This window comes from Salvia splendens, chromosome 22, assembly GCF_004379255.2.
Source record: "Salvia splendens isolate huo1 chromosome 22, SspV2, whole genome shotgun sequence".
Lineage (NCBI taxonomy): Eukaryota > Viridiplantae > Streptophyta > Magnoliopsida > Lamiales > Lamiaceae > Salvia > Salvia splendens.
The window spans coordinates 21,190,604-21,260,444 of record NC_056053.1 but is presented as its reverse complement, the minus strand read 5'-3'; the positions used below and the strand labels follow the sequence as shown (position 1 = coordinate 21,260,444).

General features: G+C 40.7%; 8 protein-coding genes and 1 pseudogene across 11 annotated transcripts in view; 6 read left to right on the top strand and 3 right to left on the bottom strand.

The window, feature by feature from the left end:
- Positions 1-936, bottom strand: part of LOC121786226 (biotin carboxyl carrier protein of acetyl-CoA carboxylase 2, chloroplastic-like) — a 3,335-nt gene extending 2,399 nt beyond the window's left edge. Inside the window, exon 1 of the mRNA XM_042184815.1 lies at positions 567-936. Within this exon, the coding sequence (XP_042040749.1) occupies positions 567-713 (147 nt within the window). The 5' untranslated portion in view covers positions 714-936. The remainder of the gene's footprint in view (positions 1-566) is intronic.
- A 417-nt stretch (positions 937-1,353) lies between these two features.
- On the bottom strand, positions 1,354-6,231 carry LOC121786146 (cell division control protein 6 homolog B-like). Its single transcript, XM_042184690.1, has 17 exons — positions 5,958-6,231; positions 5,715-5,817; positions 5,392-5,612; positions 4,991-5,065; positions 4,822-4,922; positions 4,536-4,642; positions 4,391-4,450; positions 3,717-3,790; positions 3,293-3,343; positions 3,093-3,142; positions 2,794-2,893; positions 2,539-2,628; positions 2,317-2,379; positions 2,142-2,237; positions 1,940-2,029; positions 1,764-1,856; positions 1,354-1,682 (listed from the first exon to the last, which is right to left on the bottom strand). Exons 1-16 carry the CDS (start codon positions 6,138-6,140, stop codon positions 1,824-1,826), a joined length of 1,497 nt encoding a protein of 498 aa, XP_042040624.1. The 5' UTR covers positions 6,141-6,231; the 3' UTR covers positions 1,354-1,682; positions 1,764-1,823.
- A 4,500-nt stretch (positions 6,232-10,731) lies between these two features.
- Positions 10,732-17,462, top strand: LOC121785737 (diacylglycerol kinase 1-like). Of its 3 annotated transcripts, none has more exons than XR_006047040.1 (8): positions 10,732-11,027; positions 11,564-13,006; positions 13,802-14,168; positions 14,309-14,385; positions 15,518-15,637; positions 15,920-16,106; positions 16,679-16,816; positions 17,128-17,261. XR_006047040.1 is itself a non-coding variant. In XM_042184155.1 (8 exons), exons 2-8 carry the CDS (start codon positions 11,849-11,851, stop codon positions 17,275-17,277), a joined length of 2,175 nt encoding a protein of 724 aa, XP_042040089.1. In that variant the 5' UTR covers positions 10,735-11,027; positions 11,564-11,848; the 3' UTR covers positions 17,278-17,462. The 3 variants fall into 3 exon arrangements, 2 of the variants coding, with proteins under 2 accessions (XP_042040091.1, XP_042040089.1); XM_042184155.1 differs by having other exon boundaries at positions 10,735-11,027; positions 15,920-16,084; positions 17,128-17,462; XM_042184157.1 differs by lacking the exon at positions 17,128-17,261 and having other exon boundaries at positions 16,679-16,857.
- Positions 17,463-28,330: 10,868 nt separating this feature from the next.
- Positions 28,331-30,532, top strand: LOC121787613 (UDP-glucose 6-dehydrogenase 3-like). Of its 2 annotated transcripts, none has more exons than XM_042186395.1 (2): positions 28,331-28,537; positions 28,948-30,532. In XM_042186395.1, exon 2 carries the CDS (start codon positions 28,968-28,970, stop codon positions 30,408-30,410), a length of 1,443 nt encoding a protein of 480 aa, XP_042042329.1. In that variant the 5' UTR covers positions 28,331-28,537; positions 28,948-28,967; the 3' UTR covers positions 30,411-30,532. The 2 variants fall into 2 exon arrangements, with proteins under 2 accessions (XP_042042329.1, XP_042042330.1); XM_042186396.1 differs by having other exon boundaries at positions 28,334-28,537; positions 28,941-30,532.
- A 4,039-nt stretch (positions 30,533-34,571) lies between these two features.
- Positions 34,572-38,661, top strand: LOC121787572 (plant intracellular Ras-group-related LRR protein 7-like). Its single transcript, XM_042186347.1, has 9 exons — positions 34,572-34,837; positions 35,250-35,319; positions 35,603-35,649; positions 35,837-35,945; positions 36,097-36,182; positions 36,306-36,396; positions 36,912-36,997; positions 38,119-38,205; positions 38,272-38,661. The coding sequence occupies exons 1-9, from the start codon at positions 34,739-34,741 to the stop codon at positions 38,380-38,382; spliced, it is 786 nt and encodes a 261-aa protein (XP_042042281.1). The 5' UTR covers positions 34,572-34,738; the 3' UTR covers positions 38,383-38,661.
- A 14,878-nt stretch (positions 38,662-53,539) lies between these two features.
- Positions 53,540-54,482, top strand: LOC121786505 (zinc finger protein ZAT4-like). Its single transcript, XM_042185141.1, has one exon. The coding sequence runs from the start codon at positions 53,916-53,918 to the stop codon at positions 54,402-54,404; it is 489 nt and encodes a 162-aa protein (XP_042041075.1). The 5' UTR covers positions 53,540-53,915; the 3' UTR covers positions 54,405-54,482.
- A 764-nt stretch (positions 54,483-55,246) lies between these two features.
- On the top strand, positions 55,247-59,386 carry LOC121786905 (annotated as a pseudogene).
- A 446-nt stretch (positions 59,387-59,832) lies between these two features.
- LOC121787265 (presenilin-like protein At2g29900) lies at positions 59,833-61,218 on the top strand. Its single transcript, XM_042185948.1, has one exon. The coding sequence runs from the start codon at positions 59,931-59,933 to the stop codon at positions 61,197-61,199; it is 1,269 nt and encodes a 422-aa protein (XP_042041882.1). The 5' UTR covers positions 59,833-59,930; the 3' UTR covers positions 61,200-61,218.
- Positions 61,219-64,553: 3,335 nt separating this feature from the next.
- LOC121786904 (exocyst complex component EXO70E2-like) lies at positions 64,554-66,458 on the bottom strand. The gene has a single exon (XM_042185503.1). The coding sequence runs from the start codon at positions 66,456-66,458 to the stop codon at positions 64,554-64,556; it is 1,905 nt and encodes a 634-aa protein (XP_042041437.1).
- Positions 66,459-69,841: the final 3,383 nt, after the last annotated feature.

The window sequence follows — 69,841 nt, the reverse complement described above, 5'->3', positions numbered from 1 at the left end:
TGATATATCACTTCATAATAAGGCTTGCAAATTCAGTCACTGAGTAAAGTCTTTCACTGGAACTAATGGAATAACAGGAATGTGTTAATTGTGGGCTACTACATGAACTTATTTTGAATTTGAGAATGTCTATTACTGCATCAAGAGAAACTTAATGACTTCACTGCTGTATGGAGACTGATGGTTAGCACGACACCTTCTCCTTGTCGTTGTGTTGTCATATTCATATGAAATAGATATATACTGTCTATATCACACATGCCAGTTCTCACCAACTTAACTCAACTTTATGTTAAATTACATTTACTCTCAACGACATTGAAGCATCGAAAGTCTAGGTAACTAATAGACATGATAATGCGATAACAACACATGATTTAAATTGCCATATCCATATGAATGGCTTGCAATAAAGAACCAGAGTGGAATTGAAATTCAAGTTGACAGTTCAACCAAACTAGAGTACTACTCATTCCAATCTACAAAACTGCGTCCATACATGTCACTTGCAAAAATGAACTAAACAACCACAGAAAGCAAAATTTTCAGTACTAAACAAAAATTACCTGAAACTGAGCTGTTGTTGTCAACGCAGGAGTTGATCTGCAATCCGATCGAGGAAAGGAAGCAATTAAGTGCCGTCTATGAGCCGGCTGCGATGAAGCGGCCAGGAGAGGCGAAACCTTCGGGCCTTGGACGCTGAAAGAAGACATTGATTAATACTATTGTTGCTTCAGCAACAAAAGTAAACGATGAATCAACGTAGAAAGAAGGAATGTAATTGCAATCGTAGATGTGAATCCGATGGAAAATATGGAAGAATTAGGTAGGCAGGAAGTAGGCGATAGGAATGAAGTGCGACTAGGAGAAGAAACGATGTCTCTGTGTGTGTGTTAGAGAGAGAGAAGGCGATGCGGTCGAGGGGCAAAGGCGTCGTTTTCATGTGGCCGGTTTTCCCTCCAAAAGGCCGTTTCATTGTGGTTGTTTAACCAATCAACATTTTCGGCCCATTTAATAATCATAAAATATAATCATATTTTCTCATTTTAGATTATTCATTAAAATTAGTTTCATCAAAAAAATCTAAGAATTTCATTTTTCAATAATATTTCTATAATCACTTTTTCTATGTCTACCATTATTTACCAATTTTGCATAGGAGAGGTAGTAGTTTGGAGTGTTGTACATGAATATGCATTTTCCTCCGTGCTATTTTGAAGTAGTAACGGTGCAACAACAGCCTCAAATTTTCTTGCTTGACTTGTAGAAAAGATTAACTACTGAGACCAAAAATAAATCTCATACTATATCTGTAGTCAAATCTCTTCCAGAAGAATGGAGACGTATTTCCAATAACAAAAAAAATGATTGCATTCTTATTGATTATACTATAAAAGAAACCGCAGCCAAATGATGGACTGCTGAAAAATAACCTACTAGTATATTCTATTTTCAGTATAATTTATGCCAAAATAATGTTCAGTCTTCAACACATTACAGTGTATGATTTCCTTGCTTGCCATTTCATCCTCTTTGCTGTGTTTACTTCCTCAAGCATCCATATGAGCTCATTTGCTTTAAGCACTCGTTTTTCAATTTATTCATTGCATCTGAGTATTACTACAGACCCACAGAGATGAATTCATACTTGACCAAATGTAGAGCTGCATATGTTGTTTTACCTATACATGACCAGAGAGAGTTAATTGTGATAAATGCAACCAAAAAGTGTATTAACATGAATGTAGATGTGGTTTACTAACCTTACCTCTCCTTAATTTGGTTTATCAACCAGCAAAGGATCGTGACTCTTTTCCAAATAATCACTTCAGACAGTTCCGGAAGAATCGAACTCCCTGTTCTCAAAATTATTGTGATCAAATATACAACTTGAGGAGATACAACTCACACAAGCACTGAAATAAGCATATTAGAGTACCTGCAGTGCAAAAACAATGTCTGCTCCGTCAACATTTAATGTCACTCTTCTTAGCTTATCCTCTCTTGATTGTCCAAGTTTAAGAATTCCCTGCAATTTCAAATTTTTTATTCCCATGAGATTAAGAACATATGAAATATTCAGTCATAGCCATGTAGAATGCTGTGTTTGCATGGTCATGAATAATATGAGTATTATTTACCTGGTCGTCTAGCACCCTGCACATACTTGAGAGCTCCAAAATGCCAACTGGAGGGATCATAGTCGATTTACACACATCCACGTAATATTTATTCAACTGCAGCAGTATAATGAGTGGCATTTAATCCCAACGTTGGAAAGATTTATATTGGTATTGAGAATTGGTGGAAGCATACCTCTCCGAGGGTTGTGCCCTTCTTTCCTTCTCGAAAAAGCTTCACAGCTGAGCAGAGGATGATCTGGGGAAATGGCTCTCATTAAAAAAGCATATGAATATACGTAGTATAAGAAAAGTGTAAACTATTAAGATTGATGAGTAGTAACATTTTATCAAATTATTTAACTACAAAACGTATGCCATCATAAAAGAATCCCAGCATGTTGCAAATTTATCCCACCTGTTGATGTTGGGGCAGTGATATAATTGTGTCTATTACTGGCGATTTATACACCTTTGATAATGCAGCAGCAACATGATGTATTCTCACCTGCAAAAGTCCCCAAGCATTTAAAAGACATAATCAAAATCTTCAAAGTGCATATAACATGAAGAGAGGTTTCACAAAAGATGTCAAAACACCAAGTTTCATAACAGAACATTGGGGGTAGAATTAGAAGACTAAGTAGATAATAATGTTTCTCGTGGTACTTACTTGATTAGACATCATGTCATTTGCAGTAGGCTTTAGTTGATCTTCAGTCCCAACTACTGATGATAACATAGACTCGCCTATTAGCATTTCAATCGCACTCCTGAAAAAAATACATTGAACAGCTCTTGTTATTGCGGTTCAATGCGGACATAAGCAGCATATGGTCTTAATAGTAACTTAAATCCATTTTCCTGAGGGACCTAAAATTATGGCATCTCTCTGTAACTGCTCTGGTTTGGAGTCCGTTGAACCCAACATAAAAAAAATGGCTATGCAAACATAAGTGTAAAAATACCAACCTGCACACTGCAAGAGCCTTTCTCATATCTCCCGATGCTGCAGCAACTTTCTGCAGAAACAGAAAAACATCATTGAGAATATTAATAAGACATGTCAAATTGACCCCTATTAGCACCTGTAAGGAGCAATGAATTTGAAGAGAGAGACTTAAAAGAGAACCACTGTTTTAATGTTCCAAAGGAAAAGAAATTGAGCTCACCCCGGCACAGAGTTCCAGTGCTTGTGGCTGGAAAACAGTATAGGGAAGTGCCTGTCAAAGTTGCAGTTATGTTAGACTGACATGATATTTATCCAAGAAAAACGAATTCTAAACTATACGATCTCAGCGAATACATCTTCAGATGCACTGCTGATGAGATAAAGTTAGTTATTCTTTATTTATCCATTTTATTTAACCTTCCATTTCTTTTTATGCTATTCTATTTTATTAGATATACTTTAAAGTTAGGGTATACCAAGAACTGATTAGTAGAATAAAGTAAACAAGAGCCTTCAATTAACTTGATCCCAGTTGGTCAACTATTGTTATAGACTTGCCTTCAGAATTCGAAGCATGTTGCTCATGTAGTCCTGTATGTAAATCCCGTAATGTCTTGGTAAAAGCTGGAAAATTAAAGGCTTACCTTTAGTCTTTCTTGAATAATATTGATGATCTGATCCTTGGAGTAGGCACAAAAGGTTATGACCATAGGTTTACCTAAAAACATATAATACATCAACCAAAAGCCAAGAATCCACATGTAAGCTAAATCAGACATGAAAGGTTATAAGAATTGAATATGTGAAAACCTACTACTGGATATATGTAATACTGCAGAAAACTTTTAGATTGCATTTGGAATGAAGGGTTAAGGATCAATTAGAAATCATGGTGGTTGTTTCTCTAGTAGATTGAAATCCACCAGTGACCGTATTTCTATTGACAGATTAGGGTGGAGTGGAAATATATTTGAATTCTAGATGGATTTCAAACACACAATATATTCATTTGAAATCCTTAAATTTCAAACCCAGCAAGACTGAGACAACTTTACAAGGCAAAGCAAACAACAACTAATGTTTCCAAGAATAGTTTATGAATCAGAAAAGCCACTCAAGCACAAGGAGAACATATTTATATTACAATCTGTGAGGAAAATCTTTTCAGTAGATCCTTATAATTACATGATGTATGACTAGAACTTCCAAATGTGGAGAAAATTATTTCCTCCGAGTTTGGGAATAAAAAAATGGATGCAGCCAAAATGAATGTAATCAGCAGATTACTAGAAATCAGCTGGTTATAACAAGCACTCACAATTTAAGGTTTGTAGTTTTGGGATAAACCTGTCGGCCAAGTCAATAGCATTAGCAACCCCTGCATACACAAGTTAATGAGATTAAAACCAACTCTCAGAGTGAATGACCTTAGAACTTCAAGCTTTTAGGTCTGCTTAACATACCTAGCAAAATACACCTGGAGAAAGGCATAGTTGTTAGCATGAAAAGATCATGCAGCATAGCTCGGTCTTTGGTAATCAAATAATCCAGCTCATCAGCTACAACCAATCTGTAACCATAATTGAAGAATTGAGTGAGTTAAAAAAACACAATAGAATTCGGAGAACTTGAATGTCCTTGCTATTAATGCCAACTAAAGATTTACGAAACCAATAAATGAGTTGTATAATAATGGGAACTATCACGCCTTAAGCTTAAGGAACAAGAAAATTGGCACGTGACACTCACATCATCTTCATGCCAGGTGTATGTTGAGAATACAATTTCTGAAGCTGTTGCAAAGATGATGTAGGACTAGGTTTCTTCCCAGAATGAGTTTGACCAAGAATCTACAAGAGTAAGGTATTAATACTCTAGGATCTTGGTTTGAAATCACACATACATAGCATCAACATACCTTGCTGAAAATCTCACTCATGTTTGCAAGGGTAGTGCAATTGATGGATAATACATCTGGAGGCTGTACACCTTCCTGTTCCCACATAAAAGTGAACAAATGTGACTATTAACGAGATGAGATTGCAGGATAGTAGGAGAAGCACAGTGTTGACCACAAACAGAACATGTCATGTACTTAAGCTCGAATTCATTCACTAATCAAGATCAAAGAAAAAAAAATGAGGGGTTCCTGATCTATGAAATTTTTAATTTAAAACCACATTTAGTTTCAGTCTAGACTAGCAGCCCAGAATTCAGATAGACGATAAAAATGGGCAACTTATTACAAATTGAATATCATGCTATCCAAAATTTATATGACTAAGAAAAAACAATTTTAGATGAAGCATAGACGAGTACCTTGTTTGCCCAGTCGACAAGCATCACTTTTATTTTTTCCATCGACAACGTCTTCCCAGTTCCCGGGCACCCACACACATACAGACTTCCAGCCTTCTCTTCCTTAACGCATTTCTTGCAGAAATCCAAGATCCGGTTCTGCTCATTTTCACGGCATACAACATTCGGTGGGGCAGTTGATAGATGCAATGCCTCATTAACAGCTCTCAGCTGCGTCTCCTCTGCTAGCAAATATTTAACCATATAAGAACTAACCAATCCGAAACAAATCAGACGTACTCTTACCTAAAACAACCGTATACATACTTATAATTAACACTAACCTCTTGGATCCCAAGTCTGTCTCTCAACAAAATCCTCCGGTAATTGCTTCTTCTCAGGCGATCCACTCAAAGTCAATGATGATTTCAGGCATTTTCTGATTACCTGTCGTAATCGGTGAAAATCCAAAGTAAAATTTCAGAAATACTATTGGTTTAACAACAATACATGACACTCTCCATCAAAATTACAAAATCTGGACAATTTATAAATAACGTGAAGATATAAGGAATGAGAGAGCTCACTTCAATCTTGGGGGAGCTATTAGGGCTGCCTTCTTTGAACAATCGAGGAGATTTCCGCAGAGGCGATGCGATTGCGGCATCCGGATCGGATCTGAGGCGGCTTTTCCTAGGAGTAACGGCAACTCTGGTCTCTGAGGTCGGATCTGACGATGGAGAATGACGGCAAGCTGCGAAGGCCGGCATGTCCGTAATGGGATCGGAATCGGAAGCTGTGTAAATGGTAAAAGGTTGAAGAAATTGAGCGTGCAGCTGTTCGATTGAGAGCTAGAAGCTATTCGAGTTTACAAATGCTTAATGCGGCGGGAAATGAATGGCGGGAAGGCATTTGAGTTGCTGGGCAGGAATCGGTTCCGGTCCGACCCGAGTATAGATTTCTTTTAGAACTGTAAAAGGTAGTAGTATAGGGTTTAGGTTTTAGAGTTTAGGGCATCCACAATGGACGGACGATGGCACGCCCGATGGTGCGCATCGTCCGCGCCATCCATCGTCCGCACTCATTGCGGGTGCGCGACATAGGGCGCGGATGATAGTCTCGCCCTATACTTTGGTCGCGGAGGATAGCACGGATGATGGTCATCGTCCGCGCCATCGTCCGCCTCATTGCGGCTGTCGCGGACGATGGCCATCGTCCGCGCCATCGTCCGCCCCATTGTGGAGGTCGCGGACGATGGCACGCGGTTTCGTTTTTTTATAAATACTGTTCATTTGTAACATTTCATTTCACTCGATTTCATTTTCGAAACTTACAATTACATAATTACTACGAAATGGATTCAAGCCCCAATAGTCCTACGTTTAGCGCAGGAGCGCATTGGCCGGGTACAGAACCAGGCGATTATCGTTCGTTCGACACCAACGCCCATTACGATCTCGATTTCAGTACGGAATCGTATGGGTTGTCTGACATGGAGCCGTCTCCGCACCGCCCAACCGCAGCGGCCGATCCCGACCCCGCCGCGACCGCTTCCGCCCCAGCCAGAAAGAAGCGGAACCGGCAGCGGGCGCAGAAGTTGCCGCCTCCCGGTGATTGCGATGAGTACGCCCCCGGCCATACGAACTACAACGACGACGAAACTCTCACCTTGGCCCGGTGTTGGGCAGATATATCGGAAGATCTGATATTCGCGAACAACCAGCGATAGATCGCGTACTGGGAATGCATCGCGGACCTCTACAATTCGGTGAAGCCGCCGACCGCGTACAAGCGCAAGCGTGAGCAACTCCGCAAGCACTGGGATCAAGTCAAGAAGCAAGTGAACTTGTACGCGGCGGAGTTCGAGAAGTTCACGCGGTCACAGGGGAGCGGCGAGAGCGCGAGCGGCGTGCGAGCTAAAGCGCTGTTGTCGTACCGGTCGATGTACGACAACTTCAAGCACGAGGCCATCTGGGCGCTCTTGAGGGATAAGCAGAAGTTCCAAGGTGGAATTCTGCACACTGGTGCGCCGAAGAGGACGAAGACCACTGAAGCTGGTGATTACACGAGCAGCGGCAGCGGCAACCACCCGGTTGACCTCAACCGGACGTACGTGGATGAAGGGAGTTCCGGCACACCGGTGTCCTTCCGGCGTCCTCCCGGCATCAAGGCTGCGAAGGCCAAGGGGAAGGCGACCTCATCGTCGACCGCTGCAACCCAAGCTCCGGTCCCGGTAGAGCTCCCGACCCAGACGGCCACCGCGTTTGAGTTGTTAGCAACAGCGTCGATGGCAAGGACGATATTGCAGACGCACAGGGGCCTCAAAAAGTGTACCGACCCCGACGAAGCCGAATATCTCCGGGCGTTACTCGATGAGCTGCGTCGGAAGTTGTGAATTGGTCCGACTTAGTTTTTTTTTTATTAGTTCAATGATGTAACTTTTTTATTAAAACTTCGCCGTTTGTTATTTAGACCGTTTTTTATTTACTCGTTACTTGTTATTTGAAAACAGTAAATTAATTAAACAAAACAATAAAATGATGATGTGGCGCACCATAGGGAGCACCTTAGGGCGCCCCACTGCAGGTGGGGAGGTAGGAGGATAAAACCGATGACGTGGCGCGCCTTAGGACGCCCCATTGCTAATGCTCTTAGGATTTTTGATAAAATCTTGAAAGTTAATAAAGAAATAAACTATCAAATTATACCAAAATTTTAGATTATATAATCCAATTAACTAAACTAAGTTTCTTATTTAAAACATTTGCTACACAAACTAAATACTTACTCTCTCTTTTCTATACCAAATTTTAGATTATATAATCCAATTAACTAAGCTAAGTTTCTCATTTAAAACATTTGCTACACAAACTAAATACTTACTCTCTTTTTTCTATTTTAAGTGAAACGTTTTCTTTTTTTAAGACGTCTCTCTCTAAATGATACGTTGCTAAATATAGAAACACCACTCTCTCAATTTTCATATTTCTTATTTTATTCTCTCCACTTTACTCACAAAATTTTGTGAGTAAGTGGAGAAAAAATTGTGTCAAATTAAAAATGTTCCACTTAGAATGGGACGGGAGAAATATTAAGCATATAAAATTAATTAGATGAATGAACATGATTACTTAGAATTTAGAAACTAATTTGATTGCACTTATTTGATGACATTTTGAGGAAAAAAAACTAATTTGGTATGATATTCATTGTAAAATTGTCAAGATTTTTGCGACTAATTTTAAAATTTATTGAAAATGCTCGGTCTGTTCTGAAGATGTCCCCTTCGCATGTAATGTTATAAAGTTTTATTTTGTGTGTTTCAAGGCAAATTAAAGTAGACTTAGGGCACCCACACTGGGGCGAACGATAGGCTGCCTGATGCATCGGGCGCGCCATCGTCCGCCACTGTGGGTGCGCGGACGATAGACGATGCGTCGTCCTTGCCCGACAGATAGTCCGCGGAGGAAGCGCGGATGATAGGGCATCGTTCGCGCCATCGTCCGCCCACTGTGGGCGACGCGGACGATGCAACGCGTTTTTGTTTTTTTTCGAATTTTGTCTATTTAAACCCTGTTTCTCATTCTATTTTTCATACGAACATTTCTCGCATCTCTCACGAACCAAAATGAACACGACGACGACCGGAGTTCTTCGGAGGGCGGTAGTCCGACCTTGACTCAAGCCTTAAATGCAGCCGTTCAAGACGCAATGGCGGAGTGCTTAGCCGAAATGCAGCGCTAGGAGGCGGAGGCGGCAGAGCAAATCCCCAGGCTATTTGACGTCGGACGTTTGTCCTCCGCGAACACGCCGCAGCTCACGAACGTCTAGTTGCAGACTATTTTGGCGAGCAACCATGGTGGGGCCCGACTGTTTTCCGCCGCCGGTTTAGAATGCCTCGTTACCTTTTTCTCAGCATTGTCCAGACGTTGGAGCCACGTGATGAATACTTCCAGTATCGGGAAGATGGCATCGGCAGACCCGGACTTACGCCATTGCAGAAGTGCACGGTTGCACTCCGTCAGTTGGCCTACGACACCACGGCGGACATGTTCGATGAGTACCTCCACGTCGGAGAGATAACAGGCCGCGAGTGCCTGAAGAAATTTTGTAGGGAGTTGTAGAGGCCTACAACGACACATATTTGCGAAAGCCGACTGCTGTAGATTGCCAGGGCCTGATGAAGATGCACGAGACGGCGCACAGCTTTCCTGGGATGCTAGGGAGCATCGACTGTATGCACTGGGAGTGGAAGAATTGTCCGACGGGGTGGAGAGGCCAATTCACTAGTGGATACAAGGGCAGCCACCCGACGATGATCCTCGAAGTCGTCGCTGACCATCGGCTCTGGATCTGGCATGCGTACTTCGGTGTAGCCGGGTCGAACAACAACATCAACGTCCTCAACTCATCCACCCTCTTCACTGAGCAATGCAATGGCAACGGTCCGACCATCGAGTTCACTGCCAACAGGCGTCAATACCACATGAGGTACTACTTGGCCGATGGCATATACCCAAGATGGTCTGTTTTCCTGAAGACGATCAGCTGCCCAATCGGTGAGAAGAGAGTTTTATTTGCGCAAAAGCAGGAGGCGACGCGGAAGAATGTGAAGCGAGCATTTGGTGTGCTCCGATCACGGTGGGCAATAGTGAAAGGGCCGGTGCGTCTCTAGTTCAAGGAAGTCATCGCCGATGTCATGTATGCGTGCATCATCTTGCACAACATGATAGTCGAACATAAAGGTGGGAGCATCACCGATTCGACCGATGATGAGGTGCATCTAGCTCCTCTAGCACGGCGACCGATCCCCCCGCTCGAGGATTACCGACTGGCTTCAATGGGGTTCTATCTAGACAGACTTCAATGCGCAACCAACAAGACCATGCTCAGCTCATGAACGACATGATTGAAGAAGTGTGAGCCCGTAACCGTCGTCGCTGAGTTTGTTTTTTTTTAATTCGTATTGTAATGTATTAATTTTATAAATGAAATGAAGAATTTTCTCAATTTTTGTATTTATTTAAATATTCAAATAAAAGAAAATGCTTAGGGCGCCACTTAGGGCGGCTTATAGGGTACCCCATTGCAGGTGAAATAATAGAAGAATAAAATGTTGACGAGGCAGTGCATGTGGCGGGCTTATGGCGCCCCAGCGCTTATATTTGTAGATGGACTAAATTTCGGCCAATATTTGTGAAGGTACTACAAAATTTTAAAATCATTGCGTGACCATTCAACGGCAACAGGCAGTCAAAGGCAGGTACTATGACCAACCGACTACTCCCATACCTAAGGGCCCCACGTCCCACGCTCTAACGCTCTTTTTTACGCCACGTGTCTTCTAGATTCCGTTTCCAATGAACCCCTCTCTCTCTCGCTAAACGATGTTCAGTGGGTATCTCGATTCTACAGAATCTCCAGAAAGGAAAAAGGATTTTGAACCAAAAATAATACGCAAACAAAATTGATATAGATTTCCCGAAACGCATGTAATTTCGCCAGAAATAACACGTTCACAGAACAGAATCACGAGCTAAGGAACAGCAAATATCGCCTTTATTCCTTTTCTCCGTCGCGTGATTTATTCCATTTTTCGCGGGATAAGATAAACATTGCCTCGCTCTTCGTAGGGTTTCGCCGCTGTTGATCTCTTCGTGAGTTTTCCCTTTCGATTCACATTTACCTTTTATGAGGAGATTGTGACATTTCTGTTGATTTTGCTTTTGTTGGTTGCTTAACGGTGAAGAAAAGTACGTGGATTTTGTTAATTTGTTTTGCTGTTGGAGATTGAGTTTTTGCAACTGTGCGCAAATTTACCCCGGTGTTTCATGTGGTTTGCTGCATGATTGATTGTTTGTTTCGGATAATGTTAGTAGTTGATAAGCTGGTGGTACTTGTTTTAGCAAGCTATTTCGATTAATTATTGATTTTCCCTAGCGATGATAGCCTAGGTGCGCATCAGAATTTGCAGAATGTTATTTTTCGAGATTAGTAGTGAAGTGCATTGCCTCATGACCTAAATAAAATTTTACTAAGATTTAAGAATAAAAGGTGTTTTCATCCACCTGATTTGTTTTCCTATAGATTCCAAAGTTTTAGTATTACATGGGTCCGTGCAATCTGTGTGTTTAGGAGAGTCATTAGATCTTGTTTGGTTTAACTTTTGAAGTTATTTATTTCATTCTCACAGATAAGGAGCTTGGCAAGAGAGGTTAAATGATTGACCAATGCATGAATGTAGATGAGTCATTTTCAGGCAAGTAAGGTTTCAGATAAGCTGAAACTTTCTGGAAGAGTGCATTGGAGTCATTCGATAGTTTCACAGAGGTGATAGTTTCAATTGAATATACAATCACTTGGGGATGTAGAATCTGGCGTATGTGACCTCAATGGGTTCTGAAGTTGACAGCCTGGATATGGATGAGCTAGATTTCTTGAGTATGTGTGAGCAGACAGTTAGAGAATTATTATAGACATGGATGACTTGGATTTTGATGCTTTTCTCCCCAGCTGGAAAAATCCAGCTGAAATGGCAGAATCTCATCTGTTTATTGTGTCTTGCTTCATTGCTGGTTTGGTGGGCATATTAACTATTTTTTATACAGCTTTCCAGTGGAGAAGAAACATCAATTTAACTTGGATGAGAGCCATAGCCAGGTCAAAGAAAAACCCAAAAACTAGGCACAAGGTTGCCGTGGCTCCTCATACTTGGGATTTGGAATCTGTAACTCGAGGGAAAAGCTTAAACTGCTGTGTTTGTTTAAAGTCTGTCTCACCATCCCAAACTTACAGCCATATGGTAGGTTCAGATAGTTTTATTCACCGATGCAGCATATGTGGTGCAGCATCCCACTTGGGCTGTTCCTCTAATGCCCACAAGGACTGTAAGTGTGTGTCGATGTTTGGTTACGAACACATGATGCATCAATGGGCAGTGCGGTGGACCGAGGCAACAGATCAACCTGATGAATCATCATTCTGTTGCTACTGTGAAGAGCCATGCAGTGGTACTTTTCTTGAGGGATCCCCAATATGGTGTTGCTTATGGTGTCAGCGTTTGGTGCATGTTGACTGCCATGGTAGTTTGTTTAATGACACAGGGGATGTTTGTGATTTGGGCCCTTACAGAAGGCTTATACTATCACCTCTATATGTTAAGCAATTTAATTGGACTTATTCTGGTGGATTTCTGAGTTCCATCACCCAAGGAGCCAATGAGATTGCATCTTCCATGCGTGCTACCATAAGAAGTCAAAGTATGAAATATAAGCATGGAGTTGAGATCTCAAATGATACTGGTAATGGTAGTAATATGAGTGACACCTCCATGGAGATTCCTATGGCGACAGGTCAGATGGTGAATGGTTCTCATAGAATTGAAGAAAACCAAAACGGTCATACAAATGCTGAGGTGGCGGATCAACATGGAGAAGCTAAGGGTCCTATTTTGAGAAGAAACGTATCTATTAATCAAAAGGAGGAGAGTCAGTTAGGAGACTTGAGACAAAAGTATGAATTTAATGATCTGCCGCCAGAGGCAAGGCCCTTACTTGTGTTCATCAACAAAAAGAGTGGAGCTCAACGAGGAAATTCACTCAAGCAGAGACTGAATATTCTACTGAATCCTGTACAGGTCAGAGTTGTTTAGGCTGTATCATCTAATCAAGGCTTCATTTAACCAAATATGCATTAGATGTTTAGAACAAGTTTTGAGTGTCTGAAAATAAACTTGTATCTGTATATCTTGGAAACATGGATGCAATGATGATATTGCATGATTGCATCCCACCAATTACAGATAAATCATATTTGTCCATGGTAATTACTAAATACCAAGTTTTCCCTTTCGGGTTACAAGCTTTAATATTTATTTCTATGTTCTTTTTCGTCCCCTCCAAATAGTTTAGTGAAACTCATTATGGAAGTGAGATTGGAAATTTAAGAGCTGCATAGAAAGGACTAGCTGCACCATCTATGCTTATGAATATGCTATTCATTAATCAATTTATGGTGATTAGGGCTAGAGTGTGGTTGGAAGAATCATATGAAAAAGAAACATCTGTCAAGATGAACATTCAAGTAGGATAGTAGGCTTTCTAAAATCTCTCAATCAGTGGTGGTTTAAGGCTAGAATACCTATTCTAATCTGGTCCTGATAGTGCATTGAAAGCAAAGAATGTTCACATATATGAAGTTGTTCATATATGCAGATATATGTCTTGATTGTTGTTTTGACGACATGTATTATATGTTGTGTATGTGTGTAAGTGATTTTTTTTTTATTTCCCCTTTCTTTTGTGGGGGTGGATGTGCTCCTTGCATGTCCTCACAGATTAATCTTTTTCTCTTTACTTTATTGAAATGCGTTTCAATATTCCTAAAGGAATTGCTATGTCATTTGGTTCCTTAATTAGTTTTTTCACTTTAGGTTTTCGAATTAAGCTCAACACAAGGTCCAGAAGCTGGACTCGACTTGTTTAGGAAGATGCCTCATTTCCGAATTCTTGTTTGTGGAGGAGATGGTACTGTTGGCTGGGTACTGAATGCAATAGACAAGCAAAACTTTGTTTCTGCTCCACCAGTGGCCATTCTTCCTGCCGGGACTGGAAATGATATGGCTCGAGTACTTTCTTGGGGAGCTGGCCTAGGTTCAGTTGAGAGGCAAGGAGGTCTGTACACGTTATTGGATCACATTGAACATGCTGCTGTTACCATGCTTGATAGATGGGAGGTATCAATCACGAGCCAGCACAGGAAACCACTCCATTCTCCTAAATTCATGAACAACTATCTTGGTATACTTCCCATCAAACTTGGTGGCCATATTTAGTTTGTTCGTTATTAACTTCTCTCGCCAACCTTGCACCAATTTTTTACTCGGATAATTTTTTACAAAAAATGTGTCATACCTCATTAACAATTGCTGCTTTTGTAGGGGTTGGATGCGATGCAAAAGTTGCTTTGGAAATCCATAATATGCGAGAAGAGAACCCTGATAAGTTCTACAACCAGGTAGGTGCCATTAGTTTGTATTATAGACATCTTCTGGAAATGAAGTCATCATGCTGGTTACTCCATCCGTCCCTTTGTAGCTGAGTCATTTCCATTTTTGGCAAAAAGCAATACATTTTTTCTCTCTTCATCCCTCTGCCCTTTTCCTTACTACTTTATTCTTCATTTGCTTAACTCACTCAAAACATTTTTTCTTAAATCCGTGCCGAAAAGAAACACCTCTACTACAAAGGGACGGAGGGAGTACTTTTTAGAAAATACATTTGATGGTACATTCAAGTGAACAGAATGCTTTATGTTTTATTTTTTTTTCTAAAACATTGTTATATGTCAATAGCAGTAAAACCTCTATCTTTCCGGAAATTACTGGCAAATGGAAGAATGAGTGTCTTATTATTGATATTACATTCTTGGCTTGATGATGCATGATAGCATTCTCTGTTCCCTGTTCTTTGACATGTTGAAGGGAAGCTGTAGGTTACTTAAGTTTCAAGACTGTCTCATTTTAAAATTCAGTCACAAAATGACATATGTATATGTCCATAAATTGCTGTCATTCTGTATCAAACAAATTTGATCATTCACTTTGGTTGGTTTACCTATAGCAAAAAATGTTCGGAGCTTAGAGCATCTAGTAGACTTCTCTATATTGTAATGTGCAGCTAATGAAAAGTATTTGGAGTTACTTCCTCCATTGTTTGATATTTTATGTTCATTTGGGCTTCATGCTGTGGGTTTGTTTTTCTTTGGTACATTACGTATTATTTAAAGACATTAGTTATCTATGACTTGAAACTCGCTTGTGCTAAGTCAAGTTTGAATTAGAAATCAGATTATGTACTATGAAGCTAAATGTTGTTTGTCGAACTCACATCAATGTCTGGGTACTTATCTATTTGCTTGTAGTTGAAAAAGTTCATAATATTTAACTAATTGAAAATGCCTTTTATTACTCAAGGACCAAGGTACTGATGCATTACTGTCCTTGTACTTAGCAAACATGAGAATCATTAAGTGTATTTGTGCTGCATGTGCATATTTTCCATTGCTGGTCAAGGCCCTATCATTGGCTAAAGTCCTTTGCTCATAAAATATTTTTTCAAGCTCAACTCAAATAACTTGTTTCTTGCAGTTTATGAATAAGGTTCTTTATGCAAGAGAAGGTGCCAGAAGTATAATGGATAGGACATTTGCCGACTTCCCCTGGCAAGTCCGGGTTGAGGTGGATGGTGTCGAGGTTGAGGTTCCCGAGGTCAGTGCAACATAGTTATGTATACCTTATATAGTATATCATATTCCTTACAGACAGTGCACACCATCTTGAAACTTCAATCTAAATGTCTATTGTCTTTCCACAAAACTCTTTTGCAGCTTTACCTTAAGTTTACCTTTTGCTTTAACTTATCAACTCCTATGTTTTATTCCGAATCTAAGTTGTTTTTTCGTTCTGCTAAGCCTATGTAAAATAGTTGTATTTCAACCAAACCAATGCAGCATTCTTATTGGAATTGTTTTGTTGCTTCATTGATTTTAGGACGCGGAGGGTGTCCTTGTAGCTAATATTGGGAGTTATATGGGTGGTGTCGACCTATGGCAGAATGAAGATGAGAACTATGATAATTTTGATCCTCAATCTATGCATGACAAAGTGCTTGAGGTAGTAAGCATTTCAGGGACATGGCATCTTGGAAAGCTGCAGGCATGTCGAACTCCTTTTTCCTGTGAGATAATGATGACACTCTGAAACACTTTTATTGCAAGAGTTTTCGGTTTTTAAAAAACACTCTACAATTTAGTTGAAGATTAGATTGAACTAGATGGTCTCATCTGAAGGATCTGAAACATCATTTGAAGAATATATTATATCAGTGTCACTTGTTTTCTAAGAAAAAATTATATGCCAATACTTCCTTAGTAAAGTATTTAGCTTGAGCTCTTGAATGGATCATGCTTTGATCAATATGACGTCTTTGGGTGCTTTGCATTTGTGATTTTGGGTCAATGATTTACAGCCCAGAGCAAATAATTTCTGATACTCTGAATTTGATAATTTCTTTATAAGCGTGGTAATAAAATATAGCTTTTTCTAGCATCATATTTAATTACTCGGTACTGAGTCAACAGAAAATGTTAGCACAAAATTGTTTCCTGGAATAAAAAATGTTTTAGTCAGAAATGTCATGTTAAGGTTTAGTCATATTCTCTTTCTTTAGAGAAGGTGAAGCATTTGCAACTTCGATTGCAGCTGACCAATAATCTGTCGTATTGTTTTATCATGGGGTGTCTTGGACAGGTTGGCCTATCCCGAGCTCGCAGGCTTGCACAGGGGCAGTCAATTAAGATTCAGATTTTTACTGGCTTGCCGGTTCAAATAGATGGAGAGCCATGGTTCCAACCGCCTTGTTCATTAACCATCGCACATCACGGACAGGTCTTGCTCCACCTCTTCATACTTCCTCCTCCACCAGAATCTCTCCTATTCGTAGGATGAAAGTTCAGCCATGCTTAAATTTGCATGAAAATATTTTGTAGGGAAAAATTCAATGAAAAAAGTTTCTGTATAAAACTAACTAGTTGTTTGTTGTTCCTCAAATCATCTCATCTAATCTCTTACTTTTTCTCATATGAATTATTCAGAACGATATTATGGTGTTTGTACCTATTTTCAAACATCAAGAGGTGTAGCTTTTAATCATGTAATGTGGTTCTGATGTTAATCTGGGGGAATTTTCTAACAAACAGGCCTTTATGTTGAAAAGAGCCGCAGAAGAACCTCTCGGCCATGCAGCTGCAATTATTGCTGATGTCCTTGAGAATGCTGAAACGCGTCATGTCATCAATGCATCACAAAAAAGGTCACTGCTTCAAGAAATGGCTCTGAAGCTTTCTTGAGTTATCGTTTACAATAGCTATAACCATGTCTATTGATGTACTAAAATGAGCAGTCCGTCTCACTGCCTTCTTTTTACGGGTGATCTGTATTTATTGTTTAGTGAAGAATGCTGCTAACCAGACCTTACTATATGCAAACAGCAATTTTTTAGCAGTAATGCCGATATGGGATGTTGAATTTTCCACTTTTGCTTCTAACATGTCCTAGGTATGATTGTGTATATGATGCATTCTTAGATCTAAACCGCAAATAGCTTCAGGTTGAGTCCATAGCCAGAGGCAGGATCCTACTGGATAATTTATACCGGTGGATAACGATTGAAAAGCTAGAGCAACTTATTGTCAATTCTGTTGTGACATTATAGAGTAATTGTGTAATCGACAAACGAAATAACGTAAGGAGACACAGAATTTACGTAGTTCGCCAATTGGCTACATCCACGGGCAAGAACGAAGAACAAATTGTATTATGATTGCAGTTACAGATTTCAGATCTAAGATCACGATCTAAGAACTATGTGCTCTACTCACATATAAATAAGCACACATGAGATCATATTCTAATTAGGAAACAAATTCAAGGCATACTAACAAATTCGAAAGGTAATTTTGCTTTCATGAGCTAATTTTGGTCTCTTTACAATGCATGTCATCTGGCACACAGATATGCTTGCATAGTGATTCTAGTTGTGTTATGAAAAGCATATGCATCTAAAACTTGCACCTTTAGCTGCGGCGGGACTTATGCTCTCTCACTAACCTGCACTTGAACTTGTTCCAGAGCCTCGGAACAAATCCTCTTCGCTCCACCACTTCCATTTGAGTTTCATTTGTTCTTCGATGTCTTGGAATTATCTTTATATTTCTGGTCTAAGCAATGCAGGTGGAAAGGTGTCACGCCCGCATTTCCTAAGGATAGGAAGTACGGTGGACCGCGACTAGGGGGGGGGGAAAAAGAAACGGGGAAGAAAGGGGGTAACAAGAATATTTGACCCAAAACATTTAATAAAGGAAGTTCACTTTTAAACATTGTACTTAAGACGACATTTCAAAAGTTAAAGTACAATGTTTAAAAGTGAACTTCCTTTATTAAATGTTTTGGGTCAAATATTCTTGTTACCCCCTTTCTTCCCCGTTTCTTTTTCCCCCCCCCTAGTCGCGGTCCACCGTACTTCCTATCCTTAGGAAATGCGGGCGTGACAGAGTGGTATCAGAGCCTAGGTTTTCTCTTTCTGCTCTGTACCCAAAAAAAAAAAAAAAAAAAAAAATTTCTTTTTCTGACTGGAGTAAGTTTTCAAAAGTGTCATTGGCTCAACATCCGACTCATCGCACTCAACCTGAAATGAGGTAATGGAAATTTCGAAATTTTGGAAAGTATATGGAAGTGGAGGAAATTGTGATTTTGGTGTTGAAAATGTTTTATGTAAAGTTTAAGTAAATGTTGAGACTTGTGGAAGGGTACAACGTGATGTGGAAAAGTTGGAAATTATTTGAGTTATGAACTGTTATGGTGTTATGAACTGTTGATGTATGATGAACTTATATGAAAGCATGTGGCTGATGTGTGATGATTTGATGACGTGAATGTTGATGTGAGCTTTTATGTGAGTATGTGTTGGCCTTTTGAATGTTTGAACTTAGACGCGATAGAATTTCACTAGTGCTTCTTGGACCTATGATAGATAAGAGCTTTTGGCCTTTGAACACCAGCGGGTTTGGGTTAGAACAGCGATACGTGCATACACTCTCTCTCTCTCTCTCTCTTCTTCGGTTATGTACTCTGTTTTTATACGCGAGGCGGTTGTTTCTGTTTTTCTATAGATGACGCGTATGTTCCGAACCCCGCGACGGAGTGATCGCGATAGACTTAGGGCACAGAGGGTGCTCAGAGATTATAGAGTGTACCGGAAGAAGGATCACGTACCGTTGATCGAGTTCGTGGCACACTTCGACACCCTCTGGAGGGCAGCTCAGGAGTTCGGAGTGACAGAGCATGACGGCATTGAGAAGCTAATAGATCTGCTTCCCGATAGCTGGAAGGAGTGGGCCGAAAGAACGGCGAGGAGGTACACGTGGCATGAGCCCGCTACCGACGACATGGTGGGTGACATGGCTGGCTTTCGGAAAGCCGTGTATTGTGCACTGGTGGACTCTCGAGAGGAGCAGCCCCCACAGGAGGTGGAAGAGAGGGTCGTGTATCAGGACAAGTATGTGAGCATGTACGAGGGTGAACAAGGGTATGAAGATGTTTATGAGGAGGCTCTGCCAGGGAACTCCGAGGAGGACGACGACGAAGACCCGGAGGAAGGGCCTATGGATGAGGATGATAGAGTCGTAATCTAGAATTAGAATAGTTCGTTGTCTTTTCAGTTTTTGCTTTCTGTACGATCTGCTCTTGGGAACAATGTTGGCCTTCTTTCTTTTAATGAGAATTTTGATTTTGATTTATATCCTATGTGTTGCATCTTATACTACATGAAGGTTTTATAAGAAAATTTTGAGAAAGTGGTAATTTTGGATGAGAATTGTAGTAACACTTTTTGGATATTGAATCAGAATGCCGCCAAGACGTGCACGCCAACCACGACAAGAACCCCACGTGGAGGCACCACCTCCACCACCACCGCCACCACCACCTCCACCCCCGCCTCAACAAGAAAGATTCATAGTTACGTTCTCAAGGCAGAATCCCCCAAAATTTGACGGACAAGGAGACCCATCCAAAGCAGAAGAGTGGATACGCGGCCTCGAGCGTATCTTCAGGGTCATGGAGTGCACAGATAGGGAGCGCATTGCTGGTGCTACCTTTCAACTGTTAGGTGCTGCCGATTACTGGTGGGAGACTCGGCAGAGAACTATGGATCCTGCACGCCTGGAGGCGCTAACATGGGAGGAGTTTAAAGTAGAGATCGATAACAAGTATGTTCCAAAGACGTACAGACGGGCCAAGGTGGTAGAGTTCCACACACTAAGCCAAGGCCGAATGACTGTAACCGAGTATGACCGAGCCCCTCGCGCAGATGGCACGATATGCGCCCGAGTTGATGGACACCGATGAGAAATGGGCGGTGAAGTTCCGGGCCGGGCTCAGAGATGAGATAAAGGCCGCATTGGCCTGTCGAGGAGAACTCTCCTACTCGGAGATCTTGACTTGTGCACTGGACGTGGAAGATGCACTCCCTAAGCCAAGAGTTGTGGCAACAACAAACGCGACACCTCTACAAGCTCAGCCGGGCCACCAAGAGAAGAGGAGGTGGGATGGTGACCAGGCTCAGTATGGTGGTAAGAGGCCACAACACATGAGGAACCCACCCTACAATGGCGGGAGACAGAATACTTTCCAACCGAGGGCAAACTTTCCGCCGAGGAACCCTCAATGTGGAAGGTGCTTCAAGTACCACGCCGGGGAGTGTCGAGACCCTAGGTGCTTCAACTGTGGTGGGAGTGGCCACTACATCCGAAATTGCCCAAACAAGCACATGGGAACGGGAACGAGACAGAACCAGCTAGGTTTCCGTCCACAATCCCAGGCACTACCTGCACCTCCACCGCAACAACGCCGCCAAGGATTACCATCGCAAGCAAGGGCCTACGCCTTGAAGGGGAAACAGCCGGCAAACGGGAAAGAAACCTTTGAGCAAGGAAACTTGGCAGGTATGGGCACACTTCTCAATATGCCTATAGTTGTCTTGTTTGATACGGGTGCGTCGCATTCCTTTATATCAACGTCTTGTGTGGATACTTTGGAATTACCTACTGTTAAGACCGAACCCACTATGAGTGTGACCTCACCGGTAGGCGGGGCTATAGATATATCCCGATCTTGTGCATGTGTGAACTTTGGAATAGGTGAACTCAGTTTAGTGGCTTATAATTTGCAAGTAATGACGATGGGTAGCGTAGACATAATCTTGGGTATGGATTGGTTAGCGGAGAACCACGTTACCCTTCATTGTAGAGAAAGGAAAATTTCGTTTGAAACCCCCGGAAAAGAGCCGATGAAGTTTCACGGAGTCCCAATGAGCCGACGCAAGTCCATTATCTCTGCGCTGCAAGCCACTACAATGATGAGGAAGGGATGTCCAGCGTACCTTGTTTATTTGAATGGGGAGGAGAAGAAAGACAGGAAGATAGAAGATGTGGCGATAGTGAGTGAATATCCCGATGTCTTCCCCGATGCATTGCCAGGACCCCCACCCGACAGGCAAGTAGAATTCACGATCGATCTGGAGCCCGGATCGGCACCAATATCAAAAGCACCTTATAGAATGGCGCCAAAAGAGTTGGAGGAGCTTAAGGTGCAACTGCAAGAGCTACTGGAATTGGGATTCATTAGACCTAGCGTGTCACCATGGGGAGCACCAGTGTTGTTCGTAAAGAAGAAGGATGGAACGATGAGGATGTGCATCGACTACCGGGAGCTAAACAAACTAACGCTGAAGAACAAATATCCACTACCAAGGATAGATGATCTATTCGATCAACTTCGAGGGGCAGGAGTCTTCTCTAAGATGGATTTGAGGTCTGGGTACCATCAGCTGAGGGTTCGGCGAGAAGATGTACCCAAGACAGCTTTTCGAACAAGATATGGTCATTATGAGTTCGTTGTAATGCCTTTTGGACTGACGAACGCCCCGGCAGTGTTCATGGACCTTATGAACCGCGTGTTCCATCCATTTCTGGATCGGTTTGTCCTGGTTTTCATCGATGACGTGCTTGTTTACTCAAAGAACGAGGAGGAGCACAAAGAGCACTTGAGAACCGTCCTAGCAACTCTAAGGGACGAGAAACTATATGCCAAGTTCAGTAAATGCGAGTTTTGGCTCAAGGAAGTAAATTTTCTTGGACATGTAGTAACTTCAGATGGAATTCGTGTAGATCCGGCCAAGGTAGAAGCGGTGCAGGAGTGGAAGTCACCTTCTACACAAAACGAAATCCGAAGCTTTTTAGGACTGGCGGGCTATTATCGAAGATTCATCGAGGGATTCTCGAAGATAGCAAGGCCAATGACGCAACAACTGAAAAAGGGAGTCAAGATGATTTGGACGCCAGAATGTGAGGCGAGCTTTCAGTTGTTGAAGGAGAAATTGACCACCGCACCAATCCTAGCTGTGCCGGAGCCAGAGACTGACTATGCGGTATATACGGATGCGTCGAAGGTGGGACTGGGATGTGTGCTTATGCAGAAGGGGAAAGTGATTGCATATGCATCGAGACAATTGAAGCCCCATGAACTGAATTATCCGACGCATGACTTGGAACTGGCAGCTGTGGTACATGCTTTGAAGATCTGGAGACATCATCTTTATGGAGTCCGTTGTGAGATATACACGGACCATAAGAGTCTAAAGTACTTCTTTGAGCAAAAGGAGTTGAACATGCGCCAACGTAGGTGGCTCGAGTTGGTAAAGGACTACGATTGTGGTATAAATTACCATCCGGGAAAAGCAAACGTAGTGGCCGATGCTCTTAGTAGGAAGTCTCAATCTCAGCTGGCCACCTTTCTTACTATCGAGGAGAGTTTAATCCAAGAGTTCAGTAAGATGCGCTTGGAAGTGGTGAGAATGCCCGAGACTGTGGAAGGGATAGTAGCCACGTTGGTGATGGAACCCGACTTAAGAGCCAGAATTGTAGAAGCTCAACGGCGAGATACGTTACTAGAAAAGATTCGCTCAGAAGTGAGGACGGGTGAACTCGGAAATTTTCGTGAGGCAGCGGATAATGGTCTCACATACAAAGGAAGGTTGTGTGTGCCTAAGGATGAAGGCCTGAGGATGGAAATCATGAGAGAAGCACATGAAACCCCATACGCTGCTCATCCAGGGAGCACCAAAATGTATCAAGACTTGAAAAGACAGTTTTGGTGGAACGGTATGAAAAAGCATGTTGCGGCGTTTGTGGAGAGATGCCTAGCATGTCAACAAGTAAAGGCGCTACACCAACGGCCCTATGGGAAATTGCAACCCCTCGAGATTCCGGAATGGAAGTGGGAACATATTGCAATGGACTTTGTGGTAGGACTGCCAAAATCCCAGCGAGGGAACACGGTGATTTGGGTGATTATAGATCGTCTCACCAAATCTGCCCACTTTGTACCGGTTCGCGCTACTTATGGATCCGATCAGTTGGCTAAGGTATATGTACGGGAGATTATACGCTTGCATGGAGTTCCAGCGACAATCACATCTGATCGTGATGCTAAATTCACTTCTAGATTTTGGACAAGCCTGCAGCGCGAGTTGGGGACTAAGTTGAATTTCAGTACAGCGTTCCACCCGCAAACCGACGGGCAGTCGGAGAGAACGATACAAGCATTGGAGGACATGCTACGAGCCGTGGTGCTAGATCGAGGCGTAGGTTGGGAAGAAGTGTTACCCTTGGTAGAGTTCGCTTACAATAATAGTTACCAGGCGACTATCAAGATGGCCCCATATGAGGCCTTGTATGGAAAGAAGTGTAGATCGCCACTTTATTGGGATGAAGTGGGTGAGAGAAGAATTCTCGGACCAGACTCTGTAGAAGAGATGATAGAGATTGTCCGACAAATCCGTGGGAGGATCAAGGAGGCACAAGATCGACAGAAATCTTATGCGGATGTTCGAAGGACCGATTTACAATTCGAGGTCGGAGAAAAGGTCTTTCTAAAAGTTTCCCCTTCTAAGGGAATAACTCGTTTTGGAGTGAAAGGAAAGCTTAGACCCCGATTCATCGGTCCATACGAGATTTTGGATAGAGTCGGCGCGGTAGCATACAGATTGGCCCTACCACCAAGCTTCGGAAATGTGCACAACGTCTTCCATGTGTCACAATTGAGGAAGTATGTGTATGACCCCACACACATCGTTCACCAAGAAGAAATGACGGTCCTAAATCCCGATCTAAGCTATGAGGAGAAGCCCGAGGCCATTGTGGATCGGAGAGTGCAAGAATTGAGGAATAAGTCAATCGCTTCGGTGAAAGTACGGTGGAGGAATCATGGAATCGAAGAAGCAACATGGGAATCAGAAGATAAGATGAGAGAGAAGTTTCCAGAGCTGTTGAGTGATCTAACAAATTTCGGGACGAAATTTTTGTTAAGGTGGGAGGAATGTAATACCCGAAAATTTGTGGAATTTTATTCTTTTAATTAAGGATGAAATTTTTTTCTATGTTTTTGTGTTTAAAATATGGTGTAGAAAATATTTTGTGTTTATTTGATTGTTGTGGATATGGGATTTTCTACCTAGCCAAATTAAAATTTGGTTTTATTATTTCAGCTATGTTTTAAAATTCTAATTAATCGATTTAAACCTCTCTCCCCCTCCCCTTTTTTCGAAATCCCTTCCCCATCACCCCATGATGTTCTCAACTTCCTCCACCCTCACATAACCGATCCTTTTCTTCCCCTTTCCTTTTCTTTTCTCTTTTCGGTCACTCTCTCAATCTCTCCCTCTCTCTCTCGCAAAGTTGCTCTCTCTCACTGGTAAGTCTCCCTCCTTCTCCCTCTCGGTTTTTATCTTCTTCCTTTCACTCCCTCTTATCACCTTCTTGGATTCCTCAAGGTGATACCCTCCTTCGTCGTGAATCGGAGTCGGAAAAGGAAGTAAAGCTTTTGCGTTTCGTTTGAACCATCCGGGGAAGGTAACCCCTAACCCTTGTTTAATTCGAAAACTCATGCATATAGGACGTTTTGGTTGGGTTAGATGCTGAATAGGGTTTGTGGCTATGTGATGTGGTTGAGCATGTTTTTGATAGTAACTGGCAGTGGGTTCCGACCCCTTTTTAACTTAGCAAACGATCTCCGTTGGGTACGAATTTTGAACTGTGTAAAGGTTAATGTGTCCTTTGTGTGGTGTGTAAATTTCAGCTTCGTTGGATGTCGTATGATTTTATTATGATTTTTGCAAGTAAACTGCGCAGTTTCGCGAGTTGTATGTTTTTGGGAGATGTTTTCATGTGCAATTGGCGTGATTCTGAGTGATATGTTTTTGTGATGAATGTGGGTGTGTTTGGCCAAGAGATGGCTCGGAGGAATCAGTGTTTGGTTCGAGAGTTTTCGTGTGTGTTGGCCGAGAGTGTTGGGTTCAGCCTAGGGCAGATTTGTGGAGAGTCTGGAAGGGATGATCTCAGGTGTCTGGGTGTGTTTTGGGATGTAGAATGCGTGGTGTGTTTGTCGTATAGGGTTTGAGAATCGGGGGTCAGAGGAAAAGGGGTGTAAACTAGGTGCCGAGCAGACGGCCGAGGTGGTCGGCCGAAGTGCCGAGCATGCGGCCGAGATGGTCGGCCGAGGTGCCGAGCAGACGGCCGAGACGGTCGGTCGAGGTGCCGAGCCGGACGGCCGAGGTGGTCGGCCGAGGTGCCGAGCATGCGGCCGAGACGGTCGGCCGAGGTGCCGAGCCGGACGGCCGAGATGGTCGGCCGAGGTGCCGAGCTGTGCCGAGACAGGTGCCGAGCTGTGCTGAGACAGGTGCCGAGCTGTGCCGAGACAAGTGCCGAGCTGTGCCGAGACAGGTGCCGAGCTGTGCCGAGTCAGGTGCCGAGCTGTGCCGAGACAGGCGGCCGAGGTGCCGAGCCAGGCGGCCGAGACGGTCGGCCGAGGTGCCGAGCCAGGCGGCCGAGGTGCCGAGCCAGGCGGCCGAGACGGTCGGCCGAGGTGCCGAGCCAGGCGGCCGAGACACCGAGCCATGTCGAGACGCCGATCCTTTTTCCGACTTTTTCCGAACCTTTCCGAGCCAAGTGAGCCGTTGCACAGTAAGGGTATGCCAGGACTTGGAGTGCTGTGTTCGTGGGTCGTGTGCGCGTTTTGGGTACGTCGTTTGCGTGCGGGGTGTGTTTCGAACGTGTGACTTTGTGTGGTTGTTTTGTAATATGTTGTTAAGTGTATGTACGTGTAACGTGCTAGATGTTGAAGTCGTCCACGTAGGAATCATGCATTGTCGTTTAAAGTCTCGTCTCTTCTGACTCTAATCATGATATTATTTATCTTTCAAAAGGGTGATCGTTTACGAGGAAAGTGTGGTTGAAGGGAACTGTTTTAAAAGCTAAGCAATCGAGGTGGGCTTTTCTACCCTACTTTTATGTGGGTTATCTTTAAATACGGACTTTGTTCCGGAAATGTTTATGGAGATGAACTGTTTGTCGTGCCAACTGTTTTGTTTTGAAACCTATCTGAAGTGGTTTACCACATATGTTTAATCGAATTCGGGTCTGTTGGGCTGCGAACCCTCAGGCTAGTGTACACGAGACTGGGTGCCATCTGAGAGCAAGTTGGCCGGTCTAGATGACCTGGGGTGTGGCCACGCCCCTTGTCATGGTTTGGATCAGATAGTGTATGATTGAGGGAATAAGGGTGGCAATATCGGAAAATGACTGCGCAGTCGAATTTATGAAATGTATTTTGTGTACTTGGGTTATTTTCATTATACTCAAAACCCCAATGTTACACTGTTATGGCATGACAAACTATGTTTTTGGCGTGTGTCCACTGAGTGCATAAGTACTCAGCCCTGCATGTTGTTTTCTTAATGTGCAGGTTGAGCGACGATGGGGATGACGGATGTTGAGCAGCCAAAGCTGAAATAGTATTTTTATTTGGTCTTTTGGATGGTGTCGTGTCGTCATACATGGCATCATCTGTCTTTTGATCTTTTTCCGCTGCTTGTAATCCGATACAATGTTTTCCTTTAAACTCTGAATACTTTAACTTTTGAAATGTCGTCTTAAGTACAATGTTTAAAAGTGAACTTCCTTTATTAAATGTTTTGGGTCAAATATTCTTGTTACCCCCTTTCTTCCCCGTTTCTTTTTCCCCCCCCCTAGTCGCGGTCCACCGTACTTCCTATCCTTAGGAAATGCGGGCGTGACAAAAGGGGACTTGAGGTGAAACGAACAACGAGTCCAGTGGCCGTTTGGGACACGGATAGCACAGTTGAGCTTGTCTGGTGATTGGTTTAAGTTTACAGGAGTCGAGTAGGTTGCTACCGTCATGCTTTGGGCCGATATTGTACACGGTTGTGTTCGTTTGTCGCTTAAGTTGTCCATTTTCCATGTTTGGAAACAAATTAATCTCTCATCTCTACTCATTAAAACACCAACTACCTATCTTCTCTCTACTTTGTTACACTAAATAATTTTTTCTAAAACTTTGTGCCACTCAAGATTGTGAACATCTTGAGTGTGACGAAAGTAGTAGTAGACTTCATATCTTTTCCCAATTATCCACCATCTTCATGTGTTCAAAATCAAGTCTTTTTACGAAGAGATATACACGTAGACATTTTATTTATGATGTGTGTATAATAAGAATATACGAATATATTTTGCCTTCAAGTGAAGTTGTTTTTAATAAGAATATAGATTCATTAAAATGCAATTTTTAGGTTGCATAATTATTGTTAGTTGTTTGCCTTTGAGCTCACTCAACTGCCTGTACAAACCAACCAATCACGTTTTGTTTCTGAATTCTCAAGTTTCCGAGGCTTTAATCAAGCCCATAAATCGTGATTTGCAACCGCAATACTTTAATTAATCCTTTTTTGGTGCAACGCCACTTTTTCATGAATATGCAACAACTTTTCGTATGATTACTTCTTTTATTTGTTTAAAAGAAAACAATTACTACTACTACTACTACTGTTGTCTGTTGATCATATATATGAGAGTGAGGATAGTAATCATATTATGTAACTTCCTAAAAAGATAAGATAATAGTAATGACAAATTTTTCTAGTTTCTCGTTTGAGTTTATGAGATTGCTATTAAATCTTATTGATACGAGATGGCATACCTTTATAAGTTTATGAGTTACAAATCCTAAATACTAGCAGTATATTTCAATTGCTTATTGTGGGTTTATTTCCCATTTTTGCCCATAACATGCAATGATAAAATGCAAGAACTAATAATCATGTAAATCTTTTTGGTTTTGAGAAAATATCCCTTGAATAATTTTGACAGTTGACATTGGCATTAATTGTTTAAGACCATTCAATGTGCAATAAAAACATTTGAAGTAAAACTTGGGTAAGAAAAGCTGTTTAAAATTGAAAGCCACAGTTCCCTAAACGTGTTGAACGTTGGATTATATGCGTTTTATTTCTCAAATTGCAAGAAATCTTGCTTTTGTAACTTTGCTTAGTTTGTTAGTGTTGTTTGATGAGTCTTCTCAGATCTTGGCCTACTCCCATTACTATATATACATAGTATTTCTTTTCACAAACTTAATAGCTCCAATTTTGCATTCTCTCTGTTTATTCTTACTCTCATTTCTCTCCCAGTTGAGGTCACTTCTTTGCTCTAAATCACTTTAATCTTAATTTCAAAAGAATTATGAGTTTTGGTCTCTATTTTTATGCAAGATTAGTTTCTAACCTTTGTAGCATAAGTGTTATCCGTGATTTCTTGTTATTTACATTGATTGTGACAAATTTCCAGTTTCCCTCAATTTCTGACTTTGTTGTCCTTGATCTTCCCTTAAAAATAGTTGCATAATTAAGAAGAAAAAGAGATAGTAGATTGTTCTGATTGAAGAATTGGATGTTACACTCATGTACATCGAATGGGATTTTATTCTATTTTAATGAATAATGATGCTTATAGTTATAGACTTAGTGTAAAAATATTATGTGTATTGTCAATGGGAATATGAGGAATAAATAATGATAGAAAGAATCAAAATTGTGTGGGTTGCAGTTTCTGCATTGCTGTGTAAGATGGTGAAGATCTGCTGCATCGGTGCCGGCTACGTCGGTGGCCCAACGATGGCTGTGATCGCGGTGAAGTGCCCGGAGATCGAGGTGGCGGTGGTGGACATCTCCGTTAGCCGGATCCAAGCTTGGAACAGCGAGGTGCTCCCCATCTACGAGCCAGGGCTGGATGAAGTGGTCAAGCAATGCAGGGGAAAGAACCTCTTCTTCAGCACCGACGTCGAGCGCCACGTGGCCGAAGCCGACATCGTCTTCGTCTCGGTCAACACTCCAACAAAGACGCGCGGCTTGGGCGCCGGCAAGGCGGCCGACCTCACCTACTGGGAGAGCGCTGCTCGTATGATTGCGGACGTCTCGAAATCCGACAAGATTGTCGTCGAGAAGTCAACGGTCCCGGTCAAGACGGCCGAGGCCATCGAGAGGATCCTTACTCATAATAGTAAAGGGATTAAGTACCAGATTCTATCTAATCCGGAGTTCCTGGCTGAGGGGACCGCGATTCTCGATTTGTTCAACCCCGACCGCGTCCTCATCGGAGGTCGGGAGACCTCCGATGGGCAAAAGGCTGTCGAGGCGTTGAAGTCTGTCTACGCGCATTGGGTCCCAGAGGATAAGATCCTCTGCACCAACTTGTGGTCGGCTGAGCTGTCAAAGCTGGCCGCCAACGCATTTCTAGCGCAGAGGATCTCCTCTGTTAACGCCATGTCAGCTCTCTGTGAGGCCACAGGAGCTGACGTGGCGCAAGTGGCCCACGCCGTGGGAACCGACTCAAGGATCGGGCCGAAGTTCCTGACAGCGAGCGTCGGGTTCGGCGGGTCTTGCTTCCAGAAGGACATTCTCAACCTGGTCTACATTTGCGAGTGCAACGGCCTGGTTGAGGTGGCCGGGTACTGGAAGCAAGTGATCAAGGTGAACGACTACCAAAAGAGCCGGTTCGTGAACCGCGTGGTGTCGTCAATGTTCAACACGGTGGCAGGAAAGAAGGTGGCGATCCTCGGGTTCGCGTTCAAGAAGGACACGGGGGACACTAGGGAAACCGCGGCCATCGACGTGTGCAAAGGGCTAATAGGCGACAAGGCGCACTTGAGGATCTACGATCCTCAAGTGAGCGAGGAGCAGATCCAGAGGGATCTGGCAATGGACAAGTTCGAGTGGGACCACCCGGCCCACCTGCAGCCAGCAGCCGCGGGGGCGGACAAGCAGGTGAGCGTGGTGGGGGACGCGTACGAGGCGGCCAAGGGGGCGCACGCGGTGTGCGTGTTGACCGAGTGGGGGGAGTTCAAGGGGCTCGACTACAGGCGGATCTACGAGGGGATGCAGAAGCCGGCGTTCGTGTTCGATGGGAGGAATGTGGTGGATGTGGAGAAGCTGAGGGAGATAGGGTTCATAGTGTATTCCATTGGCAAGCCTCTGGATCCATGGCTCAAGGATATGCCTGCTGTGGCTTAAGTTTTGGTTAAGTTGTGTTTCTGTTTGTTTTTTTGTTTCAAGGCCTTTCTGTCTCATTCCTAAATGTTGCATTTGCAGTTTCATGAATATGAATAAAACTTTTAATTTTGTTTTTGGACTAATTTTGAATTATGATTAACATATATTTTAAGTAACAACTACCATCAATTATTCAAGACAAAACAATAAAAATGTGTATGAGCTCTCATTCATTTAGGAAAAATGACACTTCTTAGTTCTATAAATAAAAGATAGAATTATTAGTATAAATGAAATTAAGAGTTAATTAGTCGTAAATCCACCAATTATTAGCGAATTACAGATTTTCAGTCTTTAAAATCAGTGTATAATTACATAATTTACTACGGATTGAAATAAAACTGAAACTGATTTGGCACCAAAATTGACGATGTGGCATCAAAATAGATGCATAGTGAGTCCAATAATTAAAGCAAAGTTAATAACAAAAAATTATATTCAAGTATAATTTTTTGTTTATGGGCATTTTGGAATGCAATAAAATATATATTTTTGGACACCAATTTCGAAGATCTACAATCAGTTAACCATAAATCAAAGATTATGAATAAAAGTTAGGGTCAATTTTTATTGAACTATGATAATTTTTAATTTATTTTAATATTAGCACTATTAAACTTTTATTTTATAATTTTGATATTTAACTCAAATTTATTAATTGTTTTATTTTAAATAGCAATTTAATTGTCACATAATCTTTTTTATTTAAGTTACTAAATAAATTATTTATCATATCATTTAAAACTATATACTATCTATATTAAATGGATCTAAACAAAAGAAAGAGAAATAACTTTTCGCTCGCCATCAATCCACTAGCCCCGATAGTCCCCCGCGATAGACAAGATGTTGCAACAGTCGAAGCATCCTTGCTCGACCGCGATATTATATGTTGTCTCGATAATCTCCCCCACATAAACAAGAAGTCCGAGCTTATGGAAGATTTCAAAATTCATTATATTCGTCCACCATTATGAATATCGACTAATTATTTTAGTAAGAATGTGAACCGAGACTTTAATCACGAACGGTCGATGAGAATTCAAGACTTTAATTGTCACGACCGCCCTTTAGGGTTAATAAATACGAGCGATCGTGATTAAAAGAACTTAATAAACAGACGAAGAAAACTAGGGTTTCAATAAAGAGTTTGACCAATAATTAATATTTAATAAAAAGGGGCCAAGAGGTTGACATTATCCAAATAATTAGGTTCAAAGCTAAAAGATTGATGAGAAAAAAAAACAATGTCTCAGCGGAAGCGTTCAAGAGAAAGAGTGATGTCATGTGTGGAGACACAACGACACTCATAGTTCACAACTAACCAAACCTTGCTTCAATTTTAAACTGCTCAACACCACCAATTGCTCGTCGCCGCTCAACCTGCACATAGGGAAAACACATACATGGCTGAGTACTTAATATACTCAGTGGGCTTATGCCGAAAATATTTGATGAAAGTTATGTCATCCATACCATAGTGAACTCGAGTTTTACATTTAGAAAAGAAATATCATCGAGTATCACAAAATAATTTCATAGACTGGCCAGTCAAAATAATCTCCCCACTTTCTCAACAATCATTCAATCACATCCTCTTTCCATAGTGCGACGAAAGTGTGGCCACACTATTCGCCCACGAGACCGGTCGACTAGCAAGGACGGCTCACGATCCCACTTGTGTACACTAGCCTGATAGGGTTTGTGGCCCTACTCAGACCCGAATTCGTTTTACATAGCCCTATAGCCTAATGGAGCGAACTCACAAACTAGACATCATGCAACAATCTCAACATAGCCCTATAGCCTAATGGAGCGAACTCACAAACTAGGCATCAGGCGACAATCTCATCATCAAAATAAACATGGCATGACATAACAATTTAAACCACCCTTATTCCACCATAATCATACTTTTGAAAGCGTAAAAGAGTTTAGTAAAAGAAAGCCCACCTCGACTGCTTAATTCTCAAGTACTCTCTTCCCTTTGGTATCACAATTCACTTGCGATGATTCACCTTTAACATTTAGATTATATATATATCAACACACTTTTCAAATAAATAAATAAAAATGCATGCATCCTAAGTAAAGTCTTTTATCTCGTTTCTCGATTTTCGCATATTTTCGATTATTTGGCGGCCGCTTGTGCCCATAATCCTCCTGTTGGCTCCTCGTACTTCCCTCCAAAATGTAGAAATTAATCCCAATATTTATTTAAGCGCGTAATTAAATTCCCGCAATTATTTCTCTTCAAATTAATTATTTCCGACATAAGATAAAACTATTCACTCTTTAAATTATTTCAGAGATTGATTAAATATTCATCACGATTAATTATCGACCCAAAACTTAATTATTTCCCCACCTTATATCTCCAATTTAATTAAGAGGCCCCAAATAAAAATAAAAGAGGGCCCAAACTTTAAATAAATCCTCCCATTTAATTATAAGGCCCAAAGATTTTTGTTAAAAAAACAAGGGCCCAAATCTACCAAAAAAAAAACAAATGGCCCAAAATCAACTCCCACATCCCCCACGTCTCTCTCTCCCTTCTCTATCTCTTCGGCCAACTGATATCTCTCTCAATTTCCGTCGCCTTCTCCAGTTCACCCCTCGTCGCCGGCCTCCACTCGCCGGGAAGACAAAAGGCGGCCGCCACGGTGCTGTCGGCGCAGTCGCCGGTCAGCTTCGACAGCCTCCGTCGCACGACACCGCTGCTGCTGTCGAGATCACGATGCCGCTGCCGCCGGTGCCGTCGTACGCCGTCGCTGCTGGTCGTCGTCCGTCGCACGCTGTCGCTGCCGCGTGAGTTGGAAGACTCCAGCGGCGCACGTCCCTCGACTTTCGTGTGGCGGTCTTTCGTCGACGATCTCTTCGCCGGCGGCTGCAAAACCACCAGCGGCTTCTCCTCCGCCGTATCCGGCACCACCTCCTCCTTCATGAGCGCCATGCGGAGCTGCTGCACCGCCGTGAAAAACCCGAAAGGGTGCGGACAGGATTGGGTTCAAGTCGCCATGGGCTAGACGTTCGGCAGCCACCGTTTCTCATCGTTTCAGCCCCGAAACAACTCTGAACAGCCCCGCACAACCCCGAAGATAAGTTCCAGTTCAGTTTCGTTTGTGTGTTCAATCGAATTTCAACTTCTTTTGCGTTTTAAGTTTGTAAGATTTAGAGGAGAGTTCGATTGGTGTTGAATCATTATGTTTTAGTCACAACGTGAGGGTTCGGCAGAGAGTTGGCAGATGGGGGAAAACTAAGTCCATGAATTATATGAAAAGCTCACGAATTGGAGAATTGAAATTGTATACTATGCCTTCATATGAAGTACAACATAGGAATTTGAATTGGGAGGAAATATACCTTGAACAGGTTTCGAAGGAACAACCGATAGCTCTGTTTTTCAAGTCTTGTTTCCCGGTTTCTGCCGGAAGAATATTGAATGAGTTGATTGAAAAAAAAAACGTGTAAAATCCAGGGAAATTTCTACAGAATTACCTTGAATTAAGGTTGAGAGGAAAAGCCTTGTCTTCTTAATTGCAGAGATAGGAGAGAACGGTTTTTGGGAAGGAAATAATATAAAGGGAGGGGTGGTTTGGATGTGAGAGAGATTTAGGGAGTGATGGGGAAGGGGCGGTTTTCTTTTAATCGTGGGATTAGGAAGATTTCAAATTTTTCCCTTTTTTTTAATTTTGAACTAAATTGAATTTATTTGATATTTATTTGCAGATCACGGAGGAGGAAAATCTCTACATAATATTTAATTAAAATTTGAATTAATGCAGCCCACAATTTATTTATCACATATTGAATTTCTATATTATTTATCCAATTTATTCGATTCAGCTCGCGAATCGAGTCCAATATATTTATTCCTCACGGAAAGGAATTATTTTAAATTCACGTAGTAATTTATCTCACAAAACCCTAGTCCAGCGATAAATTTCACTTAACCATTAATTCACGGACCTCGTAATATTAATAGCATTAAATACAAGTACTTTAGGGTTCAAAATTTAGGTTTAGAAAAACAGTACTGTTACATTAATTGAAGACTAAAGATGAAATAGTAAAAAGGAAAATGAATATAAATTGGGAATCGCAACAGTAAGACAAAAGGCAGGCAAGAATCTTACGCGCTTTCTTGTTCAAAGTCTACCCAATTTTCCCTCTCCTCTCGTCATCGATCATCACTCACATATACATCTCCGAGAAAAAAATTTCAAATTCTCTGGAAATCTGTTTGTGTTTTGATCGGTGAAGGAGGGGTAAATCCAGCTCAGTTTTGAATGGGGTGCTGCACCAGCAAGAGCGCTGATTCCAAGGCCAGCCGCGCCGCTCGCTGGCGCTCCACCGGAATCGTTGCCTTGCGCGACTCCAAATTGAAGGCATTAATTAAGTTCTCTCTTTTCAATACTGATGGATTATGTTGAGTAATTTCATCAGGGAGCAGAGTTATTATTGCTCTGAAAATGAATTTTGTTCTGGAATTTAATTAACCAGTTTTAGACACGATGCTTGATTGTTTAGACTCAAGTGTGTAGCTGGAATTTCTGTTTGTTAGAAAAATGTTCGGTTTGATATTACTACTAGATTTTGAGCGTTTGTGTGTGTTGATAATTTGGTGTTTCGTTGTGTTGTTCGGATATAAGTGGCAGGGATTAGGGAACAAATACAATGTTCAGTTGAATTTAGAGGATTTTGTTTGTGCTGCTTGAAACCTTTATTGATATGCAACAAATGTATGGATATATCTGTTGATGCTGATTAAGTTGCTCTTTTTTGGATTATTTATAATAGACATTTCCAGATGAAGTTCTTGATTTGGAAAGATCAGTCCGCACGCTTGATTTGACGAACAACAAATTAGGTAATGTTTGCTCTCAAAATCTGGAGCATGTGATTGCGATTATTTAGATTAGTGTTTTTCAGTTACTTGAGCTTGGATTGATGCCTCTCATTAGCCCCAATGGATAATAAAAGCATCTAACTGTTAGCGAGAAGTTGTCTTATATGCACATTTTACACTTACTAGGTCTATAACACATGTGCCACGTCACTAAAAACTGCCAATACAGCCATTCTATATGGACTAATATATATCCGGTTGTAGTCGCTTTTATTGACTAATATATATCCGGTTGCTGTGGCAGTTGATGTGCCAACGGAGATAAACAAACTGATAAACTTGCAGCGGCTGGTGAGAATTTATTGCTTCCTTTTATTTTAGAATGTGCTTGCTGTTATTTGAAAGAATTTGATATGGTCCACGTGGTTATAGTTTGCATAGAGAGGGGTATGGAAGTTATTCTGATAATTTAGTTTAATGATTATATGAATGTCTAATTTTGGTTTCATGGGTCTGATTGAGCAATCTTTTGTTACAGGTTTTAACAGAAAATGTTATTGAGCGTCTACCAATGAACTTGGGGAAGCTTCAATATCTAAAAGTTATGGCACTGGATGGAAATCGGATCACCACATTGCCTGATGAATGTAAGTCTCTTCATCTAGAGATGAGAGAACGGGAGTTGAATAAAGTTTGTTACTGAGTTAAAAGTCTTCCATCATTGTCCAAATTGCAAAGGATTGTGTACATTAGATTTTTCTAGACTCTTCTTTTGATTAAATAAAATTTGATTTTCAGTTGGTCAATTGGTGAAACTGGAGAAGCTATCAATATCCCGAAATTTGTTACTTAACTTGCCTGAAACTATTGGGAGCTTGAGGAATGTAAGTATCTTAATGTTTACGTAGAGCCTAAGGAATGCAGACATGTTATTTCATGTGTCAAATATATGATATGTGTTAGATAAGTTTATTCAAACAATTTGTGTGAACTTTTTGACTTTGCAGTTGATGCTGTTAGATGTGTCAAACAATAAAATAAAGTTTCTTCCTGAATCCATTGGTAGTTGCTTTTCTTTGGAGGAAATTCAAGCTAATGGTACTTCATCTCTATCTAGATTATTCATATCAGTCTTGTAATGTTATTTTTCCTTTTAAACTCTCATTTGCATAATTACAAACTCTCGCTCTCTCTTTACTCTCTTGTTCATATATTTGTATTATGTTGGTATTATTTTACTGATTGCCTCTGAATATATCTATAACCTAGCTTTCATAGTGAAATTTGTGTTAGTGAATCGATGCAGCAAGTATAGGTAAGGTTGTATCTATTGAGAAAACTTTTTTAAAGGATCATTGGGCCAATGAAATTCCAATAAAAACTAACATATGTAAGGCAAAAATATGTTTCTAAATTCCAACCATTAAATTACTGTTCAACCTGTCATAATGATTAAACATTACTCTAATCATTTAATCATATGCTATCACACTCTCATCCCATTCCATAAGGCTAACTAGCTTTGACTTACAATCAACCGTAAATTGTTGTTGTCATATTGAAAGTGGCTGTTGGCCTTTTCTGTTTTGACGTGATTCTAATATTTGCTGCAGAAAATTCTATTGAAGAGCTCCCATTGTCAGTTTGCAATCTTGTTCATCTAAAGTCACTCTCTTTGGATAATAACAAAGTGAAGCAGGTTTAACTTGGACTTCATATTTATTTTATGCTGGCTATTCGTTCAAAAATAATTTGCTTACCTCAATTGGTTATTTACATGCCATTCTTGGACATATACCTGTATTGTGTGTAAGAATGCTTTAGATTTCGCATTGGCATCCTCTATAGACTATAAATCCACATGAAAGCTGGCAGTTTGCACATATAATCAAAGATGAAGTAAAATCCAAATTAACGTTTGTAACTCTATAATGCTGCACAAAATTGTCTATTCCATGAAAGTACTAGGAAGTTGTAGGAAGAGAATTCATTTTAGATTGAATTTCTTGAAGCAGATAATAATTGAAGACTGAGAATTCATACTAGGAAATCTTAATTTTTCACTTTCCGGGATCATACCTGCTCCTGTTGCAAGTCTTAGTCTTTTCTGTCAAGTCTACATTTAAGCATTTGTTTGACCTTCAGGTTTTGGGTTTCCACTTTGCTGGTATCATATGTTTTTAAGAAGTTGAAATAGGTACTTCATCGCACTTTTTAGGATTACTCGTGATTCCTCAGAAAGTCATGAAATGGAGATGAACTGTACTGGTTACTGTTGAAAAATATGGTGTTCAATTTTGAGTTTATGAAGTCTAGCTAAGAAAACAAAATTTAAACTGTTTGGTTTAGGTGGATATGTTTCCTTATCAGATTGATTATATTGTCTTCTGTTTTAAATTTGTATCGACTCTTCACTAGTATATTTCTGTAGTAATATAGTACTTATTGATATATGATTGCCACTTGGTGGACCTTTCCATGTCCTTTAAGGATATTCTCCAGTAGATAAAAAGATAAGCATCAATGCATCTAGTCTCAAGTGGAATGTTTTCTTTGTACTCATGATTTTTCATGCTTTCTGTTATGAAGATTCTTGCGATACTTCCCATCCCCCACCTGCCTGTCTCAGATTCATATATCACAGAGCCTATCTTCTACAGTTCGATTATGAAGAAGAGTTAGTGTCGTTGACATTAATTTTATGCATTTGTCTCCTATAATTGCATTATTACATTGTGGTTAAAATGTTGTTTGGACTCGTCCACTTCGGGTTTCTTCAGTCAGAACCGTACTCATGAATATAGCGTCTGTCGCATGCAGATACCTCCAAACTTGCTGAAAGATTGCAAAAGCCTGCAGAATATATCCCTCCACGGCAACCCCATTTCTATGGATGATTTTCAACAGGTAAGATAATTATAGTAATAATATTGGCATCACCTATGTTCTAAACACATTCTATACCACGTGCAGATGGAAGGCTTTGAAGATTTTGAGGGCCGGAGGAAAAGGAAGTTCGACAAACTGATAGATTCGAATGTGATGATAAACTCCAAAGGCCTCGATGAGGGCGTTGATCTATGAGATGCTTGCTAGTTCTGCTGCAAATATTGTTAGGCTTCTATATTCTTGCAGTTGCCTGATTTGCTGATGTACCATTATTTATGACATAACTGGCTCTCCTTTTTCCCTATGTTTCAAGATGTATAGTGGTTTGATTGGGTTTATTTGCTGTGGAATGGTTGCTAGCAAATAAATGTAAATAGCGTTTTTGTCCTTGCCACTTGGCAATTATGTATGGGACTTGGGTACCTGATTCTGTAAACATTTTATAAATGCATCGAATAAATTGTTGTATATAAAGGGCTGATGAGTCATATTGCATCCTTTTCCCTTAGTTCTGTTTTTATAGTGGTGTAGTGATTTAATTAATAAAATAGGAAAGATATAGTTATAAAAGTATTACTCCATTAAAGATAAATGAAGTTAATCTCATTAGAGAGGAAACATATTAAAAATGGAAGATGATTTAATTTTTATGAAAAACTATGACTATTAGTTATGGGTCCACCATTTATAATGTAAAGAGCCATTTTAATTTGACAAAGATTTTAAGAAATTGTTTGACTTTATCATGAAAAGTGAATGAAAAAGTCAAGTAAAATATTACTCCTAAATCATATTTTTAGTATTAATTTTATAATGGAATTGTGAGTAAAAAGTTAATGAAATGTGAGGTCCGCATATAAAAATAATAGATTTTTAAATCGTGAACATTCCAAAATTGCAAAATGAATCTTTATTTTGTGGACGGATGAAATATCATATAGTACTAGTAGTATATCTCATGTAGTTCCAAGGATAAAGGTAGTGGAGCACTCCACTCATCCGATAAGAGTATGCATTTTTGGTTGGATATGAATTTTAATGTATAATTGATAAAATAAGAGAGATGTAGAAAAAAAAGTAATAAAATGTATTGTTATTGGGAACGAGTCTCACCTTATTAGAAAGAAGAAAGTTTTTAAAATTTGAAAATATATATTTTTATGGGACAAATTAAAAATAAAAGAGTTCATACTCTTATAGGACGTGAGAGTACTTATTTTTTTTTGTAAGTTGCATGGGGTATGATATAAATGGACGTAGAAAATGAATGGCCAATAAAAGGACAGATATGTTATGTTCATGCCCACCATTTCAAAGATGTATTTTCCACATATTTAGTCAACTCAACACACTGCCCTTAAAATCTTTTTTAAGATTTCAATTTTTCTTTAATATAGGAAATTTGCTACGTTCCTTTTCCATCATCATGAAATTGTGGATCACCACTCCTCCATGAAACCAAATGAGTGATAGTTAGTTCTTATAATTAAAAACAAAATGCCACATTATTGTTCAAATCTATATATAATAGTAATATTAATAATTTCGTTACTAATTTATATGCTAGGATATAGATTATGCCACATCTAAACAATCTTGATTGGCCTACCTTCACATAAAATTGTCAAATTCTCCACAAAAGTAACTATTAAATTATAATAATACTTTTAATAACTTGCATCAATCAGATGTCACACATAACACATACATATATGCAAGCAAGCAACAATTGAGTTAGTTTAGTGAAAATGATAGTGCTGATTGCTTGTTTTTATAAATGGAAAAAGTTTAGTAATTTTTCTTTTTTATTTTAACATTGACCATTTTGAGTGTTGGTTAAGCATATAAAGCTGAGTAGTTGTTCTCTAACACACCAATAAAGGAAGCCATTAACTTTAGTTTACCATCCCAATTAATGAGGGCACATATATGTTTTGGGGTTTTTTATTTTCTTTTTTTGCTAGTGATATATTAGTAATTTTAGTTCATATAATTAAAAAATATGGCTCATTATTAATTTACTAGTACTATCTTTATTATTAAAAAATATTATTCTAACCATTGGCAAAATCCTAACATTTTACTACTATAATGTTAGATCCAAGCTTAAAAGGTTAATACCAATAAATGTCTGTTTATAGGTCAATAATATTAAGTCATATTTTGAAAAGACAGATTTGCCCCTACGTGGTATTATCTCCCTTTTTCTCACTTTGTCACTAGACATTTTGATTGTGATGTAGATAACCTAATGTTGTGAGTCAAAAAAAAAACCTAATGTTGTGGTCCTCAAAGTTGGGTGAAAGTTGTTTGTGACTCACTCTTTTTTAAATAAAAAGAAGAATTTTTTGTCACACTTTATATATTGCTCCTACTATTTCTAGCCCACTCCTCCGATATGTTGTCTCCATGAAGTTAATTCACTTGAGATTAGTAATCAACAATTAGTTAAATTTCTTGAAAAATTTTCAATATCTTGAAAATTGAGAAGAAAAGGAAAATATACACATTGTGTTTAGTTAGAAAACATTGGTCTATTTCATAAATTAATCCTAAAATGGACTGCTCATCTACTCTGAAAACACATATATGTGGTGTTTATTTTGCACTTCTAAAAAGTGTACATACTTTAACATTATATTTCAGAAAATAGAAATTAAATAAAAATCAAATTAAACTGAAATTTGATCTTTAATTAATTGCTTTCTAAACCAAGATTCCATAAACCAATCACTAGAAATAAATTGTTGAAAAAATTATATACACCACACACAATGTGCATGCACATGCTTCTTGCTCAAAAGAAATCAACCAAAAATGTTTGGGAAATAATATATTATTTGGGGATGTTTCCTAGTAATCACACTCAATAATTTTCATCATAAAACCAGCTTAATTCAATAACAAAAAAGGAGCAAAAGATTGGCAGCATGTAGACAAAGTACAGCTAAATCTTGGAATAAAATGTTGGGTAAAGATGAGGATATCATAAAGGAGAAAAATATATTTAATCAAGTATAGTATTACGATTAAGCGATTTTTGCAATGAGATAATAGTAATTAAATATAGCCGGCCGTAAAGACCGGCAGTTAATGCAGCAACGGCAGAGTAATTCATTCAGCTAATCACACTATTGCCAACTAATATTCATTATTTACTTTTAATTTTATTTCTTCTTATACTAAAATTTAATAAATTGATCCTACTCAGTAAAAAATTTCGATATGAAGAAGATAAGATTGTTTTAAGCATCGACAAAACAGGAAGTACCTTTTTTTCAAAGGGGAGAAAAGATAAGATTGTTTTAAGCATCGACAAAACAGGAAGTACCCTTTTTTTCTAAGGGGAGAACGGATTATTCACATTTCATTTGAGGGTCAGAAGCGACTTAAAAATTGAGCAGTGAAAATTCTAAAATTTCTGACTAGAAAAATAGAAATGTTGTATAATACAACCCTGATGATGTGGCGAATTTTTGATGGGAATAAATGCAAGTAATAAACGATCACAACACGGAAAATTACGTGGTTCGATTTACTGAGGTAAATCTACGTCCACGGGAAGAAGAGAGGGCAAATTTGTATTGCTTGGTCTCGCTTACAGATTACAATACTGATTTGCTATAAGATTCAGGATCTAGAGAGCTTAACCCTGTCTATCTGATCTAAGTTCTATTTATACATTCGAACTAAGATCGTGGTTTGCAGCCCTGGTAGTGGGGTTGATAACTGCTTAATACCACTAAATAGATCGTGGGTGTAATGGAGGTCGTGGAGATCCTGCATGGGTCCACTATCTCCTTGTTCGGTCGAATACTGAGACCGAACTGCTGAACTTTGCCGATCAGCTTTTGCCGATCTGAGAGTTGAGCTCGATTGGTCGGCTTTTACCGAGCTATAGGCTGTGACCGAACTCTTTGGTTGTGCCGAACTGATACTACCGAGCTATAGGCTGTGACCGAACTCTTTGGTTGTGCCGAACTGATACTCTTTCTTGGGTTTTGGGCTGATGGGCCGTCACTGCTATTGAGCTCGCAATTATTGTTTAGTTGTTTAGTTCGTATCCCATCACCACCCCCCCCCCAAAAAGCAAAGTGAATCACTTCGGCGTTTTGGATAAGTGTAAGGGGGAGGCCGACGTCAGGGGACGTGCTCTGCACGTGTCTGCATTAAATGCGACAGCAAATCCGGCCAGAGAATCCAGAAAAAGTGGGATTTGAAACGGTGCGACGAATTTGAAATGCCTTTGCGAATCTGATAAATATTTCCTCTGTTCATCATTGGAATACTTTTGCGATTATTTCTTCTGTATTCTCTCTCTTTTTCGTAAAATTTTCTTCCGCTTCTTCAAGAATTTCTTCAGAGACTTTCGACCATCAAAGAGTAAGAATCATGTCTTCTTCTTCTGAATCTGTTTCTGAATCAGGTAGTGGTAGGAAGGGGGGTGAGGGGTCTTCTGGCCGGAAAAGGTCCGGGGAGAAGACGGTAGAATATTTTCACAGCATTTTGAGTAAGGATACTGTGATATCCTTACACGGAAAATATTTTCTTCCTGGGGGGTTAGTGGTGATTCCCGACGACATTCATAGGGCTAACTCGCCGCCGGAGGGTTATGCCACCGTTTACGAAGCCTGCTTAGAATGCGGGCTTCGTTTCCCTCTTCCCCCTGCCTTTGTAGAGCTTCTTGATTTTTTTCAACTTCCTTTAGGTCAGGTGACTCCAAATTCTTGGAGGCACTTATCGGCCTTTGCTGCCGAGCTGCGTAGACTAGAAAAGGATCTGTCTCTGAGGGCAATCCTTAATTTCTTTCAGTTTAAGAGAAAGGGATCTTGGTTTTACTTGATCCCTTTACAGCCCTTCAGAGCATTCTGTAAAACCAAATGGCCGAAGTGGCAAAATCGTTTCTTTTTTTACAATAGGACAGCGGCTCCGGACTTTTCCTGGAGAGGGCCGAAGTCCGTAATTCCTCATCCTCGGGTAGAACCGTTGGACGAGCTCGAGGGCGAGCTCAATAAGATTCCCATGATTAGGAAACAGTATTCGGAATCTGAGCTCGTCAAGGGTGACTTCGTGTTCGATTCCTCGTCTTCGGACGAAGAGACTGAGGGTGAGGATTTCTTTTTTATGCTTTACTGCTTTAGCGGCGAAAACTAACTTTGTTTTCTCGCTTTTTGGCAGTGAACATGCTAAGCAGGCTAGGTCGCAAATCCTCCGAATCCAAGGAGCCGGAGAAACAGAGAGCCACCAGCTCGGCGTCTGATGCCGAGAAGAATCCGAAGAGGCAGAAGACCTCTTCGAGTCAGTCTTCGGATCCAAAAAAGCCGGAATCGACTTCGGCAAAGGGGAAGGCGAAGACTCAGAAACCCCCAAAAGTGCCACAGAGAGACATTGTCCTGGGGGGTTGTGGATCCGGAGCGGTGGCGGCCACTTCGGAACATATCTCTGAGCCCTTTTTATGGCCAAAGGACTTTGTGGAGGTGAATTTCCTTCTTGATTTTCTGGTTTTGCTTCTTTCCTATATTTTTTGTGGCCCCTCTGTTGACTTTTTTCCTTTTTCCATTTTCAGAGGAACAATATGCTCTGCAAGCTCGTCACAGTTGAACTCTCTAAAGCGTCCAGCGATTATGATGAGATGCAGAGGAATTTGAATGCTGCTCGTCACCAGGCCGAACAGGCTCGGGCAGACTTTGAGGAGGCAAGGGCCGCTAGGATCTCGGCTCAGGATGAAGCCCAGCGTGCCAAAAACCAGCTCATCATCCAGAGAGAGCAGTCGAAACAGAGGGAGGCTGCTGCCGTGGTTGCTCAGGGGGAGGCTCTCCGTGTTTACACGGAGAAACTCTTTTGAGCAATCAATTTTCGGCCGTTATCGGCGATCTGCTGAAATTGATGACCGATAACGCTGAGCAGGAACCCGAAGTCGTTTTGCCGCTGTATGGCCGAGAGATTGCAGCGCGTCTCCAGAGTCTGCCGCTCCTTGAGGAGCTTGCGTCTTCATCGGTCCTGCTTTCTGCTGAACGAGTCCGTAATTGCCGTGCTGACCGTGACGAGAACATGGAGGCCATCTTTGCCTCCTTGGGGCCTGTTTCACCCGCTTCAATTTTCAAAGAGGGTGAGCAGGAAAATGAGGCCGGCCGGGAGACCGAGCAGGAGGATCAGCAGACCGGCGATGGGGGCGCCGAGCAGGAGGGAGGGAGTAGGGAGGCCGAGGCTGAGACCGAGGTAGACAAGGGGAAAGAAGCTGAAACCCACAGAGAAGCCGGAGACGAAACTGGCGAAGTATGATTTCGTCTCCCTTCTCTTAGTTTAGTTTCTTTCTTTCTATTTGTAAAATGGCCTTGAAGCCCTCCTTGTGTAAATTTTTTCTTGTGAATGAAAAAAATTCTTCTTTCTACACTCGTGTCTTCCTTATAGCTCTTCTTAATCTCTTTTACTCCTATTGTGGTTTACTGCCTGCTCGGTAAACTGAAATGCCGAACTGACATAGCTGCTTCGTATTCTTAACTCTAAGGAGCTGGAGGTACTTCACTGGAAGCGGCTATACTCTTCGGCTTTAAATGAAGCTGAGAAAAAAGCTATAGATGACCAGATGAAGTATGACGAACTCTTGGCTCGTTTAGTGGAGCTGGAGTCCAACAATAAGGACTTAGAGTCCATAAGGAGAGATCTAGAGGCCGAGCTGAATACTGTCATCGCTGAGAGGACTGCATATGAAGACTTCATCAGCGGGCGCGGGGGAATGACTATATCCGAAGTTCAGAATCAAGTTGATGAACTGTGGGAGAAGCTTCATGTACTCCGGAAGAACAATGTGCTGGAGAGCTCGGCTTGCCAACAAGTTGTGAAATCATTGCGGCGCTTGGCTTCTCTGTACGACATCATTCTTTCCCGGCGTCCCGCGATCGAGAGATTCCTTAGCCGTTTCCCGCTAACAGACGCTCACGCTCCAACTCAAACCTCGGATCCACTTACTCAAACTTCTACTCCAAATCAGCACCGGACTCAGGAGCAACCGGAAACGTCAAGACAAGAACGTACTCCAAGTCAGCAACGGACTCAGGAGCAACCGGAAACGTCAAGACAAGAACCTACTCCAAGTCAGCAACGGACTCAGGAGCAACCGGAAACGTCAAGACAAGAACGCCCTGAAGTTCGTAGAGGAGTGGTGAATATGAGTGAGCAAGATCAGCGAATGCTTCGTGAAGAGACTCTTCGCCGCCGAGGTGCTAGAACTTCCCGGACTCAGAGAAGAGGCGGTAGGTCGATCAGAGCATCTCGTCCACCTACTGATTCTTCAACTGCTCGGAACGCCCGAACTCAGCATCATGAGGACTTTTTGGATAGGTGGCTCAACTTTAGCAACCGTAGACAGTAGAGTAGTCCTTTGTAATGGTGTAACGCATTCTCGTAGGGCAGCGGAATTGTATGCCCAACAAGACTTAGTAAATGAAATTTTTTCCTTTCGCTTCTATCACTGCGTATTTACAGTTCAGCGATTTTTTATTTCATTTATTGTACTCGTCCTCGGTCTTATGAAGTAAACTCTTCTTTGACCGGACTGAGTTAGTGTCCTTATTTGGCGAGTTTTATCGCTTGGATTGGACTTTCCCTGTACTCGTCCTCGGTCTTATGAAGTAAACTCTTCTTTGACCGGACTTAGTTAGTGTCCTTATTTGGCGAGTTTTATCGCTTGGATTGGACTTTCCCTAGTTAACCGGAGTGGTTTCCGGCTTATTGCAGTTCGTTTCAGACGAATTGCTTGTTTCTTAAGCTGAATTGTGGAATCTTGTATCTTCCTTAGAAGCTTGGACTCACAATTGTCTTTAATACATGATCCAAAAAAAGGGGATCAGCCTTTAAGGAACAACATACCTCAGTAACATTTATAAGAGACAAAACGCACATAACCCTAGGACCGAACTAGACACAAGAACAATAAAAATATGAAAACACATAACCCTAGGACCGAACTAGACACAAGAACAATAAAAATAAGAAAGCACATAACCCTAGGACCGAACTAGACACAAGACTGACCGGACCTTGTCTCTTACAAATAGAACTTCTTGAGGTTGGAAATATGACATGTTCGGGGTACTTGTTCTCCTGACATGTGGGTTAATTTATAAGACCCTTTTCCCAGGACTTCTGACACCCGATACGGACCTTCCCAGGTGGGTTTAAGTTTGCCCAGCTTTTCTGCTCGGCTTACTTCATTGTTTCTCAATACGAGATCTCCCACTTGAAACTGCAGCTTTTTCACCCTTTGGTTATAATACCGGGTTACTTGCTCCTTGTACTTGGCTTCTTTTATGAAGGCCAATTCTCTTCTTTCTTCGGCAAGATCTAGTTCGGCTCTCAGTCCGTCGTCATTCAGTTCTGTTGAGAAATTAAGAGTTCGGGGGCTGGGTATGCCGATCTCAACCGGAATTACGGCTTCAGTGCCGTACACTAGACTGTACGGAGTTTCACTGTTGGAGGTTTTTGGTGTAGTTCGGTAAGACCATAGGACTTGAGGAAGATTTTCTATCCATTGTCCTTTGGCTTGTTCTAACCGAGCTTTTAACCCTTTCACCAAAATACGGTTTGTTACTTCCGTTTGTCCGTTTGCTTGTGGGTGAGAGACCGAAGTGAACCGCTGTTGAATATTCAACTCTTGGCACCAATTCTTGAATGTTTTGTCAGTAAACTGAGTCCCATTATCCGAAATGAGGATATGGGGTATGCCAAATCGGCAAACTATGTTCTTCCAGACAAAATCTAATGCCTTTGAGCTTGTTATCGTAGCTAATGGTTCAGCCTCCACCCACTTTGTGAAGTAATCCACGGCAACGATCAAGAATTTCATTTGCCGGGGAGCTTGTGGTAGTGGTCCTACTATGTCTATGCCCCATTGCATAAAAGGCCAAGGGCTTTGCATAGCACATAGATCAGTCTGCGGCGTCCTTGGGATATTTGCATGGATTTGGCATTTCGTACATTTCTTAACTAGCTGTACTGCTTATTGTACCAAAGTTGGCCAATAATATCCCCATCTCAGAACTTTTTTAGCTAATGCTCTAGCTCCGATGTGGCTACCGCAAGATCCTTCATGAACTTCTCTAAGGATGTAATCCGTCTCTTCTGGTCCTACACATCGCAATAACGGTTGAAGGTAGGACTTTCTATATAGGACTCCTTCATGAAGTTCATACCGAAGTGCTCGGCATGTGATTTTCCTTGCTTCTCTCTTATCCTCGGGCAGTTGTCCTTGATCTAGATACTTTAATATTGGCGTCATCCAGTTTGGTGAACTGGTTACTGAGTGTACTTCAGCTTCATCAATGCTTCTGTGCGGTAATTCCTCCACCTTTGAGCTCGGATATGAGGCCAACTTACTTAAAGTATCTGCTCGGCTATTTCCCGCTCTGGGAATGTGGATTATCCGAAAATAAGAGAAATTTCGGCTAATACTTTGCGCTTTGTCCAAGTATTTTTTCATCCTTTCACCACGGGCTTCACTTGTACCCAGCATGTGATTCACTATGACTTGTGAATCACAATGAATTTTGAGAGATTTGACAAGTAGATGTTGCGCTAACTGAAGTCCGGCAAGAAGGGCTTCGTATTCGGCTTCGTTATTAGTGGTTGGGAATAAGAACCGAAGTGAATAAGTTACTTCGTGTCCGTCGGGAGCGATAAGTAGAATACCAGCTCCACTTCCTGTCTTATTCGAAGCTCCATCTACGAATCCAATCCAACAGTCCGGCGGCTCTACTTCGGGTTTCTGGGGCTGTGTTAGTTCGTCATTGGTAGGATTTTTCTGTTCGGCAATAATAGGGATTGCCTGATCGAACTTTGCCTCTACAAGAAAATCTGCCAAGGCTTGTCCCTTGATGGCTTTCCGAGGTAGATATTCTATTGAATGTTCTCCCAACTCTATGGCCCACTTGGCAATTCTGCCCGATGCTTCGGGCTTAGTCAAAACTTGCCGAAGTGGAAGATCGGTTAAGACGCACACTTTGTGAGCATAGAAATATGGCCGCAGTCTCCTTGCTGCATTTACTAATGCCAGAGCAATTTTTTCCAGAGGTTGATACCTTGTTTCGGGACCTCTTAATGCTCGGCTTGTAAAGTAGATAGGACGCTGTTTTAGGCCTTCTTCTCGTACAAGCACCGCGCTAATGGTTTGATCTGATGCTGCTAAATATAAGAATATCACTTCGGCATCTGTTGGAGCAGAGAGAGTAGGAAGTTCGGTTAAATAACTTTTGAGTTCGTCAAAAGCCTTTTTCTGTTCGGCTCCCCACTTAAACTTTGGTGCCTTCTTCAAAACATTGAAGAACGGCATTTGCTTTTCGGCTGCTTGGGAAAGGAATCTATTCAGTGCGGCTAGACATCCAGTTAGCCTTTGCACATCATGTATGGACTTCGGCATTGCCATGTTCTGAACAACTTGAACCTTTAGGGGATTTGCCTTGAGTCCTTCCTTTGAAACCCAACAACCCAGAAATTTTCCCGAATCTACCAAAAAGGTACATTTTTGGGGATTGAGTTTGAGGTTGGCTTTTTTGAGCACGTCGAGAGTGGATTTGAGATTGTTTTCGTACTCCGAAGTGCTTCTGCTTTTAACAACTATGTCGTCAACATATACTTCAACCTCTTTTCCGATCAGGTGCCGAAATAGCTTATCTACCATCCTTTGATATGTGGCTCCGGCATTCTTTAAACCAAATGGCATCTTTTTATAAGCAAAAATACCGAAGTCAGTAATGAAAGCCGTTTTTGAAGCATCATTCTCATCCATTAAAACTTGGTGGTATCCTTTATACAAATCAAGAAAACAGAAAATTTCGAAGCCTATCAGAGCTTCTACTTTTTTATCTATGTTGGGAAGGGGGTAGCAATCTTTAGGACAGTGCTTATTTAGATCCGTAAAATCTATGCACATCCGCCATCCTCCTTCTTTTTTCTTGATCATCACAGGATTGGCCACCCAAGAAGGATATTTTACTTCAAATAATACATCCGCTTTCAGTAATTGGCGGACTTCGTCATGGATGACTTGATTTCTTTCTGCCGCAAAGAGTCTTTGCTTCTGTTTTATAGGCCGGACTGAAGGATCAATATTTAACCGATGTGTAATTACCTCGGGAGACACTCCAGTCATGTCCAACGGAGACCACGCAAAGACATCTTTGTACTCTTTGAGGAGCTGGATGGTCTTTTCCCGGAGTAGAGGTGTTCCCGCGAAACCGATCTTGACCGTTCTGGATGGATCGTCTTCGTATAACTGAACTGGTCGTGAGTTCGGCTCCGGTGTGACTTCGTTCATTTCGCCTGCCTCTGACTCCGGCTGCTGTGATTGCTATGCTTGATGGTGCCGATCTGATTGTTCGGCACTTTTAAGCGCAATCTGCAGACATTCTTTTGCTCTCTTTTGATCACCTCGGATGACTGCTATCCCTCCTTTAGTGGGGATCTTGATTGTGAGGTGATAAGTAGAGCAAATGGCCCGAACTGTGTTGAGCCAGTCTCTTCCCAGTATAATGTTATACGGGGATCGAGCTTTTACCACAAAAAACTCGATCACCGTACTGGAGCTAGTAGGCGCTCTTCCTACCGTAATCGGAAGGCTGATAATACCTTCAGGGCGGGTGTCCTCCTGGGCGAAACTTTTCAGAGGAATTGGGGCCGGACTGAGCCGAGCTGGATCCACTTCCAGTTTATCAAAACATTCTTTAAAAAGAATGCTAACCGACGCTCCTGTATCCACAAACACTCTGTGGATCAGTTTGTTTGCCACTCCAGCTTGAATGACAATAGCGTCTTGATGAGGAGAAATGGCCGGGACGGGATCTGCATCTGAAAATGTAATTACTTCCTCCTTCTTCAGCCTTTTATGTGTTGGCTCCTCTCGATTGAAGCCTCTGCGCTCTGATTTTAGAGACGATTTAGTCTTCCCGGCTGGGAGAGCGTCAATAGTCTGGATCACTCCATCATATTGCGGCTCGTCATCGTCTTCGGGATCCTGTTGCCTTTTAGGATCCTGAGGAGCGCAGTTCGCACTTCTCTGTTTCTTATTCTTTTTCGGCGGCTTGCTTTGGTATTTTTTTAACGTCCCTGCTTTCACAAGAACATCAATATCTGCTGCCAAATTTCGGCACTCCTCGGTATCGTGACCGTGGTCTTGATGGAAGGAGCAATATTTATCCTGACTTCGGCGCGTGGCCGATTTCGTCATCGACTTTGGTTTTTCGAACATATCAGAATGCAGTTCGAAAATTTCCGCTCTCGACTTGTTCAATGGTACGAACTGAGCGGGTGGTTTCTCCGGATTGAGACGTGGTCCCAATCTGTCTTGTACCGGTGCCCTTTGAATTCTTTCAAAAGGAGTTCGGCGAGGATGTCCCTGATCGCTGTGATCGGGCTTCCTCTTGTCTCCTCTGGAAGAGCTGTCTAAAGACCGTTTTCGACGGTCTGCCTCATCAGCCCGAGAAAACTGGTCCGCAATGTCCCACATCTCTTGAGCTGTTTGCGGACTGCATTCAACGAGCTTTCTGTAGAGAGCTCCTGGCAGAATTCCATTTTGGAATGCCGAAATGACAAGTAGATCATTGAGATCATCTACTTGTAGGCATTCCTTGTGGAATCTTGTCATGAAGTCGCTAATCTTTTCATCGCGACCTTGACGTATAGAAAGCAGCTGAGCCGAAGTGATTCGGGTTTCCGCTTTCTGGAAGAACCTCCTATGAAAAGCATCCATTAGATCTCTGTAAGATCTAATGCTGCCTTGAGGGAGGCTATCAAACCACCTTCTTGCGTTCCCGATGAGCAGCTCGGGAAACAGCTTACACATATGAACCTCATTGAGACCTTGGTTCGCCATATTATACTGATAGCGTCCCAGGAAATCATGAGGATCCACTAACCCGTCATAAGTCACTGACGGAGTTCGGTAATTCTGTGGCAACGGAGTTCTGGTGATATCATCCGAAAATGGAGTCTTCAGCGCTCCATACATAGCGAATCCGACATCTCTACGGTATGGTGGAGATGGAGTTCTCCTGTGATTTCGGTAACAAGGAGGAGAAGGAATATATCGGCGGTGAGGATTCTTTCTCCTGGAAGATACGGCACTACTGCGGTAGTGACTTTCATGTCTGGAGGGGGAGGGAGAATCCGCCGTTTTCTTCTCCGGCTTCTGGCTCTTTTGCAGGAATGTTAAGAACTCATCCTGCTTCTCAGCCAAGAACAACTTGACAGCCTCATTCAAAGCGAGCTGCTGGGGAGGCTCGGTGCGATGACTTTTTGAGTGGTTTGTTCTTTCACCGTGAGAACTGGAGGCAGATTTCTCCCGAGGCTGTTTTCCAGACCTACGGGCTGGACTAGCTTCCTCACGTTCATCACGGACGGAAGTATAGGTATTATGTGATCTGGTATGCATTTTTTGGTGGAAGAGGATCAAAAACTCGCTTTTATCACAGTTTTGGTTTTCTGTCGATTCCCACAGACGGCGCCAGTGATGATGTGGCGAATTTTTGATGGGAATAAATGCAAGTAATAAACGATCACAACACAGAAAATTACGTGGTTCGATTTACTGAGGTAAATCTACGTCCACGGGAAGAAGAGAGGGCAAATTTGTATTGCTTGGTCTCGCTTACAGATTACAATACTGATTTGCTATAAGATTCAGGATCTAGAGAGCTTAACCCTGTCTATCTGATCTAAGTTCTATTTATACATTCGAACTAAGATCGTGGTTTGCAGCCCTGGTAGTGGGGTTGATAACTGCTTAATACCACTAAATAGATCGTGGGTGTAATGGAGGTCGTGGAGATCCTGCATGGGTCCACTATCTCCTTGTTCGGTCGAATACTGAGACCGAACTGCTGAACTTTGCCGATCAGCTTTTGCCGATCTGAGAGTTGAGCTCGATTGGTCGGCTTTTACCGAGCTATAGGCTGTGACCGAACTCTTTGGTTGTGCCGAACTGATACTACCGAGCTATAGGCTGTGACCGAACTCTTTGGTTGTGCCGAACTGATACTCTTTCTTGGGTTTTGGGCTGATGGGCCGTCACTGCTATTGGGCTCGCAATTATTGTTTAGTTGTTTAGTTCGTATCCCATCACCCCCATAATATATAGAATAATAGAAGTTTCAATGAAAGCTAATTACTATTGATCCACACTAGTCCCATCAATATTAACAATCAATACTAGTGATTAATAGCATCAACTAAGGATTATACTACAATATCAAAGTATCGAAACTGACTCATGTTCGCTTATATTGGAACAAGCTCGAATCGTGGTAATCCAACTATAAATGTAGTTCGAAAATTACATAAAAGAGAATTAATTGGATATGAACACCCATTTTGCTTTATTTTTCATTATTATATTATATAATATAGTAAAAGCATTGCCCTTCACCAAAGTCCAAAAACACACACGTACACACAATGCAAACTAAAAATCGTTCAAAGATCATTGTACATTGGCACAACTCCGAAAAAAAGATAAAAAAAATATACTCCCTCCGTCCCCAATTAGGAGTCACTCTTTGACCGAGCACGGGTTTTAAGGAAGTGTTTGAATGCGTGGTGTAATAAATGGAGTTAGGTAGTGGAACGTGGGACCTCTTTGACTTTTAGAGTATTTTTGTTGTCCAAATATAGTAAGTAGGAAGAGTGACTCTTAATCGGGGACGGACCGAAATAGAAAAAAGTGACTCTTAATCGGGGACTAAGGGAGTAAAATAAAAAAATACTATGCACTTGCATATCCAGAGAGCAGGCATAAAGCACAGATTGGTCGTCGAAGGGAACTTGGAGCTATGCTTGAAATCCAAACCAAAATGATTTGGCAAATAAATTAGATGAGTGAAGTGGCAAGCTTTGTTGACAAAAGACAACTAAAAATTGGAGCCCACCTATATTGTGCAAAACTACATCATAAAAAAAGTCCAACAGAATAACTTCCAAAGACAAAAACTCGAATTTCCCATCTCTCATTTGCCTCTCTTTATAACCAAGACAAAGAAAAAGAATACTTTTTCATATTACTACTATGAATTTATTATAACACAAATTAATTTCAAGAATTACTCAAAGAGAGATAATATTGAAAAGATTTGATAATTCAAGTGATCTAATTTTATTTCAGTTTTCATGTTGTCAATACATAGTAGTGTGTAAGAGAGATAAAGTCATAAAACCAATAATAGTGTTGAAAAGAGATATCAATTAAACTCATTAAAAAAAAGTTGTCTTGTTTAGTGGTGTAGTGGCTCATTGATCACCATCATTTCAGATTTGATATATTCTTCAACTCTCAACTATCCTATAGCTACTTCTACTTCTAGTAAGAGCAAATAAACCATATATCAAGAGAGAGAGGTTGCTTAGTTGCTCACTAGCTCACTTTCTTTATCTTTTCTTGCTCATCACAAATTTCATGCCAATTTAGAACATGGAACAAGTTGATCACAAATCAAACCACAAGTGCAAATTCTGCCGCAAAATGTTCCCCTGCGGCCGGTCCCTCGGTGGCCACATGAGGTCTCACTTGATCACCTTCAACGACGAACCATCATAATCCACAGGAGGTCCAATTTGAATTGTTGTGCACGAAGAAGAAGAAGACGAAGAAGCGATCTCAAAGGTACTCGGACGAGTCCTCCCTTGATCTCTCCTCCTCCTCCTCCGAGCAGGAGGAGGTTGCCTTCACCTTGATACTCCTCTCCATGGATTGCACCAATTCTGACTCCAACAACAATAACAGAATCAAGAGCAACCGGAATGATCAATCCGAGGATAACAAGTTTAGGTGCATGATTTGCAACAAGGCCTTCTCGTCATACCAAGCATTAGGTGGTCACAGAGCAAGCCACAAAAAGTTCAAAGGTTGTTGTGCTCCGACAACAACAACAACAACAAATCCACCTCACAATCTTCAAGATTGCAAGAAAAGTAAAGATCATGAGTGCCCAATTTGCTTCAAGATCTTCCCATCAGGCCAAGCATTGGGTGGTCACAAAAGATCCCATTTGATCACTGATCAGCCCAAGATCAATCCCACTGGCCATCTTCGTGTCGAAGAGACACAAGCTCCACAAGTTCGGCGTTTTCTTGACCTCAACTTGCCTGCCCCGGTCGAGGAAGAGTGCAACGTTGAGTTGAAGCCGTGGTGGATTGGCGCGGCTCGGCCTAATCTCAGGCTGAAATGTCTATAGATTCATTCATTTTTGTCATAATATTATTACTATTGAAATGCTTTTTTTACTTGTTATTAAAGCAGACAAATTGTTGTTCAATTTTGTCTACTCTTTAAAAGATTGTGATGTAGTAATTATTTTGACTTGGGTGGGAAGGGAAAAGGGTCTTTATCGTGTCCGAGTCATGTTTTTTTTATCATCCGGCCGATGTTAGTATGCGTATGTACTGATGAAATGAAATACGAGACGTGATAGGAAATTGGGTCGTGTATTGTGATGGAGAGGAAAGGGAAAGAAGGGTTAGTTTGACGTGGGTGGGAAGGGAAATGAGTGTCTATCGTGTATGAGTCTCATTTTTTAACATCCGGCCGAGAATGTCGATGTTAGTATGCGTATGTACTGATGAAATGAAATACGAGACGAGAGAGGAAATTGTGTATTGTAATGGGATGAAAAGGGAAAGAAGGATTTGCAAGTGAAGTAAAGGTAGTTGTTAAGTGAAGTCACCTAACGTGTAACATGACTTCCCAACTCATCTCACTTTCATCTCTTAATTAATCTCAATTATGCATTAATTATGCAGTTTTATGTGTACTTCATTGACCATATACCCGAACATTTAAATGTCATTAATATCTTGTCTAAATTGATGTGGAACCGAATGTGTGATGTCGTCACTTTTTTCAATAAAGTATAGTTCGATCGAGAAGGTATATACAATATTAATACAAAATTTTAATGATAAGTATACCTATATACAATTTCGTGTGAGAGATAAAAATGTGGATGCATCGAACAGTACAATTCAACTCCTTCGTGATGTGACTGATAGTTAATAATTTACGTGAGCGGTAGGGAATATGGAGAAAACTCGAAATTCTGAGAGTAAGAGATATTTATATAGTACCAGCACCCTCAATGTGATTGATTTATGGAGGATCTAAATCGTTTGTTTTTTCTTTATTTAATTAGTTTTCTAAATGAAACGTAAAAATGGTGTAGTCGTATAGTGGTATTTAGCCCAATAATTCATTGAACAAGCCCATAAAAGTGTCACGTATAATCTAGGTGAATACCCATAATATCATATAGGCCCAGCAAAGCTATTTATCGTTAATTAAATCAAATTCTTTGGTGAAAATTACAGTTTTATTCCATAAAAATGTTAAATCCATGCCTCATATAATCAACAGACAATGTACGAGTAATATACTAATATTCTGAAAAAATGAAAATAAAATAATCCAATTAACAAATAGACCAGTGCTGAACACCCGAGTCCAGTGATTTAAATTTATTCAGTTTGATGGACAAGATAATAATGAGATATAATATATGATAAGTAAATATTATCCAAGACTATATTAATATTGAATTTTATATTATTATTTAGTTACTAAGATTATATGAAAGATAATTTTAATAAGATATTTGATTAATAAGATAAATAACAAAATTAGATTGAGTTGATATGATAAATTGTGAAATTATTTAAATTAAATAATGAAGTAATTGAATAATAATAATTTAATCAAATCAAATAATAATAATTTACTAATTATAAATATTTAACTAATTAAAGAATTAAAATATATTAATTAATTATCTAATTAAATCAGATATTATATACACTTATTTAACCGTTATCCATCAAGAAATAACTCGAGGCTTGCATAAATCAATTAATCAAATTGGAATTTACCTTCAAATCGTCCCCTCTCCGTACCGTTCCCTTCGCTTCCTCCTCCGCCGCTCCCTCGCGCACCTCACCCGCCCCGACTTCCCCATCCTTCACCAGGTACTACTTCCACTTCCTGAACCCTCAATTTATCAACACTTGTTTCAATTTTTGAGTGGGAACATTTTTTTATTGCGCAGGAGGTGAATGGAAAGAGGCTGGTGTATTTAGATAACGCCGCCACGTCGCAGAAGCCGGCGGCGGTGGTGAACGCCCTGCGGAATTATTACGAATCGTATAATTCGAACGTTCATCGCGGAATTCACTATCTGAGGTGAGTTTTTTTTTTTTTGGGGGGGGGGGGGGAATTTTATCGGCGAAGGGGTGTGGATTGTTTCAGTTGGTTTGTTTTGGTGTTGTTGTGTAGTGCAAAGGCGACGGATGAATATGAGCTGGCGAGGCAGAAGGTGGCGAATTTTATAAACGCGTCTGATTGTAGAGAGATTGTGTTTACGAGAAATGCTACGGAGGCGATCAATTTGGTGGCTTATAGTTGGGGTCTCTCGAATCTCAAGGAGGGAGATGAGGTTTACAATTTTCCCTTCTACGACTGTTCGTTTCCTTTTCATAATTCAGCACATTGATGATTGTGAATTTGAGTTGATTTAGATGGCTGCTGGACATAAATTTTATCTTGTATTGTTGTGATAATAGATAGGAACTGAGTGCTTCAATTGTTAAAAACCCAGATTTTGTTGTTATTTCTCATCTCAATGCCTTGCACTGTCATTTGAACTCATTATAGGTGCTGCTGCAAGTTTCGTATATGTGTGGGCGTGTAGCACTTGATCCTTGTGTGTTTTACCCTTTAAAACTGTTCCTCATGGTCTTTTTGCAATGAATATAACCATTGAGAATAATGGAATAAGGCAAAGCATGAATCACTGAAAATACGTCGAAATATTGCAATGCATAAGACCATTTTCCTTTTTGCTCGTGCTCTCTTTTTCTCGCTAAATCCAAACCTTTGTATTTCTTTGCTATGAGTTGGGCTAGCTAATAAGTAATGATTCGTATTTTTCAGGTTATACTTACCATTGCTGAACATCACAGTGCTATTGTTCCTTGGCAATTTGTGGCTCAAAAGACTGGTGCAGTATTGATGTTTGTAAGTTTAGGAGAGGATGAAGTTCCAGATGTAGAAAAGCTAAGAGAAATGATCTCGAAGCGGGCAAAACTTGTCGTTGTTCATCATGTCTCCAATGTGCTGGGTTAGTGAATTGCTAACTTTGATTTTGCACGGTTCATGGAATTTTTTGGACTTCATCAACTTGTATGCATGAATGTAACCACCTTTAATTGGTGTTATGACCAGAATTCTTTTAATTGTCTGCATGATCTTGATCTAATTGTAGTGTCATTTTTTGTGCTTGTACATTAGACCTCTAATATCAATGCATAGCTGTTGGTTTGCTTGCTAATGTAGGATTCTTACTAAAGCAACTTTTTGGTCTCCTTGATTTCTGGTCCTGTTTTAAAAATTTTGGTCAGCTAGGATCGCTTCTATTTCCTTGGAGTCGACATGTCATACTGAAATCAAGGCCCGATTTTGTAGATGTTTGCACTTGGACATTTTTTAATTACTTAAAATTATAGTATGAAGTTTACTCTGACAAGATGCTACTATTTCTGTTCAAGAGCCTAAATAACAGCTCTTATGCATGACAAGTTCTCCTAATTCTTCTCGCTTCCGCCTTTCCCACAGCTTCTGTTCTCCCAATTGATCAAGTGGTAAGCTGGGCTCATGATGTTGGAGCCAAGGTGCTTGTTGATGCTTGTCAAAGTGTTCCTCATATGGTGGTTGACGTGAGGAGCCTTGATGCTGATTTTCTGGTTGCTTCTTCCCATAAGGTGAAGTCCTTTCCGACCTTCCCATCTGCATTAGAATTTAAGTCAATATCAATATGTGTTAGCTCTCAAGTCTTATAAATCAGTGTTTGAAATGAAGAATTAATCATGCTTCAGATGTGTGGGCCTACAGGCATTGGGTTCTTATATGGTAAAAGTGAGCTCTTGTCTTCCATGCCTCCTTTCTTAGGTGAGTTATCTCTTTTCCTTTTCTAGTGAGTCACAAATTTCTTGTATTAGTATTTTTAGAATTTCTGTCTAAACTTCTTACATATTATCAGGTGGTGGTGAAATGATATCAGATGGATTTTTGGATCACTCAACCTATGCTGAACCTCCATCTAAGTGAGTGTCTTATGTGTCGATAGATCAACACTATTAGATGAAGCCTGTAACTCCTTGATATCGTACTTGCATGCTTATTCAGTATATAAGTTACTAACCTACTTCCCAATGCGATAGATTTGAAGCTGGAACTCCTGCTATTGGAGAAGCCATTGGATTGGGGGCAACAATCGATTATTTGTCAGCCATTGGTATGCAAAAGATTCATACATATGAGGTAAAAGTGGGCATTTGTTTTCCCATCACCTTGCTCACGTTTGCTGTTTTCGCTGTTTTCTTCCACAAGTAAAAGCCCACTCGTATTGGAATACTTGATTAACTTATTTGCACATTCCTTTACCACGTCATTCAGGTTGTAAGACTCACTAAGTTTCGACCACATGAGTGCTTAACCTTGTCTATTAGCTATCGTCGTGACTGAGTATTTTATTTTCATTTTAAGTTGATCATATCTTCAAGAAGACTACTAATACCCAGGTGCAAGCACCATCAACAATGAGCACTAAGTTTTTTGTTTCGCTTTGCGGGTAGAGCTAGCGAATTATCTGTATGATCGACTGAGCTCAGTACCCAGCGTCTGTGTCTATGGCCCTAAACTTCTAGAAACGTGACCAGAGCAGCATTATACTCTTTCAATGTGGAAGGTGTTCATCCAACCGATATTGCAACTTTTCTCGACCAACAGGTACAGACACTCTAAACTGTCGTATTTCGACTCTCCAGCATATATACGTATCTCCATTCTCCTACCTTGTACTATTTGTTTTCCTTCTCCAGCATGCCGTCGCATGGTCACCATTGTGCTCGGCCTCTTCACCGGTACCTTGGGGTGAACTCGAGTGCTCGCGCCAGCCTTCATTTCTACAACACAGAGGAGGATGTGGATGACTTCATCAATGCCCTCTCCGACACCATCTACTTTTTTTTGCATCTTTCAAGTAGGAAAAAATGATGTAGAAGAAGACAGCTATGAATAATGTTGATAAACTATTATGTATTTCTAAATAAGGAATAACAAAAAAGTAACAAGTTTATGTTTCGAAATAACATACGTGAAACTATTTTGGAAGGTGGGATTGTGGATGGCGGAATTGCGTCAAAGTTCAGTGTGATGCATTGCAAACTAATTTTTTCATTTTTTTGAGTTATTTAAATTTTTTAATCCCACAAAACTTTTTATGTATAAAAGTTCATCAAATGAAAACATCAATAGAAGTATACTTTTTTTTGGTAATAATAGAAGTGTAATTTTATTTTCTCAATTGAAAACTAAAATCTGATTAGCAAAAATACTTAAGATTGATATAATATAAATTGTATTATCAATTTAATTTTATTAAAATAAATTCATTAAACAATAATTTATTTGTTATGATCATAAAAACAATATAAAGTGATTATTAATCGCCAAACAAAAAAACTAGTAGCAGTAATTTTCTAGATTGAAGAAGTAGTAAAATAAAAATTTTGCTCTTATTTATCATTATCGTTTTATAATAATCTTGAAATAGAGAATATGTAGAGAACATGAATTAACTCCATAAAATCCCGTAAAAGTTTCCGAGAGTAAACGCTTCATCACTCTCTCTCACCTCTCCAATTACCGACCCGAAATGGAGCAAAATCCCAGACCCAAAACAATTCTCGAAACATGCGGCGAAGAAATTATCAGAATCGTAACCCCAGTTTCGATATGTATGTTATTGGTAGTAATTCTCGTATCTGTCCTCAACGGCGGTTCCTCCTTCGACGACGGCCTCTCATTTGCAACCATGGCCACCATGGCCTACTCCGAGAGTAGCTCCAACTCCATCTGGGACAAGCTCAAAGGCGCCCTCTTAAACTCCCTCGTCTTCGTTGCTGTTGTCACGGTTGCTACTTTCCTATTAGTGCTCCTCTTCTACCTCAATTGCACTAAATTCTTGAAATACTACATGGGTTTCTCTTCCCTGCTCGTTTTGGGCTTCATGGGGGGCGAGATTGCCCTTTTTTTGATCAAAGTTTGGAGCTTTCCGATTGATTGCTTTACTTTTGCTGTCGCCTTGTATAATTTCACTGTTGTTGGTGTTATGGCTGTGTTCATGTCCAAAATGGCTATTTTTGTGACTCAGGCTTACTTGGTTGTGATTGGGATGTTGGTTGCTTATTGGTTTACCTTATTGCCCGAGTGGACAACGTGGGGGCTCTTGGTTGCTATGTCGTTGTACGATCTGGCTGCGGTTTTGTTGCCTGGTGGGCCATTGAGGCTCTTGGTGGAGCTTGCCATGGCTAGGGATGAAGATATCCCTGCTCTCGTTTATGAGGCGCGGCCAGTTATTAGTGATGCTGGTTTGGGTGATGGTGTGGTGAGGAGAAGGGTTTGGAGAGAGGGAAGAGGTGATTTGGATGAAGATCAAAGGCTTAGGTCTGATATTGTTTCGGATTCTAGTTTGAGGACTTATGGTGAGAGTGGGAGTGAAAGAAATATTGTCGATGCTGAAGAGGGAATGGCCTTGGGAGAGGATTCTGAGCTTGCTGCTCCTCTCATACAACATATTAATATTAGAATGAATTCTTTGGACAATGCTGTTTCGGGTGAGAACTTGGCGCTTGAAGGAATTGGCTTGGGATCATCTGGTGCAATCAAGCTTGGACTCGGCGATTTTATCTTTTACAGCGTTTTAGTTGGAAGAGCTGCTATGTACGACTTCATGACGGTGTATGCTTGCTACCTTGCTGTCATAGCTGGTCTTGGTATAACTCTGATGCTCCTTGCATTTTATCGAAAGGCTTTACCTGCTCTTCCTTTCTCTGTCCTGCTAGGCGTCTTGTTTTATTTATTGACGAGGCTGTTGCTTGAAACTTTTGTTGTACAATGTTCTATAAACTTATTGATGTTTTAGATAAGACATGTTTATGATATTTGTTTGTGCCTTTGTGTTCAATTTCGAACATTTATTTGTTGATTCTGTAATTTCTTTTATTGTACATAAGCTGAAGTGAGATCACCTTGATTGCATGTAAGGCTGTAAGCGCTATCACTATGAGAGTATTGGCGTATATGTTATTGGAAAAAGAAAACTGAGATTCCTTAGTATGACTACTGGCATATCATCTTATCATTTCTCCCCCTTGTGTGACATTATTATGACACATTTATAACTTGAAGCGGAACTAGGGAATGCCTTATTGGTGGTTGATTTGAAGAATGTAGATGTCACGAACTAGAACAGTATCATATTTGTAATAGAATGCCTAATGGCAAACACCTTTGGGTAATCTCATCAGGTAGTATTTATGGACCTTAAGGCTGCACTATCAAACAAAATGGTCACAGTTACAATGCATAGAAGTATCTATGATAGATTGCTTGGACACGAATTTATCAGATTCCCTAAAGACTAATCAGGAATTGATGGTGTCATTTTGAAAGACCCTACATCTGAATGTTGGTTATCGGGGAAGTACTTAACTGAAAAAAATGCCGAGAGCAGGTATTTTGTGGCATATGGACATTGTTTGAAAAAACAACCTGCTTACGACCAAATTTCCGAAGACTACTACTTTTAAACATCTACCACCTGACTTCCCTACCAATGCTATGTCTTAGATTTATTATAGAACTAAAAACAAGAGAAGAAGCAGTGCTAAAAAATGAAATAGGATTATAGGAGTACCTACTTAGCTTGTCACTCTGTTATTAAAACTTTGCAACTCATTTATCCTATCACATTTGTGTTTCTGTTTGTTACTGAGTCCTGTCGTCTTCCACTCGGGCAATAAGATTACTACCAATCCAGGAACTAGCAGAAAATATCTAAATTCACGTTTTCCTTTGTTTAGATGCCTTTATATGAGATTATATCTGATTCTCCATATTCCACCAAGCTTGTTTTCCCTTCTCGAGAATTCATTTTCATTTCACTCAAAAGCATCTCTATGTCGTGTACATCAGCTGTTACAAGATTACCATATGTCAGTTAAGTTGAAGGAGGAACAATGTGGGGTAGACAAACGTAGGAATCTTTTCATCGTTCAGAGATGGAATTCGTCTTATTCAAACTCTAATTAATCCCTGCTTGAATTTTCTTTATCTTCACACAAATATATGTAGGGTCCATGACTGGAATCAAGCTATCTTGACATATGCTGAGCCCCAACACCAAGCACCATTGGGATCTCAATATTCAAAAAACTTTATTTATTTTCTAGTAGTAACCTATCTTCAGAAGTTCTATAACACACATTGATTCCCAGCTGCTGGCTAAATTTTATGTTCAGAAAGTGACCATATCTAAATAAATGGTAGGCCAAATCTGGCACTGTGGACACTAAGAGGCCTATTTTCCTGTTACTGATTGATCAGTGGACTTTTCTATTGTTTCTCATTTTCAAGCCTTATCCTCTTTGTGCACATCAACGACATCTTATGTACGGAGTACTTTTTTTAAACTGCTTGAATACTGCATCAACTTGATTCAAGTATTTTTAGCAGCTGTTTGCATACTTTGCCTCTGGTTACTTTATTGCATTAAATGCCATGGCTTGCAGTTTCATATGGTTGAGTACTAAGGACCAGCGGTGTGTTGTCCACATTCAGGAAATGTTATTAATGCTCTTTTTGAATTAAATGCTATACATCTTGTGAAAACTTCAATGTGGGTACTAAGGACCAGCGGTGTGTTGTCCACATCGAGTTTATAATTTGTGGTACATTTCTTACGAGCTTGTCAAGATACATGACTCTCAAGAAAATTGATAAATTTCGTATTTCAGTGCGCCTCTTCTAGAACCTACTACGCTTTCAGGAAATGTTAGTAATGCCCTTTTTGCATTAAATGCTATAGATCTTGTGAAAAGTTCAATGTGGGTACTAAGGACCAGCGGTGTGTTGTCGACATCGAGTATATATTCATGTACGTTTTATTACAAGCTTGTCAAGATACATGAATCCCAAGAAAATTGATAGATTTCATATTTCAGTACCTCTTCTGAAGGTGGTAAGGTGCACTGTACTTTCCGAATACCCGAACCATTTCTCTTGTTTATTTTGCTGGTGTTGAAGAATACATGTTCCTGACAATGAAGTACAGTTGCTATATGAAAATTTGTGTTAAAATAGTACCATATGCACATAGCATATTTAGGTACGAGTTATACTTGGGTTTTGTCATTATAAATGACCAGTTCTGTTGCCAGAGAGCTGAGGTGCAAGAAGTTTTATGGTCCCGTGACATTGTCTTATCAAATTATATGGTGATAAATATCTTAGTAATACCGTATAACATTTAATTCCTCACCCTTGCTATATAATTGATATATGGTATGAGGAAACATATGGTGACGTTCGAATTAGTAGCATAATGTTCTGACTTTAATGGTTGTGAGTTCCATGCTATACTTCCTCGACATTGAAATGAAACGATCAATCTAGGACAAGGTCGCCAGAATCAGGAAAAGCTAGACCACTCTCATCCATGAATTAGTTTGACATACATTGAATATAGTAGCTTTTGTATGACGTGCTCCAAAAAGCAGGAGGACCAGTGGAATTGCTTCTAGAAATGGTACGGTGCTTTTCTAAACTCTTTAGTTGAAGGGATATTTCATAACTGTCTACTCTTGCTATATTGGCTCTTTTTCTTTATTGAATCCTAATATTGCAGAAGGCTGATAACTGTGACATGGCGATGAACGGGATGAAGTTACAGAATGGTGCAGGAACAAAATTTGAATTAACTAGGATGAAAACTTTGGAACTTATGCTTGCTTTAAGAATGATGTTTAGATGTTAATAAACATTCTAATACATCTCACCTTGGACTTGTAACTTGATACTGCAAGGAAATGGTCAATTGATTGATGTTTTCAGGTATGTAGATTTGATTCTGATGGTTTCTCTGCTACGTTGGAAGAGTGAGAGATTCTTCACCCATTTATTTTGACGAATTCTGTTTTTTAACACACGACAAATAATTTGATTGTCGATGGAGCAGAATGATAGTCAGAAGGCCATCTCATTCAGAAGCATATCGAGAGTAAGCTCATGATGGTAATTCTATGCTGTTATTTCCCTACAAATCTTTTGTCGATAAAATATGATTGTACAACATATGGAAGGGCGTTAACACGTATAATGTACAGCTAGCGTTACAAAATTCAGAATGTTAGCTGTCGAGACGACATGCATACTACAGAACAACAGACAAAAGATTTGTTAAAACTAGGAAGAATGTAAGCATTTGAAGCCATCCATGTCACCTCTTCCAAGAATGGCTCAGTGACTTCGATGATCCTTCAAGAAGATCCATGACGTACATTCCCAACTCCTGTTCGGTGTACTTGATGTGCTTTTCTCCAATAGAATTGATGATCTTATTGACAAAGTTGCGATACACTTGGATAACCGTCTTGGAAGATGCTATTGTCACATCTTCACGGAGTTGAGGATCCGGGACAACCCATCTTGTCTGGCTCTTGTACAGATCCTCAAAAGCAGCGTTGAACTCTTGGCATCTCGCCTTTAGAGCTGCCTTCCCGGTTTTCCCATCATCACGAAGAAAGGTTAGCAAAGAGCTCCACGTCGTTCTTTGGTAGTACACTGCATGCTGCCGGAACATCACAATGTGTTTTCTGATCCAATCATCCCCAAAGTATGGGCAGATTTTAGAATTCTTGATCTTCTCAACCATATAGTGGATATTGTTCATCAAAAAAATATGCTTCAGTGAAGAATCTCTGTATAAACTCGATTTCTTGTCTAAGGCTGCTTCTAAAATCGATGTGAGTGACTGCAGGTACGTTGCCAAGGCACAGGAGGGATTGGGATCCACTCGGGCAACTGTGCTCCGCTCTTCATCTCCATGCTCTCGGCCGTGCTCTTCATCTTGAAGAAGCAAATGAAGCGTATCTTCGTATTCAGCGAAGCACAAGATGTAGTTGACGAGGTACTTTGTTAAGTGGTGAATCCCTCCATTTTGGAAAGGGGTGGTGGAAGTGCATGTTGTAATGCGATTTCCGAGCTCCTCGAGAATGGTTCTAACCGATTCTCCTAGTTGCAACAGAAGCTCGTGGAACTCGATCCTGATTAACAACTCCGTCTCTTGTGGGAACAGAGCATCCAAATCCGGCATGAGATCAGCTAAAACCTCGTACATATCGAGCAAGCAGAAGAGCCATTCGGGATTGTGGGGTCCAATCAAAACAGCATGGCCGAAATTCAAGAGACAGAAGAGAGGCCCCCTTGAAGCCTCGAGCAAGCAAGCTGAGCTGACATGGCCATATTCTCCGAGAACTTGGTCAAACAGCCGTTTTGCACTGCCAAGATAGACGCCGATGATTCTCCTCATTGCCACGCGCCATTTCCTTATCCTCGAGTTCATGTGCTTCCACTCCATCTGCTTCACGTCTTCGATGCTGAGCTGCTCCATGTAAAGGATCATCGAGTGCTCCGCGAATACATCCTTCCAGAAGGCGGTGAAGGCCAAGCAGAACTCTGGAGCATAGCCCGAGGAGAACATCGTATCCGCGATGGACTTGATTTGAGGGACAACGTCCGGGTGGATCAGATCCATCGCGCAATCTTCGGTCTCCGAGCTGCTACGTCCCTTGAGAGACGCATCCTCGGCCGAATCATCGTCATTGGAGATGACAGACTCCTCGTATATCGGATACACTTCGAAAACCGGGAGCGAGGACGCGTACTCGTGCTCGAAGCACTGCCTGTTCTGCACAAGTATGTGGATCAGCTCATTCTGGAGCCTGTCCATAGCCATATACAGAGTAGTTTTTGCTTGATCAAGAACCCCCTTACTCGTCCGATTCAGCACCATACCCTCGAGAGACTCGGTCAATCCCTGCACCTCGCGGACCGTTTGCAAGTATTCCAAGATTATCACCGGCCCGGAAGCCCAGATCCTCGAATAGCTCAAGTGCAGAGACGTGATGGTTTGGTGGGACGAGATGAGCCTCGTCTCGATTTCTTTGATGTTCTCTGCCTCTGCCTGATCCTCATTGATCTTGATCACCGTGGACAAACGGAGTCCGAGCTCATCTAGAATCCCCCCGGCATCGTTGCCTATGACCCTTGTTGCTTGAAGGGCCTTCAGCAGGTGATACGACGCAGCAACGATGTGGCGTTCAGCTTCCGTGATGTTTGCCATCCGTGGTTCTTGATCGGAGAGCAAAGATTCAATCTTTTATTGATGGGAGAATCAAGGTTTTTGAAGAGAGTTGTGCAAGAGAAGAATCAGAGAATGTAGATGTTTTTGCAGTGAATTGAAGGTATCATTCTCTCGATGATCAGCAACAAATACTTGTATAATCATGCGCAGAAATGGACATAAACAGAGGGTGGATTGATTTTGATGAAGATACAAAAATGGCGAAAATTTATAACGCGTTTTAGCAACACTGAGAGGGAGAGAAGATATTGTAAACTGAACTATCAAGTGAAGGGGAAGAAGCAAGTGAGGTTGAAATTTGGTATATGTATTTTATTTACAACCACTTCTCTCTATATTAATTGTTTGTCAAAGACGCACTGATTATTCTCCTTTTCTTTTTCTCTTTTATCCCCATTTTTATTGGTGTTTTTCCAACCTTTACAAGTTGTTTTTATGACTCTTGACTTTGACTTGTTAATTAATGTTTTAATATTCGGACAAGTCAATTTCAGTACAGTCAAAGGTTAAGATCCATGTTTTTTTAGCCGAAGTTCAGGCATATGTATTAATATTATATATAAGCCATCCGCAACGCTGTCTCTTATCCGTCTCATCTTTTAACTATTCATGACCCTACTGTACTTTTTACTTCATCTCTTAACAAAGAAACAGCACCTGCAACCCTTCATGTTTTATCCGTCTCTTAATCATCTCATCCTTAACTATTCATTTAATTTTATTTTTTATTTTTATTTCCAATAAATTCAATTAATAAAAACACACTTCATTAAATAAAATAAAATTACAACTTAAAATTATAAAAAAAAATTAAAAACCTCATTAATAAAATCCTAAAAAATTAAAAATACATAATTTAAATAAAAAAACATATTTTTTTATAGTGGATTAATTTGTGGGAATGATTTGATATTTATAGAAGTGATTGGAGGCTTTAAAAAAATTTTAAAAAATAAAAAAATTGCAAAAAAATGCCTATAAACGGCTAGTATATTTTTTGGGATTTTTTTTTAATTTTTGAATTTTTCCTGAATTTTTTAAAAAAAAACATTTTTTTCGGATAAAAACGACCTCCACTCGCGGGCCGGCGAGTGGGCGTCACGGACGAACCGGAGCTCGCCACGTCACCAACGCGCGTGGCGAGACGTCTTGCGAGCTGTCCCTCCGGGACGGGCGTCTCTTCGAGACGGGATGGAGACGGAAGGCTGCAACGCCGTCTCTTATCCGTCTCGTCTCTCCGGGACGAGATAAGAGACTACTAAGGGATGCGTTGCGGATGGCCTGTTCTCAAGCGGTAGAGTGGTAATTTGAGTCTTCCATGAGACATTCTTTGAACTTATATATTTATTTGTCTAACAAAAAAAAACTCTAATTATAATGCTAGAATTGCCGACTGCACATTAGTTTGATATTGGTCACTTTAGGTTAAGTCCACATGGATTTATTTTTGGATATCTCCCAAATGGCCTCAAACTAACTAACACAAAATTCAATGCCGCTAAATTACCATAGATCCCCCGCCGCCAATTCTTGATCCACTGCCGCCGCCTAGTTCGCATAAGGTATAGCGATGATATCGATATACATAGTAATTTGGCTATTTAATTTTCACTTTTAAATTCTCTAGTTCTTGTCTACTAATGCATCATATATAAAACATATTTAAATTTGGAAAACTACAGTTTAAGGCTGTTATTTATGTTGGTGAGTTTTCTTTCATCATACTTACTATTTATGGAGTATTTAAATTCTAAAAAATATGCCCTTATCCCAAATGGGTCTCCTTAAATATATAAGGGAATCAGTTTTCCTTAGGTATGACGATTCTTCCATCTTATGTAGGGCTGGGGAAAAATACCGAAATGTCGAAATACCGGTCTTATCGTACCAAAAAAATACCGAAAATACCGAATTTTCGGTATACCGTGATTTTCGGTACGGTATGATACCTTACTGAAATATTTCGGTAAGGTAAAGGTATGAATTTTTATATACCGCGGCATACCGAAATTCGGTATATACCGTAATTTAAGGTATATACTGTAAAATATTAATATAATAATATATAAAGTATTTTATATATTTTAAAATTATAAAATTTATTGTGAAATATAATATAATACGAATAAAATATACTAGTATTTAATACCCCGTATATTATTTAAATTACTATAAAATATAAATAGTATTCTAAAAACTCAAATATTCAATTTTTATTGATATTGAAAGTAAGATATACCGCAAAAGTATGGTATACCGAACTTTGGTACGACATACCGAAAATGAGGTACGATATCGGTATGAAAATTCTCCATACTGAAAATAAGGTATACCGAAGTTCGGTATACCGAAAATTTTGGTAAGATAAAGATATGATTTTTTCGCATACCGAATTTACGGTAAGGTATACGATATGGTGGTTTCGGTAAGGTATACCGTACCTACCCACCCCTAATCTTATGCACCATCCTTATAAATTTGGTAAACACTCATCACTAATATTAAATTTCTTAGCAGATAATGTAAGATATTTGAATTCTCAAAAACTGCTGACTAGGCAATTTAGGGCTTTAGTTTAATTCTTATTTATGTTCGTTGATTTTATGTTTCGTTGTAAATGTGGTTATCATATCTTTTTTCGGTTGCTGTTTGTTTCTGGGATTACAAGATAACAAAACCGGGCGTAATACAACCCAAAAGAAGGAATACAAAAAAAAAGAACTGAAGTTACAACGAAAATGAAACAACTAAACCAGTATGCTATGACAGCCGAGTCGAGGAGGCCTCTTCCCGCAAGACGAGATACGCCCCGGTAGTGCTCTCGGTTTGGCGTGTCGTCCCCAAAGGTAAAACGGCTACGTCTCTTCTGATGCAGCACCGCAATCAGCAGAGCTCCGGCGAACGGGATGGAGGAGAGGGCAGAGCTTCGACAGAAAGACAATGCAGGGAGAGGGAGAGAGCTTATGCAGAGAATGCTTGTAGGTGTGTGTCCTAATGCAGTGGTATGGCTAGCCTATTTATAGGCCAACCACCATGCAGGGTCAACCAGCCATTGAAGGCTCATCATGGCAAAAACGTAACCGACGTCGGTTACAGGCGTGTGGCTGTAATGTGCCACCCGTGTGTGGAGCGTGTGGATTTCTCACGTGGCAACCGTGACTGTGCCTCGCTTGACGACGTGTCAAGCCACTTGGATTGCTGACTCGGCGGTGGTCCAAAAAGAATAGTTTGGGCCAAGCACCAAGCCCAAAGACCACCCAAAGACCAATTGCCAAGATCCAAGTCCAAGTCCAAGATCAAGATCGAGATCGAGATCGAGATCGGGATCGAGGCCCGAGGCCCGCGGCCCGCGAGCGCGAGCG

What these genes read in the sequence shown, in the direction of transcription:
- LOC121787613 (XM_042186395.1), top strand. Translation starts at nt 28,968, where the DNA reads ATGGTGAAGATCTGCTGCATCGGTGCCGGCTACGTCGGTGGCCCAACG.
- LOC121786146 (XM_042184690.1), bottom strand. Translation starts at nt 6,140, where the DNA reads ATGCCGGCCTTCGCAGCTTGCCGTCATTCTCCATCGTCAGATCCGACC. An exon ending in CACTGGAACTCTGTGCCGGG is followed by an intron (nt 3,143 to 3,292) that starts GTGAGCTCAATT and finishes CTGTTTCTGCAG; the next exon opens with AAAGTTGCTGCAGCATCGGG. An exon ending in ACATTGTTTTTGCACTGCAG is followed by an intron (nt 1,857 to 1,939) that starts GTACTCTAATAT and finishes TTTTGAGAACAG; the next exon opens with GGAGTTCGATTCTTCCGGAA.
- LOC121787572 (XM_042186347.1), top strand. Translation starts at nt 34,739, where the DNA reads ATGGGGTGCTGCACCAGCAAGAGCGCTGATTCCAAGGCCAGCCGCGCC. An exon ending in TGCGCGACTCCAAATTGAAG is followed by an intron (nt 34,838 to 35,249) that starts GCATTAATTAAG and finishes TATTTATAATAG; the next exon opens with ACATTTCCAGATGAAGTTCT. An exon ending in GGAGGAAATTCAAGCTAATG is followed by an intron (nt 36,397 to 36,911) that starts GTACTTCATCTC and finishes TATTTGCTGCAG; the next exon opens with AAAATTCTATTGAAGAGCTC.
- LOC121786505 (XM_042185141.1), top strand. Translation starts at nt 53,916, where the DNA reads ATGGATTGCACCAATTCTGACTCCAACAACAATAACAGAATCAAGAGC.
- LOC121787265 (XM_042185948.1), top strand. Translation starts at nt 59,931, where the DNA reads ATGGAGCAAAATCCCAGACCCAAAACAATTCTCGAAACATGCGGCGAA.
- LOC121785737 (XM_042184155.1), top strand. Translation starts at nt 11,849, where the DNA reads ATGGATGACTTGGATTTTGATGCTTTTCTCCCCAGCTGGAAAAATCCA. An exon ending in TTCTACTGAATCCTGTACAG is followed by an intron (nt 13,007 to 13,801) that starts GTCAGAGTTGTT and finishes TTTTCACTTTAG; the next exon opens with GTTTTCGAATTAAGCTCAAC. An exon ending in ATTCATGAACAACTATCTTG is followed by an intron (nt 14,169 to 14,308) that starts GTATACTTCCCA and finishes CTGCTTTTGTAG; the next exon opens with GGGTTGGATGCGATGCAAAA.
- LOC121786904 (XM_042185503.1), bottom strand. Translation starts at nt 66,458, where the DNA reads ATGGCAAACATCACGGAAGCTGAACGCCACATCGTTGCTGCGTCGTAT.